This window comes from Hibiscus syriacus, unplaced genomic scaffold (genome assembly GCF_006381635.1).
Source record: "Hibiscus syriacus cultivar Baekdansim isolate YM2019G1 unplaced genomic scaffold, ASM638163v2 tig00110548_pilon, whole genome shotgun sequence".
In the NCBI taxonomy this organism is placed as follows: domain Eukaryota; kingdom Viridiplantae; phylum Streptophyta; class Magnoliopsida; order Malvales; family Malvaceae; genus Hibiscus; species Hibiscus syriacus.
Genome location: NW_024062775.1, coordinates 2,309,974 through 2,360,547, shown reverse-complemented (window position 1 = coordinate 2,360,547; position 50,574 = coordinate 2,309,974). Strand labels below are relative to the sequence as shown.

General features: G+C 34.5%; 5 protein-coding genes and 2 pseudogenes across 6 annotated transcripts in view; 3 read left to right on the top strand and 4 right to left on the bottom strand.

The window, feature by feature from the left end:
• Positions 1-13,752: 13,752 nt before the first annotated feature.
• Positions 13,753-18,459, bottom strand: LOC120130469 (annotated as a pseudogene).
• Positions 18,460-19,053: 594 nt separating this feature from the next.
• LOC120131002 lies at positions 19,054-20,113 on the top strand (annotated as a pseudogene).
• Positions 20,114-27,699: 7,586 nt separating this feature from the next.
• Positions 27,700-29,656, bottom strand: LOC120131001. The gene is made up of 2 exons (XM_039148125.1): positions 29,313-29,656; positions 27,700-28,924 (listed from the first exon to the last, which is right to left on the bottom strand). The coding sequence occupies exons 1-2, from the start codon at positions 29,654-29,656 to the stop codon at positions 27,700-27,702; spliced, it is 1,569 nt and encodes a 522-aa protein (XP_039004056.1).
• A 4,404-nt stretch (positions 29,657-34,060) lies between these two features.
• On the top strand, positions 34,061-35,657 carry LOC120130474 (uncharacterized hydrolase YugF-like). 2 transcript variants are annotated; one of them, XM_039147712.1, is made up of 5 exons: positions 34,061-34,779; positions 34,921-35,013; positions 35,088-35,155; positions 35,244-35,409; positions 35,500-35,657. In XM_039147712.1, the coding sequence occupies exons 1-4, from the start codon at positions 34,156-34,158 to the stop codon at positions 35,404-35,406; spliced, it is 948 nt and encodes a 315-aa protein (XP_039003643.1). In that variant the 5' UTR covers positions 34,061-34,155; the 3' UTR covers positions 35,407-35,409; positions 35,500-35,657. The 2 variants fall into 2 exon arrangements, with proteins under 2 accessions (XP_039003643.1, XP_039003642.1); XM_039147711.1 differs by lacking the exon at positions 35,500-35,657 and having other exon boundaries at positions 34,062-34,779; positions 35,244-35,471.
• Positions 35,658-36,153: 496 nt separating this feature from the next.
• Positions 36,154-39,470, bottom strand: LOC120130563. The gene is made up of 2 exons (XM_039147779.1): positions 38,530-39,470; positions 36,154-36,245 (listed from the first exon to the last, which is right to left on the bottom strand). The coding sequence occupies exons 1-2, from the start codon at positions 39,305-39,307 to the stop codon at positions 36,193-36,195; spliced, it is 831 nt and encodes a 276-aa protein (XP_039003710.1). The 5' UTR covers positions 39,308-39,470; the 3' UTR covers positions 36,154-36,192.
• A 2,404-nt stretch (positions 39,471-41,874) lies between these two features.
• Positions 41,875-42,382, bottom strand: LOC120130724 (EPIDERMAL PATTERNING FACTOR-like protein 1). Its single transcript, XM_039147894.1, has 2 exons — positions 42,261-42,382; positions 41,875-42,182 (listed from the first exon to the last, which is right to left on the bottom strand). Exons 1-2 carry the CDS (start codon positions 42,354-42,356, stop codon positions 41,922-41,924), a joined length of 357 nt encoding a protein of 118 aa, XP_039003825.1. The 5' UTR covers positions 42,357-42,382; the 3' UTR covers positions 41,875-41,921.
• A 2,485-nt stretch (positions 42,383-44,867) lies between these two features.
• Positions 44,868-50,574, top strand: part of LOC120130886 (asparagine synthetase [glutamine-hydrolyzing] 3-like) — a 6,909-nt gene continuing 1,202 nt past the window's right edge. The window contains exons 1-13 of the mRNA XM_039148036.1: positions 44,868-44,993; positions 45,081-45,219; positions 45,628-45,723; positions 45,837-45,978; positions 46,573-46,668; positions 46,862-46,956; positions 47,830-47,991; positions 48,548-48,628; positions 48,716-48,937; positions 49,073-49,207; positions 49,654-49,734; positions 50,088-50,174; positions 50,260-50,367. Coding sequence (XP_039003967.1) covers positions 44,914-44,993; positions 45,081-45,219; positions 45,628-45,723; positions 45,837-45,978; positions 46,573-46,668; positions 46,862-46,956; positions 47,830-47,991; positions 48,548-48,628; positions 48,716-48,937; positions 49,073-49,207; positions 49,654-49,734; positions 50,088-50,174; positions 50,260-50,367 — 1,524 coding nt within the window. The 5' untranslated portion in view covers positions 44,868-44,913. The remainder of the gene's footprint in view (positions 44,994-45,080; positions 45,220-45,627; positions 45,724-45,836; positions 45,979-46,572; positions 46,669-46,861; positions 46,957-47,829; positions 47,992-48,547; positions 48,629-48,715; positions 48,938-49,072; positions 49,208-49,653; positions 49,735-50,087; positions 50,175-50,259; positions 50,368-50,574) is intronic.

Sequence of the window (50,574 nt, the reverse complement as noted above, 5' to 3'; positions counted from 1 at the left end):
AAATGAAAATGCTAAGGTAAAATAGATTGATAACTTGGGAATTAAATAAGATGACTTGATAATCCTTACACAACAAGCTATTACAGGAATGAATGATGAGGTCACTTAGGAATCTTAATTATTTTCTTTTAGGATGGTCTAAACTTCTATTTCTTATTTGCTCAACAGAGTTTACTATGAGTATCCCTACGCTATCTCTAGTCATGGGATATGACATATGAGAATGCCACAATAAATCTTCTTGACCTGATGCAACAACATCTAACCTATCGATTCAGCATTGCTACTTTCAGTCGTTGAAATCCTAACGTCATATCTGATGGTGGATTAGGCTCAAGTTATCAATTAAAACCCATTACTTACGTTGATCTTCCTTTAGTTTCTCTTGAACACTAAAGATCATTAGCTTAGTTTCTCTCAAACACTAAGTAGTATACTTAAGAAAATGTTACTCTCACAGCTTATACAATCTTAAGTAATTAAAAACAATAATCAAAACAAGTAATAAACATAGAAATATTGACCATCCATTAAAGAAAAATACTTAATCATCCATAATAAACCCCGTGAAATAAAGTAATTTAATATGGGGTTTGAAAAACCCATAATAATCACTCATTCCTTACACCCCATAAATATGAATGAAAATCAAGCATATGGGTAGAGGTGAAACTCCTAATATGCGTTGTCGATGCTCCCTTGGCCACCACGAATCACCTTAACGATGTTAGCTCCTCTTGGATGCCTAGCTCGCCACTCCCTCAAGCTTGAAAATAGAGGAACACCATGAAAGGGATGAGGAAAATAAAGAAAATTGAAAGATTTGTTGCTGCCTCCTTTCTCTTGTTCAGCTTACTTGTCTCCAAAAAAGATAATCTTAATTTTTGTGTTATCTTAATATATTTATACTAAGGGAATATACCTAGGGTTTTTTCCTCTGTAAGTTATATTTAGTGACGAAATAGTAACTGCGACAAAATGATTGTTGTTGCTTTTTTATTTTCGTCACAAAAACCCTTTATATTTGATGTTTAAATATAAGTTAGCTATGACAAAATTTACTTCTCATGACAAAAATGGTTATTGATTGTGACAAATATTTTATTGTGATAAGTTAATTATAGTTACGAAATTTCATTGTTACAATAAATACTATACAATGGTAACGAACACAATTTTGTCACAATATACTTTACATGACAAGGTTGTTCTAACAAGCATGGTAACAAATAAAATTGGTCAGAAAAAATATATCGTGACAAATTTAGTACTTTTAGTGATAAATAATTTTGTTGAAACAATCAAAATTTCTTGTAGTGTCTTTTGTTTCCCATCCCAAGCTTTAAAAATATTAACTTGGGAATTAAGTTCATACTCGAGCCAAGGTCATAAAGTGTATTCCCAACATAGTTGTCTCCTATAGAACATGGAATAATAAAGTTGCCTGGATCTTTTTTCTTTAGTGGTAGCTTGCTCAGTGTGGAGCAGTATTCTTTTGTCGTGGCAGGTGTCTCATACTTCCTAACTTTCCTCTTCTTGGTCACGATTTCCTTGATAAATTTAGTATAAGTAGGCATTTGGTCAATGGCCTCCAAGAGTGGGACATTAATATATAGTTGATCAAGAATGTCAACAAACATATTGAACTGAATGGCATCATTATGCTTTTTTAGTCTTTGAGATAAGGGATCTGGGGTTATGACTTCCTCTACTGAAGGCCTGGGAACTACTTTTGTTGTGGTATTTTTGGTTGCACCCTCAGTAGGTCCACTTGTTGAACCATCATCCTTTTCCTTCTCTCAAAGTGTTTCTTCTTGCATCTCATATTAAGCTTGCTCAATTATGGGGCTGAAATCATCCTTCTTCATTCCCCCAAACTTATCTTGTTGATTGATCTGGGTGACACTTCTCAGAGTGAGTGCAATTCATTACTCTTTTCCATGACCTTTAGTGACCTCAGTGTCATTAGATAGATGTCTTGGTTGGCGTTCTAGTAATTTCACGATAATTTGACCAACCTGACCCTCCAAAGCTTTTAGAGAAAAGTTATGGCTTTGCAATAAAGCTCATAGACTTTGAAAGAGAATGCCTTAATTCTTAATAGTAGTGGCATGGTCTTGGTAGCAGCTATAAAATATTGCATAGTGGCCTCCAATAAATTGGCATTTGATGAAGATGGTGCCCCTTATTAGAATTATACCATGGTATATGCGTTTGATAGGTTAGGGGTTCATTGTTATTCTACTACCGAGTGGAGTGACTAGCATTGATCTCCTTGATTTCTCCATGAAAAGTTAGGATGTTGACACCATCTTGGGTTGTAGGTGTTGGAGTAGGGGTTGTTACCTCTGTTGAAATTTCCTACAAAGTTGATTGATTCGTGATTTTCTGGGTATTCACTCTCATGGTGATTGCCATGACATAACAGATATGTTGAACTAGCTGCCTTCACTTCTTTTCCTCGTTAGAATGTTGCAAGTTCTTCAACATACTTGTGATAGCTGAAACTTGGGCGGACATTGAGTCCTTAACATCTAACTCATATGTCATATGTGTCTTCCTCCCAGTTGCAAGCCTTGAAGAAGGGAATTGGTAATCATTGCTTGCGATCCTATCCAGAATGTCAAAAGCCTTTTCAGGTGATATGTCTAGCAAAGACCCATTTGTCGAGGCATCTAGCATCATCCTCATGGGTGCATCGACTCCATTATAAAACATCACGACTTGAGTTCAATCTTGAAATCCATGATTTATACACTTGTAAAGTAATCCCTTATATCGTTCCCAACACTCGTACATAGACTCGTCATCACCTTGACAGAAAGATGGTATGGCATTTCTAAGTTGAGTGTTCATGTTCAACATATTATATCGCAGCAAAAAACTTTTGCATAGACCGGACCAAGACTTCGTCGATCCAAATGAAACTCCACTCAGAAAAGCCCTTACTTGGTTACTCAAAGAATATGGAAACAACTTAAGCTTCAACCCATTTTCATGCACTCCTTGTTTCCTGAAGGAATCACAGACCTCCAAGAAATTACGAATGTGTTACCTGGCATCTTCATGATACATACCTCCAAACTACCTTATAGAATTCAGGATATTGAACATGATTGGTTTTAGCTCGAAGTGGGCTGTATGAATCTCTAGTGCCACAATATCATGATTTAGATCATCCAAAATAGGATTTAAGTGATTGTGAATAGCACAATGCCTAAGAACATTCCCAATATTTGGCATTTCCTCGTCATTTTAATCTATATGGTCCTCCACTTGGCCAACACATTGGTTCTGCAGTCTATACATATTTCGGTGAGCACGTTCATTATGTCTCCTTTATCTAAATAGTATTTCAATCTCAAGTTTGATTGTTATTAATGATTCCTCAGGAAGTCCTCGGGTCATACACCAACTAGGCCTAAAAAAGGTAAAGGAAATCGCAAGTAAAACTAAACAAAAATATAAATAAGTAAAATAAAAATACTATGACAAAACTATTAAACTTCCAATTGTCAATCCCTGGTAACGACGCCAAAAACTTGTTCGTGCTATGAGTGCTTATAAATTACGCAAAAATATGTGCAAGTCTATACAATCGAATTAGTAATATAGAGTGAGTGAATATCTTCTCCACAAGGATTAGAGGAGATTACTAGTTAAGCCAAAGCAACAAACTATTTTACCTATAATGAAATACATAAATGGTTATGTCAAGGCAAAATGAAATGTGTATAGATAGGGTAGAAATGGTAGTGTGATTGAGTGACAAATGAGAATGTCGTGGCAAAAGTAATTGTTTAAAGTGCAGTCACATGAAAATTATAAGGTAAAATAGCTTGATAACTAAGGAATTAAATAAGATCACTTGATAATCCTCACATAACAAGCTATTATGGGAATAAATGATGGGGTCACTTAGGAATCTTAAGTCTTATCCTTTAGGATGATCTAAACTTCTATGTCTTACTTGCTCGATAGAGTTTACTACGAGTATCCCTACGCTACTCTAGTCATGGGATCTGATAAATGAAAATATCACGACAAATCCTCTCGGCCTGATGCAGCAACATCTAACCTATCGATTCTGCACTACTCCACTTAGTCATTGAAATCCTAACCTCATCTCTAAAGGTGGATTAGGCTCTTGTTATCAAATAAAACTCATTGTTTACGTCGATCTTCCTTTAGTTTCTCTCGAACACTAAAGATCATTAACTTAGTTTCTCTCGAACACTAAGTAGTATACTTAAGAAAATACTACTCTCATAGCTCCTACAATATTAAGTAATTAAAAACAATAAGTAAAACAAGTAATAAACATAGATATATCAACCATCCATTAAAGAAAAATACTTAATCATCCATAATAAACACCACCAAATAAAGTTAGTTCATGGTGGGGTTCAAAAAATCCATGAGAATCATCTGTCCCTTACAACCCAAAAAAATATGAATATAAATAAAGCATAAGGATGGACGAAAAACTACTAACGCGCGCTGTCAGAGCTCTCTCGGCCACCACGAACCATCTTAGTGGTACTAACTCCTCTCGGACGCCTAGCTTGTCACTCCCTCAAGCTTGAAAATGGAGGAACACAACAAAAGTGACGAGAAAAAGAAAGACAATTGGAGACTTTGTTGTTGTCTCCCTTCCCTTGTTCAACTCATTTTCTCCTAAGAATATGATCTTCCTTTTTGTGGTGTCTTAATCTATTTATACTAAGGGAATATACTAAGGTGGCGTTTGGTTCACTGGAATGTTTATGAGGGAATTGGAATCTGTAGGAATTAGAATCTGAATCTGAAACCTGTTCGGTTGGCAGGAAATTGAATTGGAATCCAATTCCATATTCTATTTGGTTTGCAGACATATCAGATGAATTTGATTTCAGTAATGTAAAATGATAGAATTGCCCTTCTTATTTTTTTGCTTAATTTTAGTTTGTTTTATAACTTACATGTAGCAATATATTATAAAAATTTTAAAAATATTAATTTTTCATTTTATTGATTGATTATTCATTTCAATAAATTATAAAAATCATACTAATAAACATCATAAGTTAAAATCATCCTAATTAGGGATGGTCATGGTTCGGGTTTTTGGTCCACCCGACCCGACCCGACCAGATAACAAGGGAACCTCCACCCGAGACCCGACCCGACGCGACCAAAATAAAGTTTCACCCGACCCAACCCGAACATATGAATTAGAAACCAGACTCGACCTAAAATAATAAAAAAATTATTTTTATTCAATAAAAATAGTGACTTAATTGAAAAAAATTATATATAGAGTAGTATTATTATAATTATTCCTAAATATATAAGGTAAAATTATATATTTTTTCGGGTCGGGTCGGGTATTTTTAACCCTAAACCAGACCCCGACCACCCTAAACCCGACCCGACCCAAATATTACATTTAAAAAACCCAACCCGACCCGAATATCACACTTAAAAAAACCCGACCTGACCCGAATATCACACTTAAAAAAACTCGACCCGACCCGAATATCAAACTTAAAAAAATCCGGCCCGACCCGAACCCTTTTTTTAAAAAAAAAAATCTGACCCGATCGGGTCGGGTCAAAACCCGTCAGGTCCGGGTTGAGTGGTCATCCCTAATCCCAATCAAAATATGTTAATAAGCTACCAAAAGATTGATGAGGGTAGTATGGTCAAATTTCACATTACCTCCTCCAAAGGATTTCAATTCCATCATGTTATGGATGGAATTTACTTTCCCTCTCTTGATGGAATTGGATTCCAATTCCCCCTTTAAAAACTTGAACCAAACATGGGAAATGGGTGGAATTGGATTCCAATTCCTCCTAATTCCAAGGGATTCCAGTGAACCAAACGCCACCTAAGGGTTTTGTGTCAAAAAGATAATGGTTCCCTAAGGTACATCCCCTACACGTGAAAAGTGAATACAAAAGTGGTAATGGTCTCCTCCTAGGTGGCATGTAGCAGGAATCACATGATGGCTGGACAGTTGGCTCTTTTATAAAAATATCTTAAGCTCTTTTTTGTCTTTTTCTACGCCAAAAATGTCATCCTAGCTGACGCGACATTTTCATTCTGCTTCAGCATCTCAGTTTGCCACATTAATTCTCTTCGCACACCCTTCTGCTTTATAACCTGCACATTATCAACCATGCACAACCTTTCCCGTAAAGCAGCACCCAATATATCACAACAAATTAAATCCACCACATGCAATTGCATGATCCTAAATGCATCTATATGGTCCTACATGTGCCTTAACACAATCAATAACTTAAGTAAAAAGGCCTTAAATATAGCCTTTTTAAATATAGCCTTTTTACGGAGTTATCAGTGGTTAAATGTACTATGGATTTCTTTTATAGGGTGTCAGGATTATAGATGATTGCCTCTAAGAGTGAATTTTTATGTGATGGGATTAATCCGTTATAGTTGTATAGTATATTAGAGCTAACTAATTTTCTTGTTGGTTCCCTTCCGGTGAGATATTTGGGAGTCCCTCTTGTGTCTAGAAATATTTCTTATTTGGGTTGTGGGAGCTTGCTTGACAGAATTGTAGGGAAAATTCGCAGCTGGCCATTTAAATGCTTATCGTTTGTAGGAAGGTTGCAACTTATTCAAGCTGTGATTTTTAGTATTCAGAATTTTTGGAGTTGGGTTTTTCTGTTACCTTATAAAATCTTGAAGTGAATTGAAGGGCTTTGCATTGTTTCTTTGGAAGAGCTTGGATGGTTTAGCTAGAGGTTTAAATATAACCTCCTATATCTGACCTATAAGAAATTAGGTCGAATCTAGAGAGCCTAATTGAAACTTATTGTTGGGATTTTCGGAAGCTCGATTAAACAAAGTCTACGTCCTACCTTAGCTCCTCACAAGGATTTTCCAACAAATTCACTAATTTGTTCTTTCTTTTGAGGACAAAGAGATAACCTTACAACTCCTAGTTTTTTCGGGCTAAACTAGAACCTTTCCCTAGCTTTTACACAGGATAAGCTAGAACCTTTCCCCTTTACAAAAGGATAAAATAAGTAAACAAGAAAACCTCTCTAAGGTAGGTGTTTACAAGAATAAAATATTTACAAGAGAAAGATGAAATAAGAATGAAAAACTCTTCTCTTGTGTTTGATTGCTTTGATAGTTGTTCTCTTTCTTCTTCAAGTTTCCTTAGCTTGTATTTATAGCTTGGAATGTGTTTGATGTTGTATATAGCCGTTGGGGATGTTTTGGAGCCGTTTGGGGATGATTTTTCTACTAAAAAAAGGCTGCCCATAACATGGTGCATCGGTGCACTATCATGGTGCATCGATACCCCTTCATTAAATTCAAATAAACTAGCCGTTATTAGCCGTTACAGCCTTCGTGCATGGATGCACAGCAGGATGCATCGATGCACAGCCTTGATGCATCGATACATAACCTTGATGCATCGATGCACAGAAGGATGCATCGATGCACTAAGTGCATTCCGTGTTTGAGTGCATGGATGCACTGCATGGTGCATCGATGCACTAGTGCAGGTGCATGGATGCACTGCAGTGATGCATGGATGCACTGCAGGGGTGCATGGATGCACTTTGACACCCTTTAGCATTTTGGCTCAAATCTGAATTTAATGGACTTTGAATTATTTTTGAAACCTTTTAAAACATTGAATAAATTCAATTAAGTCCAAAAACATTTTGTAAACTCAATTCAAGTCCAAAAACCATTTTGCCTTAAATTGTTATATCAAAACATAGTTCAACACTTGTCTCTCAGGAAATCCGTGTTTGATTCAAAACATAAAAATTTACAATATAACTGAAGAAATGTTCAAGTTTAAATCATAATTTATTAAAATAATTATCCAAGAAAAATCCTTCATAAATAATAAATATTCAATAAGATATGCGCAAACAATTTCAAAAATAATTATAATGTCTAATGCCCAAAATACAAGTAATGAAAATAATTGAAAAATAATTAATAAATATCCAACGAAGAGAAATAATAAATAAATAATTATAAAGTTCGTACCGTAAATAATTGTATACTTGGAAATAAATAATGAAACCCTCTAAGTACCAGTTCACCTAGATCTGAGTATCTGAAAGAAAGAACTATATAGTTGTAAGCTATTAAGCTTGGTGTGTCTCTAAAGTGCACTCAAACACGAGAAATAGCATAGTCTGAAGTAAGAAATAATATTCATACGTCAAAACACCAACGTTAATCATAATTCAAATAATATACAAATACTCATGCACCTACTCGTACTCTCATCACACCCAGAAAATTGACTTCCTAAAACCACACTAAATCCATCCATCACATCATATAAGTAGGATCCGCCACAAAAGTAGAAGCAATTAAATCCAAAAAAGTGACATTTACCTCGTCAAGTGAATGCACTGAACTTCCCTATCAAAATTCATCCCAACATGATATGCAACATATCTGATATCCGATCCGAGTAACATATATTCGAATAACACATACTCGAATATTATATATATAAATTTTGATCTGATCTGAATGTAGTAATTACAAATACAAATAATCTAAATGCACCTTATAATTTTTAATCTGATTTATCAACATATTTCACATAACATACATTTTTTAATTATATCAGATATCACAATATCACAAAATCCATCATGCACAAAATCAAACTTCTAATCAACATGCTTATCTCAATTATAATTAATTCAACAATACAACAATAATGTCTTAAGTCAGACAAACAATCAATCAACACAATATAATATAGCACCGGACAAAAACACACCTCAACTAAATTACTAACATCGGTCGTAACGCTTTTCACAATTAGTACGAGCAGTGGTTCAACCTGAACCATTTCTTATAGATTAATGTAATAATAAATTAATAATCTAAATAATCGATAAGTCCATACAATTATAAATATCAACTAGCACTTGTTGTCTATACAAAAAAATGATTCGATTCGAAGTTCTTGGGTAACTGTGGTGGAGGCACTAATATATGTTTCGAGTCAAAATCTTCTAAAAAAATTACTGTATATGAAGACTGTTCAACTATGTATTTATTTATTTATACATGCATTATATTTTATCTTTATTTTAAATTTTTTGACTGCTGGAGGTCTTCCACAAAAATTGTTCTCAACTTGACATTGAGGACAGCCTACTACCCTACCTTCCTTACCTCATTATATATGAGAATAGGGTTTTGTTTTTATTATTGCTTCAAAAACCCAATTCAATAATTTCTTATTAAGGAGTAATATTTAACTACTCAATTAAAATTATTTCCGACTCGATCGGAGACCATACAACGAGTTTGGTTTGAATATAAAAAATCTGTCGGAATGCTTAAACGAGACTGCCGGCGACGAGGATGCACCGGCAGCAGATCCATAGACTGGCGAACTCAATGTCGGCCCTTGCCTTGACCTTAAACGGCCGACGATGGCACCGACGAGCTTGGTAGCAAACGACAGAAGCATAAAAAGAGCCCGACAAAAATAGTAGCAGCCCCTACACAGTCGGCGACGACTAGCACGACCTAACCAGGCTGGTTAAAGTTATCCACAAGCAGCCCCGACCCTTAAGATGACCGGAGTAGTAACGGTGCCATCAGGAAGCTCGGTTTTTGGTCGAATATAATAAAAGAATGCCTCACGATGGCGGAGGGGTTCGGGTCTCGACGAGGGAAGTTCAGACGACCAACCGGTTACCAACTAATGACTGGCGATGAAGAAGACACGAGCAGCGGCGAAGAAGAAACAAAGTAGAAAAAGAGAAAGAACCTGTGCCGCTCGTGTTTTAAAACAGAGCAAGGAGTTGCGATTTACTAAACTTTGGTATAATCACAAGGTTAGGCCTTGAACATTCTAGGGTATATAAAACGGAATAACACCTTGATATTTATTTAATTTGGTCGTAAATAAAATTACGAATTTGGATAATTTGCCCTAAATTTGAGGGTTTTAATTTGGGAAAATTTTGGAGTGTTACCTGTCCGGGTTAGTTGGGAGAGAATTTGTTACCCGGAATGTGAAAGGAGTCTTTGGATAAAGAATATTCTTGTTTGGAATAAGACTTGTATGATGTTTTGTATATGGGTTCTTTTCGCTCAAATCAGTTCCTTTGGGTGGCTTGGATTGAAAGATATATATTGAAGGTCGTTCTATATGGTAGGTTATTTTGCGATGTAGTGAGAGTTGGGCATGGAAGATGATTTTGAAATTGTGTGATGATTATGCTCTTGTTGGTACTCTAGATGGGGCTTTCTAGGCCAGAAAAGTTTGGGATATGCTTCGTTGCAAGAAAGAAAAAGTTTCTTGGTTGAAGGTTTTTGGGGGATGGCTATCCCTCAGTTTTCTTTATAGCCTGGCTTGTGCTCTTAGATCAATTGTCAATTAAGGCTCAAATGTTAACTTAGGGATGTAGTATTTATCCGTGTTATCTCATGTGTAATTCTGAAAATGAATCTACAGATCATATATTTTCTGATTGTGTTTGTTCTAGACAAGTTTGAGAGAAAATTTTGAGTTGTCTTATTTGTCAGTCTATGAATGATTGGACGGATATGGTGAGTTGGGTGCAAGAGCATGGTCGAGGTGTGCCTATCTCTATCATATTTGGCATGAACGGAATGGTAGATTGCATGGTGTTAAACCTCGCGTGTGGATGAGATTTTTGTTCAGATTAAACGTGTGGTGGGTGGGAGGCTTAGGGGTTGTTACAAAATTTTTGAGTGCTTCCATTACTCTTATTGCTGAATTGGGATTGATAGAGTCAGTTTCTTTAGTTTTCATGTGATTTTTTAGGTGTTGTTTCTTATTTGTTTATTGGTTAATGGGTTGTACAGGTCTCTTGGTTGTGTTTTGTTGTTGATGGTTTGTACTGGTGGGTTTCTTCTGGATGAATAAGAATCCTTCATTTTGTAGACACTCGATTTTGTCCGGGTCAAAAAAATTATTATTATTACTATTATTATTACTTTTATTATTAATAACTAAATTATATTTTTTGCAGGCTTAATTTGAAACATGATTACAAGTAGGCCCAGTATAAGTGACAAGCCCAACCAAAACTCCAAACTCAAAGCCCAATAGTACAAGACCCGACCCAAGAGGGTCCAATAACCCAAACCAGTTCTAAATCCGACTCGAGGATCCAGTAACACAACCCGAACCGACCTAAGCAGATGGCCCGAACTAGCTAGGGTCTTCCCTCATTTTCTAGGTGTCGCATCTCCTTCAGCCACACGATCTGGACCCATCCAAGGATCTAGATCAGTGGCCATTAGGTTTTTACCCTAATGGATATCAGCAGCCGCCACTGTCATCGACCAGCCAACTGGCACGTGGACATCACCGTTCTCCTTTTCAACCGCGTGAGCCACCGTCAATTGCTTCCCGAGCCGCTGCTTAGCCCTCTCGAGCCATGTCCATCGCCAACAGTTACAAATGCATCCATCAGTCAAAAACAATTCAATCAACAGTAAGAAAATCAGAGAAAAAAACAAAAGAAAATAAAAAACAATCCAAAAGAAATCCCAAGGTAATATAATCTATCAAAGGCATATCAGTGCAGCATCTCAAATCAATCACCACCAAACCCACATGCAAGATAAAAACAAGGAGAGAACCAGTTCGAAAGGGAGTTTTTGGAGACAGATAGAAAATAGAGAGAGATTCGAGAAACCATAAACAAAGAAAAAAGAGAAGCATAACAAAGAGAGAAACCTAGAGTAAATAACAAAGAAAGAGGAGAGTAACTTACCTCTATTCAAAGCAGGATGGGAGTTCGAAGGCTGTCGTTTCCTCAGTGTTTCGAAAGGTAAAATGTTAGATCTAGTGGGCTAAGGTGAAGTTTAGGCTGCGGGGAGGTTGGATCTTTGTTGAGGGGTTGAGAGATTTCGATTGAGGTTTTTAGGTCATTCCGACCGTCGTGCGTCGCCGTGAGCACCTTCACCGGCAGCGAGCCTTTTTCTTCCCTGACGAGGGAAGTCGAGCTCTTTGTTTTATAAGAAGTAGAGGAAATAAGGAGAAAGTGAAGGGAGAATCCCATTTTGGGGCTTAAATACTGGGGTTAAAACGCTGTCGTTTTGCACTCCTCATTCTCTGTGTTTTCACGTTAGGAGATAATAGCCATTTAGGTCCCCGTATTTTGTAATCTCAATGTAAAGCCATTTAATGAATTTTTATTTTCTTTTATTTCGAGCACTCATATTTCCTTATTTGTATTTTAGTCATGTTCATACATATTATGTATTTTTGTTAGTATTTGATTTTGGTCATGACGTTTGTAAATATTTTATTTTAGTCATTATTTGGGCATTTAGTTTAATTATTAGTTGGTCCTTTATGTTTCTATTCATTTTATTTTGGTCCCTAATATGATTTATGGGTTATTTTCATTTCTAGTACTTATATTGTTTAATATTTTCGTTTTTAGCTCTAGTTTATGTAAATTTGTGGTTTAGTCTTTAAATTTATGTTTTTTCTATTTTAGTCCTTTAAGTTTTTGTTTTTGCTATTTTAGTCCCTTAAGTTTCTATTTTGCTATTTTAATCCTCTGAATTTCTATTTTTTTCTATTTTAGTCCTTTAAATTTCTATTTTTGTTATTTTAGTCCTTTAAGTTTCTGTTTTTTCTATTTTGGTCTTTTAATCGAATATGATTATTTATTGTTTTTTGTTATTTGTATTTTGATATGTAATATTTTATTTTATGCTAATCCTTCATCCATATGTATATCTTGTACATTGTGGATCTATGTATTATTCTAGATAAATGTTATTTGGCTTTATCTGTTGTAAATATTTTATTTTACCTATTTCCATTCGCATTTGTTTTTCAATGCACGCCTTTAATATAGAAATAATATTCAAATTTTTTCAAGAACACGTATGCGTAGAATGAGCGTGGAGCATCACTTGGTCGAAGTGGTGCGATCCAATACAACATTTTAACAACATGGGAACTTGAAATAAAATCGATTTTATTTTACTAATTAATACGTTCTTTTTCAAATGATGCAATGTACGTTTCTAAACATCAATTTGTTTATTTTATGCAAATGCATATTCTCAATTTATATTCGATTCACGTTTTCAAAGCAATAAGGGAATATTCTTTTACGAATGAGAAATAATTGAGATAGCTTTGTCGACGGAGTACTGCGAATTTCAAGATTTCTTATCAAGTAAAAGGATTTTCTATTAAACAAATAATTCAAAGCAAATTAATCACACTTCAATAAATAGATCATAGTTTAACTATATATTCGATTTATATTTTTCACCATTTACGACGACGTGTAAACGATTCAATACTAATTTTTAGGCGTTGTGGGGTGCTTACGCTTCGCCACATCTAACCGACTCCCGAATCTTTTTAAATCGAATATTTGATAAACGCATATCGATTTTTGTCTAAAAAACAATTTTTCTTAAAATTGTTTTAAAAAGACGTTTTTAGGTATTCGACCTACCTAACCCAAATGTTGATGGCGACTCCCTTTCAATTTATTTCAAATCAATTCAAAACCGCCAATTTTTCAAATTAATGTCATAATCGTTTTTTAAATAATATATAATTGTTTTTCAAAAAATTGTTACGACACATTTGTCAAAAAAAAAGCGAATTGAACTAAGAAGTTGGAAGAAATTCCAAAGGCATTGCTAATATTATAACATTATCAACCATGACACATACGAACTCTGATGTTCTCATCACAACATGTGTACACTGCACTTTTTCCCCCTCTTACTGTGGAAAAAACAGAAACAAAAGGACATCGTGCTTCCACCATCCACTGTACATGGAAACAACCTATGCATACATTATTGTCAAAACCCACATAATCTCACTCACAGCTCTTCCACCGGTATTGGAAATCGAAGAAAAACAGCGGGAAAAATTATTAAGCATAGGCGGTTCAAGAAAACTGATGTTTTGAGAGATTAGAATACATGTACTCATGGTAAAATCAAAACCCTCTTTTCTCAGCTCTTGTTGTTTGCACCAAGGCTTTCATAGAATAGAATATAGCCGTGATCTGTATTGCTCGAGTACTCCTGAGCTGACCCGAAAAATGTCTGAACTGCAGACTCGTCAATCATCTCCACATTTTCATCATCAAAAAATAACCAGTGGTTATGGCTTTTCACCAGGCTAACATAGTGCCCATGGTTAGGTCCACTTCCCACGTGGACTACTACAGCGAATAGAGAATACTCGGAATCTGCATCTTCTACAGTATTGCTCAGTTTCAGCTCAACCGGGAACACTACACGGTACGAGAGCTTCTTGTACCGTCCAAGCTGCTCAATGTACTTGAACCGTTTCAAATGGATAACCAGGATGTGCGGAGGCTTCTTTATCTTCATTCTCTTCTGGGCCTCTTGCAAACTGCAAGCAAATTGACATCTGTAATTATTGCTACACACATATTTATCATTAAAATGACACTTTGAATCTATTAACTAACCATTTATGAAAATGAAACAGTTAATTGCACCGTGCAAGTTTGATGTTCAAATCATTAGGGAAAATGTATAATCATGAGTTTTGTCTTCCAAACATCTCATGTAAATCCATGACCACAATTGGCATCTTTTACTAACAAAACGTAAATTTAACATATTTGGTCTTGGCTGGCCAGTCTCCAAATCTCACACATTATAGTAATCAAGAGAAATATTGATTGTCGTTGTAAAATGTAAACTACTTTTACAAACCGAATCCTAAAACTGTGAGAAGAAAACAGGCATTCATAATAAGATACATCCACACGATATTAATAAATGGAAATTACCTGCAGCACTTATCGCAGAAAAACTTGTCTTCTGCATTCAATGTCTCGGTAGAACTAAAATTTTTCAAACAGCTAGTTATTGAGCTATTTTGTTCAATATCGAGGCTTAAATCCAAGAAAGCTTCGTCTCTTGCCGTCACTGTCTCACATCGCAAGCATCTTGTCTCATTGGTAAGTGTTCCCTGTCTCAAATTGCCCAATCAGATAATGACATTCTTTCTAAAATACATGAATGCAAAGACGAGGAAACCCACACATACACAGAGAGGCACTCAGATAGGAGGGAAATGGATGTGATGATAGATAGCAATAAATAAACTGAATGTAGAGCATTCTTTGTCAACAAAGCATAGCATTCCTTTATAAACATTTTCAACAAATAAACCATGAAGAAGATAAGAGGCACTGACCATTTCATACTTTGTAATTTATGAACAAATGAGATATCATGATTATATATAAAGTAAAACGAAAACATTAATGCAAGTGCAAATCTTAATTGATGATGAGATTAGCTAGGATGTTAAGAAGCATATCCAGATGATAATGCTTATACTTAATTCACTTTCTTTGTCTAGTAGTTCTCTGATTAGATTATTTTTTTCTGCAGAGACAGATGCTTTCAAGACCTAATATATTCCTACAATTTAGGTCATTTCATTAACGTTTCAAGTTTATAGTATCTTATTTCTTATAGATGTAACCTGAGAAAGAAAGTTTCAATTTTCATGTAAACTAAAAGAATTGATCAGAATATAGGAATATAATCAGCAAACTCACCTGAAAATTCTTGTGAACCCAAGTAACCAGAGGCTCTTTTTCAACACCATTTGCTTGAGGATTCTTTGTTCCATTTGCAATCTTTTCAGATGGCGAAGAAGCTTCTGCCTCATTTTTTGCAGCTTGAGCCTCTTTCTCCAGTATGTCAACAAGTTCATTTAGCAAAAAATTCAAGAACTCATGGGCATCCTATGCAAGAGAGAGAGAGAGAGAGAGAGAGAGAGAGAGAGAGAGAGAGAGAGAGAGAGAAACAGAAACAAAATGGTTATTCTCCAGTATTAAGCATTGTTCATTAATGATGATAAAGAAAGAAAGTCAACTTTTCTGTGACATGCCGGAAAAGGCTACAACATTAGACCAATTGGAAACCTTAAATCACATGGAAGAGATCGTCAACTTAGAGGAAGTTTTTCAGCCAAATAAATATAAAGCATCCTACTACCTGGTGCATATAGCTGCGGAAAAGCTCATTTTGTTTCTTCAATCTCTGTACAAAACGCTTTGGAGCAATGACACCTGTCTTCTTCTTCTGTGAATTTATCTAAACATAACGGACAACCAGCAGTTGGTCCCATTAGCAATCAATTATAAACCACATATGTCACACAACTACGGGAGAGGGAAAGTTGGAGGAAAAATATACCATAGTAACTAATAACCTTTGTTAAAGACTGAAGACAATCATTTCCCCAATACAGCTAAAACTTAGGTTTCTTAGGGGCCAAAGAGAAAACCTGAACAAAATATTTTGCATACATCTAAGCAATTTCCTAAAGGATAATACTTCCAATACTGAAGTATCAAACCAAACAATTAAAATGGAGTTTAAACAAAGCAGAGAAAAATAAAAGCAGATACGAGAAAGGATAGGATGTGAAGGAAAAAAATGACATATGTTAAAATAGAATTAAAAAAATGCACGCACAGCATTCCTTATCATACAAAGTTTGGTCCTCGACCAAATGTAATGAAGAACTTATAGTAAGAAGCCATTTAACAGAAGTAATAATCTTTATTTCCAATCACATCTTGTTAAAAGTTTACATAAGGTCCATTTTTCATCAAATCCTTAAGATGATATGTTGGACTTCATACTTCTAATTAATTGCTCATGGGCTCCTAGGATGCCTAATAATAAAAAAAAAATTAAATGAATCAAATGGGAGAATGATTCATGGAAACTAAGGCAAGACCAAAACTAGGCAGTGCAACTTAAGTACATTGTAACACCACTGGCTTACAATAAGACAAACTATCACTAGCAGAGTTATTACCAGTGTAAACAGATCTGCCAAGCAAGTCAGCAGGTTATCTTCAGCATCAGCACCATTTTTATGACTTGCATAATATTCTAGCAGCTGTTCACGAAATGGGACACAAAAATAAAGTGCCTGAAAAAAAATAGGAAGAAATGAGATTTCAGGATTATCGAAGCTAAGATGCTATTGTTGCCCAATAATTTTAATATAATAAAAACACTCGACTATTAAATCCTTCCTAAATGACCATACATGGACTAATGATGTAAAATTAGTTCGAAAGCAAGGAATAAAATAGAGTAACAGCGTGTAAATGGAGAAAAAGAAGAGCTCACGGGTACTGAACAGTCTGATAATGAATATATAGCACTTAATCAATACAGTTGCATACATTCAGAAATGCCAGTTCAAGCTAATCAGATCTAGCGCAATCTAAGGCAGCCAATCAATACCACACAAAACTTTAAATGCAACAGTTATCATACCATTCATAAAACTCATCCAACCAAATAAATTTCAAATATTTCACATAGCTCAACTTTATAAAAACACCCAACTTAAATGAACAAATAAAGAAAAGAAACATTAAATATGAGGTTCAACAATGAACTGTTAGTTACCTTATTAGTAATGATGAATTAGATAATCATTGATACTGTCACTAACAAAATCCATCCCGGTATGCATATCTCTAATGGCAATCTAAATTGTTACAACAATGTCAAACCCACTTATGAGGTTCAACAATGAACTGTAAGTTACCTTATTAGTAATGATGAATTAGATTTTAATTCACTAACATCCTCCCGGTTGCATACTTAATGGCAATCTAAATTGTCATTCAAACCACATGAGGTTCAACAATGAACTGTAAGTTACCTTATTAGTAATGATGAATTAGATTTTAATTCACTGCCATCGGCTCCCTTCAGGATTTTTTCGCAAATTTACTTATTTTCATCGGCTATCAGTGGAGCAAGTGAGTCATTTTTCAAAACCACAGGGAATGGATTACTACAGAAACGTTACAGCAACCAAGAAGTAGAAACCGTGAAAATTTGCAAACCAAAAAGTACAAACAGCGAATATTTGCAACCAAAAGAAATTGCTCGAAGCTAAAAATTCAAAAGCAATCAAATTCAGAATATTATAATTAACATAAAACTATCAAATCCAACCTATGTTTTTTTAATAAAATGAAAAACATGATAAATGGAATTAGTTTCAAACTTGAATTGTTACTAAAGGAAGAGAGGTATTAAACAAAAACCTGCAAAACGCTGTTACAATAGCAAGTGTTGCCGAAGTTCTCAAGGCCAAAATATCGTTCGCTTTCAGGGAACTGATCACCAATACTTTCTCGAGTTTTGAACCCGCTGCGCCCATTTATAAAACTGATTTATCTACAACTCTAACTCAGATCTTCTCCCGATTGATTCAGACTCAGCGATTCTATCTCGCCATTCACGATTGCCTCTATCTCGCCCTCTTCTTCCGTTTTGATTTGGATTAGTTCTAGGGTTTGTTTAGTTGAATTGTGTTTTCTTTTATTTGCGGTTCCCTATTTTCAGTTTGGGACAGTCCAAGGAAAAGAGGGTTGGTCTTTGTTTCGTTTTCCTTGGAGAGGGCTTTTGGGATGGACAGAAGAAGGAAAATTAAAACTGGTAAAATTATTATATCAGCCTCTTAATTATATTTTAAATTTCATTAGAAATAAATAAACGATCTATATATTTAAAAAAGGACATAATTCATTTATAGTTCACATATATATTTTATGTGAGTATTAATAAAAAAGAATCGTTAAAAATTAATATTGATGTTGACTTGTCACAATATGGTAATACTATGTCAATATTAAATAATAATTAAAAATGTCACATTAACATTATAATTAATTTTTTAATAAAAAGTGATCAAAATAAAATAAAAATGTAATGTTATGTATGATTTTGAAAAAATATAATAATTTACCAAAATTGAAACTAAGTAATAAGTTAGTGACCAAATAGGTAGTTTACCCTTAATTTTATATAATTTAAATTATAATAAACTTGAAGAAAGAAGGAAAAAAGAAGGAAATTTTGCACTTAATTTATATAATTTTAAGGGTAAAGTGAATTGAAGAAAATTTTGGAATACCAAATATTTTAGTACTTAAATTCCACTCGCTACCTCGTTCTTATGTTGCACTATTGCCGATTTAAATTTTGCTGCCAGGAAAAAAAGAAGGAAAGAGAAATCAAGACCACAACCAAAACTCAAGGTCAGCTTCTCACAACCAAAACAATAGACATAGATGCCGGTTTACAGAAAAAGCCCAAGCTGTGCTCGATCGCCTCTCTAATCGCCACCAAGCTCGTTTAGACAACTCGCTCGCTCGCCAATCCGACTCAACCAACTGCTCCGAGTCCACCTCTTCTTTTCTCTCGCGCTTCTCCCGTTCCAAGAGCCATCTCGCCTCAAGTCTCATTTTGCCGATATCTCCTTCTCCATCTCGGACCTGAACCCGAATCGACCCCAAAACGGAAATTCTCTTTCAAAAACAAATCCACGGCTAAAAAGGAGCACCCCAAAGAACCTGAACCCGTGAAACCCGACACCGTTTCGACATCCAATTTCAAAATCTCTGATTCCCCAAGGTTTAGAAATAAATCAAACGAAACCCTAGTGAAGAAATTCAAGGGAACGGAAGTTGGGGAAATTACGCTATCCGATCTGGATTATTGCGAAGTAAGATTAACCGGCTGCTGCAATGCGGTTTTCATGAACAGATTGAAGAACTGCAAGGTTTATTTGGGCCCGGTAACTGGGTCGATTTTGATAGAGGATGTGGAAGGGTGTATTTTCGTATTGGCTTCGCATCAGATTAGGATTCATTTGGCGAAAAGGTGTGATTTTTATTTGAGAGTAAGGAGTAGGCCGATAATTGAGGACAGCATTGCTGTAAGATTCGCACCTTATTGTTTGGATTATGAAGGGATCGAGATGGACTTGGAGAAGGCAGGGCTAAGTGAGGAGACGGGGAATTGGGAGAATGTGGATGATTTTAAATGGCTGCGAGCTGTGCAGTCACCTAATTGGTGTATTTTGCCCGAGAATGAGAGGGTTGGCAAGGTTCATGTTGTAGACGTTGAAAGTTGAATTGATGGTAGTTAAAGATTTTTATCTATTTTGAATTATTAAAGCTTGTTATGTTCCTGTTTGAATTTATGTTTATCGCTCTTGTTTTGGAATTGAAAGCGGCAAAGGAACATTTTTCATCTATTCTGTTGTTAATTACTTGCTTTTGTATTATCTTTGATGAACTTAATAGCCAATGTTAGGAGAAAGTTACTCGATGCATGGCAGTCTTCTTGTTTCTGCTTTCTGTAATTTATGGTTACATGTGTGATTGCTCGAGTTTTAGTACTTGTATGATCAGGACAATTCTGCATGGCATTTTCGAGGTCTGAAGAATCAGTTATAGTTTATGTTTTTGCATTGAACGCTGATTAAAAATCAATTATATGGGTTTATTGAACTTTAGCTGAATGGTTGGTTTGTTTGTCCCACTAGATTTTCATCATTTTTGAACAATTTTCCTCACATTGCGCTATATAATTAAATTTGCCAATTTGAAGATAGCAAGTAAATAATGGAGATTTGATGAGGCAATCATAAACATTATGATGGCTTTTGGGTGTGGTTGGATTGAGCCGAAAAATGTTGTCACTGAATTGGTTCTTTCTAGAGTTTGCTGGTGAAATTTTAAGCCTTATTTTTGGAATGGGTTTCCAGTCTATTTCATAGACTTGTTTAAGGTTCCATTTTAAGTATTGGGCTGAGAATCCGCCACTTAGGCTTAGCTTGTTTGAGTGGAAAAATGGAACGAGGGAGGAGAAAAGTAGAAAACAGAGAGATGAGCATTTTCCATCCTCATGGGTAAAAACAAATCACGCCAATTTAGAAGGAAAAGGTAAGAGAAATGTGAGTTAGTTCAAAATATGTATTTTTCAAAGCTTAATTTTCTTTCTTTTCATTTTTCAACTCTACCAAGCAATGCATGGACAGAATAATTATTTTCTTTGAATTTTTTTCATCCTTCTTATCAAGCACACCAAATGGAAAGAAACAATTATTTTTTTTCATCTTTCTACTTTTCCACCCCTTTAATTTTCCATCATTCCTATTTTCATTCCACTCTACCAAGCAAAGCCATAAATTTTGCCTATGATTTCTATATTAATGAACTATGCATGGTTTGGTGTTAATGGTTCTAGTGGTCACTACATGTATAGGAAGTACTACTAGTCACTACAGATCTAGGAAAGATCATATCACTGCGGGAGTTTTGGTGTTAATAAGAAATGTGATCTTCGGAGCAGGTCTATTGAGTGTGATCTTCGGAGCAGGTCTATTGAGTGTGATCTTCGGAGACACATTCCAAAGACAACGGTAAAAAAAAAAAGTAGTTTATGGTCAATATGGGTGTGTCTATGCTCTACTCATCTGGTGAAAGGGAAATGAAAAATCTGCACATCTTATCCCCGTCTTCATTTTCTCTATCTCATATCTATGCTGCTTTGCACTTATGCCTCTGAAATCTCAGCTCAGCTGCGATGCTCAGGTAAGTGTTTTCTTTTGCTTTCCTATGTGATCCTTTTTACCCTTCACTTTGCCTCCCACATTTGCAGAGCAGTTCCAGGGCTTTGATGCATAGGCACAATGTGCTGCACTTTGCAGCACAGCATAGGCATGTGTTCACTTGATGAATGATAATAACATTACTATTGTTTATCAGGGATGATATATTATGCCAAAAATGAAAATGGTATTCCTCACTATAGTACTCCGATTCAGGTATGGGTGTCAGAAATATTTATGCATGTATCATAGGTATGTTTGATCTTTTTATAGTTTTTCTATGTACGAAGGATCATATTACTATATCTATGTTCAAATATGTATAGGAAATGGATGCGAGACAGTCACTTCAAGATTATTGAAGAGTTTAACACACCTATAGGCTGAATCTAGGATTAAACTTCTGGTGAGATGCTCGATTAAGTACAAACTTTTGATTTGTGTTAATTTAGAATCTAAAGTTTACAGTATGTGGAGTCTTAAAATTTTTAGATGATTGATCATGTAGTCTCTTTTATATATATTACCGGTGTAAATATTTATTACTGACCTCTACTAATTTGGTTTCTTTCATTGATTTTGGTTTAGGAGTACCTCAAAATGATGTCACAAGGTCACTTCATCGTACCTTATATAGTTCACTGGGGTCGAAATACGAATATCATCTCCAAGCTTGTGTCACGGCTTAATTTTTTTAGGGCATGCTATCCTTACAGATCTGTAGCCTAAAGAGGCATAGAAAAGCCTTAACTTTGGTCTTTTGTTTAGTTTATATCTCATCATCTGTAATCTGTATATACACGTCATTCTTTATGTTTTGTTTTAGTTGTGTAAATATAAATTTAGCCAAAATTATTAAACATATAACAATAATGAGCATGAATATAATAGGGATGAACTGAGGAATGCAGTCACACCTTAAAAAATTTTAAATTTTCATATGGTATAAAATATTTTCTTTATAACTTTTATTGATAATCTAATTTTGTCATCACGTCGTGTTGTATTTGTTATGTGATTTATTGTATCATATTTGTGTTGAGTAGGCCTATAAACGAACCGAATGAACACAAACGGTGTATGTTCATGTTCATTCGTTTAAATTTAACCGAACAAATGAACGAATACAAAAAAAATTTTGTGTTCGTTTGTTAAAGAATGTAGCTTGTTCGTGTTTGTTCATGTTCGTTCATTTAAATGATAAATGAACGAAAATAAATGAACAGATGTAAACAAATATAAACGAACACAAACGAAAAAAACATAAACGAACCTACACAAACATAATAAATGAACATAATTGAACACAATAAATGAACGTAAACGAACCTAAACAACAACAACAATAACCACATAAAATTCATTATTCATTAATATAACTTACATCTTCATAGTTAAAATTATTTGAGTTTTAAATAGGTATGGTTTATAATCACATAAAATTCATTATTCATTAATGTAACCTACAACTTCATAGTTAAAATTATTTGGGTTTTAAATAGATATGGTTTATATTTTCTTTAATTGATTTAAGTTTAAAATTATTTGGGTTTTAAAATATTAATGATTGAGTCTTAATATTGTAAATGGGAATGGAGATTGTAACCCCCTCAGACCGATGCAGGTATCCCGATCTGATCTGGGTTATCATATTAGAGCCACCGGAGCAACCCACTGTAAAAATAGCGGAAAATTTAAAACTTTTATTAAAACATGTAACTTATAAAATGATTTATAAGTATGCAGAAATAAAACAGATTTTCAGACTCGTATATAAAAACAAAATACAATTGCATGCCCCCTAATCACATGTACCATACTCTGCAAACAACGCCGGAAGAACTCCCTTACTGAAGTTGATAGCTGCACTGGTACAATTCTTTTAACCTGCAATGGTGAGTAATAGAGTGAGCTTCGGAAAGCTCAGTAATACAGAACTACCAGATGATGCTGAAGAACGTGCAGATACAGATAAACATATATTTTCTTATTGGTTCCGAACATCCATAGATTTTATGCTGAGCGGAGATCCTACTGATATTTCAGATGGTAACGGACAATGAACTTTTAATTGACAGAAATATTTCGTATGTCTGAGTTTATGAGATCACAATAGGTTATCTAGTTTGTTCCCTCAAAACCAATGAAAAGATACAAATCTTTTTAAAATTCAAAACCATAGTAATTTCTCCATCCGTCACGAACAAAATGTGTAGGTTCTCCATAACCATACAACCCCGCCACGAACAGTAAGGCCCTGAGCACAAAGCCAAGGAACCTACAAGTATTCAACCCCGTCACGAACAGTAAGACTCTCAGCACAAAGCCGAGGAACCTGCAAGTATTCTTCCTCCAACTATACCCCCAATAAAACATGTTTCGTCCTTAAACGAATATATTAAAAATCAAAACATAATTCAGGTCAAGTATCAGATTAGAATCTATGTCAGGTATCATAACAGAATTCAGATCAGAAATCAGATAAAATATTCATCTGATTAGGGAACACACCAGAGTTTACATATATTATTCAGAGGTACTGGATAATCTTAACAAGCAGAGAAACACAGATCTTTAGTATACCGATAGAATGGCAGAATTTAGAATCACTATTGGAATAATTCAATAACTAACAGAATCATCAGTTATTCAGAATGAGACTTGAGTTGATAAAGAAAAATGAAGATTCAGGACATTTACAGTCTATGTCAATCTATCGGATTATCGAAATAACTCAAGCTGAAAAACTCCCAGAACTAATGTCTGTTGACCGATTCATTCTTTGTCCTTCAGGTATTCATTCTTTAATAACAACAATTAATGTCCATAAATCATCTTTGGAGTCATCGCTGAATGGGTCTTCCAAGGGTCTTCCTTTCACTTCCACGCTTCAACGATATCATGAAATGCTGACGTACTTGATTTTTGGTTCATAACCCATAATAATTGTACACTATGTAACCTCATCAGAGTTTCCAGACTTATCCAAATCACTTACTTAATCCTCAATCATTGAGGTTACTTAGTTCATTTAGTAGTCACCATTCCAGTTACTTTGGGGTTTTCCAGGGTAATCTAGACGTTTCTGATTTTCGGATACATACTATACTTTCGTTCAATTCAATTTGGTCTTCGTGGTTGATTTGTATAAAAAATATTAAATTCTTAGTACTGAATGTGATCTAGAGTTGAGCTGAGCTGAATACTTCCAAAATTATCATCGAGTCAAACTTGAGAAGATGAACACGCATTCAATTAATATATATGTCGTTCAAGTACTGACATATCATTATGGTTGATCGGCTCACTTAAGGTGTATTCTATAACTTTTAAAGGTAGTCCAACACCTATGCTTATTTGGATTTCTTAATTAATCCAAGACATATACTTAGTATAGGCCGTAAGGGTATTTTGGTCATTTTGATGTTCAGTTTTATTCCATTCATTACAGAGCTCGAGGATATCCCATCATTCCTGAGCTTGGTGATATTCTTGGGTCATTTCTATTACAGGGTTATTTTGATCATTTTACAGATCTGGTGTAGTTCAATCATTTCCTTCCAAATGATCTTATTAATTCAAACGTATCATCTTTTCCATACATTTCGAACAATTTTGACAAAAGAGCACCCTCGATAATTTATTCGTAACTCGGAGATTTTCAGATCAATTTTCTTCTCGGAAATTACTAACAGGTTATCAGGAATTTTCTGTACAAAGACATGATCTTAACAATTAAATCCATAATTTATCGAGTTAAGTAAGAATCCTCAAAGTATTTTCTCATTCAGGGTCAACTCTAATTATTTTTACCTCTTAAGGGTATTTTTGTAATTTCTTAACCATATAACTTCAGTATTAACACTTAACGAAAATAATTATAATTTAGAGATCCTATAGTTAATTGCTTTCCTAAACATTCTCTAGTCTTGAAATGATTCCTTAACAGACTTCTAGTATCTTGCACAAACCCTCTTGGGGTTAAAAACCTGTTATCCAAATTTTGCAAGTAAAGCTAACATTTCTTATGCACATCAGTAGTTTTATCAGATCATTATATCTTTTCAGATTTATTAATCCACTTCCAGGGACAATTTTTGTCATTTTCCAACATAAGGGTAATTTCGTAATTTTACCTAATCGAAGTATTTTCATACCTTATCAAATGAGATAGATTATAAATTGCATATCCAGTGTTGATTCCTATATCACTTAATTTCATAACTTGTAATTGAATTCAAACTGTCCTTCAATTTCTTATATTAGTCATCTGATCCATATTCAGTTACCGAATTTTTACTGTATTCGAATTGAGTGTAGAACTTCATTAATTACACATATGAGACCAAATATTTTCATTCATGCATTTACCACTACTAACATGTTTCATAAAGCGTGAAAAGGTAGTAATGTATTACCTCGATTTTCATGCCATACTAATCGACCATTTAAACTCCATTCAAACGCCCTCGATCTTAAAATCAACTTCCAATAATTCCTCGAATACATATCAATAGAAATTACATAAAAAACGGAGCTTAATTCCGAAAAATATATCGAAATGTGAGATAAATCAGTCAAAAACAGCTTATCGGGTTCGAATTTGGCGAAACGGACCCCAAAAACGGATTCGAGACATAAAAATTACAAAATATGATTTTTCGAACATTTTGACTTTTTCGGTCAAAGTCAATAGTCAACGGCGGTCAAAGGTCAACGGTAAACGATTTTACACAAATATCACCCTAACATAAATTAATTACAAATTAGGCACCATTCTAAAAATATTTTAAAAACTAACACCCAAGTTTTACACAAATATCACCCTAACAGAAATTAATTACAAATTAGGACTTCTCCACGCACAGGCGGCGCATGGGGCGCGTGCGACGCTGTGGAGTGTCAAACAATTCCCGAAAAAATTACTAAAAATTATTTTAAGAACTTTTGAGATACTTACCAAGCTCGGTTCACAATTTTGAATGGCAGAGAGATCGATTCCGAAACATCAAAAACTTTCACTTTCTCACCCTCCACGCACCGGTGAAGTCGGAGAAACAGATGACATCGGTGGATGCGGAACGATGCAAAGAAGACGATGGTGTGGGAGGTGTCGAAAACGGGTGACCGGATCGACGTGAATCGACGAAAAACCAACGAAAATTGAGTTAAAACCGATAATACTTCCAACTGAAATTAACGACGAACGATGACAATTCACGAAGAAAGGTTTAAGGGGTTTTGTTCATCGGTTACCAACGAACACGATGGTGATTTCGGTTCTTCAAACGGACGTCGGACGGTGTGTAGATCGGAGTTGAAATGAGGGTTGAAGGGAAGGGAAAACTGGGAAACATTATGCAGAAACATACGGGAAATGGGGGTTTATATTTTCTCCTAAAGAAAAATGATCAAATCATGAGTTTAGCCACTGAATTTCATGCACTTCTTAAAATGGTATTCTAACTTTGCGATTTTACAATTTAATCCTCAATTTCACCCCAAAATACCAATTAAATCCAATACTTTATAATTTCTTAATTTTAGCCCCTAAATTGAGGTGTTACAGAGATTGAGCTGAATATAAATGAACATAAACGAACATAAATGAATGAACATACACGGACATAAATGAACAAACATAAATGAACGATCATAAACGAACGGATTACCGAACGTTCACGAATGTAAATGAAACGAACGAGACATTTGTTTGTGTTCGTTCATTTAATTAAACGGATATAAAATCTTGTTCATGTTCATTCGTTTAATAAATTAACGAACATAAATGTACTTCTCACCAAATGATTCACGAATAATTCAATGAGCGTTCGTTCATTTACCGGCATACTGTTAAGATGTTCAAAATTGTTAGGTAAAAATATTGGGAATTCTTTTTTGTTATGGGAATAATTAGGATAGTCGTCCGTTCAAGTCCCAACCCACCCATCATTTTCTCATGATTCCTATTTTGCGGTGGAGGAAGCTTTTATCGTTGGTTTGCTTGCCTTGTCTACAAAAAATCAATATTCCTTACATTTTCATTAATGATTGGCATATAGTTGATGCGCTATCAGCCGTAAATATAATATCACTTAAAATTAGGGAGGGACACAATACTTAGATTTTTTTGGATAAGTAAGATTTTTATTATCCAACATGAAAGTTCAACAAATAGCAATCATCCCAAGTGGGAGAATAAGCCCCTATTTACAACAAAAGATAGATTAGTCAAGACCCCAATGGCTACAAAGAATATAATTAACATGATCAGTCCTATTAATGTCTTTATCACTAAGCTGAATACGGACAAATTCCTTGATAGACTTGAGAATTTGATCTGTTGTTCTTGATCCACCTTTAAAAATCCTTCTATTTCTCTCCTCCCATATTAAGTAGTTAAAAGCGTTCCAGACAATTCTTAGGATAATAGAAAGTAAGGATTTTCCCTTCCATTTTTGAGTAGCACATTCAATCCTTGAATTCCAAGTCCCGTGAGAATCTCGCAAGTTGGTAAGAATCATGATAGAGTTCCAGATAGAAGAAGCATAGACACAGTTAAAAAACAAGTGGTTCTTGGATTCTGGTTCATTATTGCGAAGGATACAATTTGAGATTCCCATTCTAAAAAGTCTATCACGAGTAGGAAGACGGTCGAGGATAATCATCCAAGAAATCATACTATGTTTGGGAATGTGGAGAGGAAACCAGAGCAATTTCTTCCATGTAACCTTTTCTCTATTCTCCCTTAATTCATCCCAAATAACAGAGGTTTTAGTGATTCCAGCAGAAATAATAGGAAGGGCCTGAGTTCTAAGTTTGAGAAGCTTTCTAATGCTCCAGCTAAAAGAAGAACTAACATTGATGTCACTTAATTCTCTATTTTTAATAACATAACAGTGAATCCAAGCAACCCACAGAGATCTATTTCTCGCAAGAAGTTTTCGAATAAGTTGAATCATGCAAGCCTTGTTCCAAGAATTAAGATCCTTTAAACCAAGGCCTCCTTCAAATTTAGGGCAACAAAGTCTATTCCAGCTGATCCTGGCTCCTTTGGCAGCTTTATCGGATCCTTTCCATATGAAACGAGAGCAAAGCTGCTCAAGACAATTGATAACCTTCTGGAGAAGGATGAACTGTTGAAACCATAAATTTACAACACTATAGAGGACAGTTTTTATAAGTTCAAGATGTCCAACATAACTTAAAGATTTTCCAGACCAATGGTGAAGTCTAGCTTCGAAGTTGTCAAGAAGTGGAAAACAATATGTTTCAGTAAGTTTCCTAGTGACCAAAGGAACTCCAAGGTATCTGACTGGCAGAAAACCTTGCTTAAATTCAGTGGCAGATTTGATAAATTCAAGAGTTCCAGCAGACACTCCAGCAGCAAAGAATTCAGTCTTATTGACGTTAAAATTAAGGCCAGACAAGGAATAGAAGTGGTTAAGTACACTGGAAACACCAACATAGACTCAAGATTACCTTTGCAAAAAATTAGAAGATCATCAGCAAAAAAGAGATGAGTGATTCCTAGCTTCTTGCATTTTGGATGATAACCAAAAATTCCTCTAGCGGCAGCAAGATTGAGGATTATAGAGAGTATATTCATAGCCAGACAAAAAGATTAGGAGATAAAGGGTCTCCTTGTCTAATTCCTCTCTGACCTTTAAACAATCCTATAAGAGATCTATTAAAAGATATAGAGTATCTGGCTTCTCTGTAACAAGCTTCAATCCATCCTATGAAAGTGTGAGTGTGTCCTATGGCAACAAGAGTAGAAGAAATGAAGTCCCGGTTTAGAGAATCAAAGGCCTTTTGTAAATCAATTTTTATAGCAGACCTTGGGGAAATGTTTTTCCTGCCATAGCCTTTCACCAATTCCTGAGCAAGTAGGGTGTTATCAATTATGGATCTCCCTTTCAAAAAAGCAGTTTGATTAAGATTAATAAGATCTGGTAGCACCAAAGAGAGTCTTTTAACAAGAATTTTTGTGATAATTTTATATACCACTGAACAGCAAGAAATGGGTCTGTAATCTTTAACTTTGCAGGGGTTTTGAATTTTAGGAATCAAGGCTAAAATGGTGGAGTTAAAAGCTTGGTGAATAGTAGCCTCTTGAAAGAAGAAAGTTACAGCATTGACAACATCCTCTCCTACCACAGACCAAGAGATTTTGAAGAACATAGGAGTGAATCCATCAGGGCCTGGAGCTTTGTCGTTCCCTAGACTAAACAAAGCTTCTTTTATCTCTTCATCAAAATTTTTTTAGAAAGATCAGCAGCAGTCTCAGAAGGCAGAGAAAACCGAAGCAGGTTTTTCAAGAAATCAGAATAAGAAGGAAGAACATTAGGGTCAGAAGTTCCTAGTTGCTTCTTGAAGTAATCAATGATCTCATTTTCCATATCATCATAAGACTCAAGTCTTTTATCCTCATTATTAATAAGAACCCTAATATTATCACTTTTGAGTTTAGAGGCAATAGCAGTGTGAAATAATTTGGAGCATTTATCACCTTCTTTAATCCATCTCACCTTTGTTTTCTGTTTAAGGAACATGAGTTCATTATCCTCTAGGGCAGTTAACTCATTTTGGACATTAAATTCTTTTTATAAAGAATTTTGCCCATTTAAAGTAGATAGTTGAATCTGCTCTAGTTCATTTCTCTTTTGTTTTACCCTTGCAGAGATGTCACTATAATTTTCCTTGTTAAATTTCTTCAAGCAAGGTTTTAAACGTTTAAGTTTAATGAAAAGTTTCTGCATAGGGTTTTATTGAGTAGGAAGGTGTCAGGAGGAAAAACTTCTTCGAGAAAATTTAGGTGCTTGGTCCAGAAATTAAAGAATTTGAAAGGCTTAGGTCTATTGGTTTGAGTCTCTTTCGAAGTCCAGACCATAGCCATACTGTGATAAGAGGGACCTGGGGCTAAAAATTCAACAAATGATCCTTGAAAAGAGGAAGCCCAATGAGGGTTTATTAACACCCTATCCAGTTTCCTAGCAAGAAGTATCCTTTTGCTTGTTACTCCAAGTGAAAGTGGGGCCAAAGAAATGATGATCTTGGAGAGAGAGGTTTTGAACTACTTCTTGGAAGTCAAGCATATCAGTGGTAGAGTAAGGGCCAAGAAGATGAGAGTCCGAGCTTTCGTTGAAATTAAGGAAGGTGTTGAAATCACCTCCCAGAATCCAAGGCTGAGATCCATATAAGGAGTCAAGATAATTAAGGTGCTGCCAAAGAGATCTTCTATGGGAACCACTATTACTGCCATATATGGCAGTGATAATGAAAGAAGAATTATTGTTGAAGCATTTGACAGTAATGCTCTGATCAGTAGAAAAGCAATAAGAAATGTCAATGCCTTGTTTCCAGAGAATCCAGATTCTGCCATTGGCAGCAGAATCATAATTAGTAATGATATTCCAGCTACCCAAAGATTTGTGAATGATTTTATCAGAATTTTTGGGTTTAACCCTAGTTTCAAACAGACAGAGAAAATCAACATTGAATAGTTTAGCTCTATTCAGAACCTTGTTTTATTTTTGAGGATTGTTGAATCCTCTTATGTTCCAGAAAGAGATAATCATTGAGAGATAGAGGAAGAAGAGCCCTCTATATTTTTTCCAGGGGTACTTTTGATCTTACTGATATGGTCTTTCTTTTTCGATTTGAGCTCTTTGATGAGTTTGATAACCCCAGCAGCAGCAGGCCTTGCTTTCCTGAGCTGAGTCTCAGAGGGAGGTGAGACTTCATCCACTGTGGATAAAATTTTGAATCTGTTTGATGAACTTCTAATAGTTGTTTTAGCATGGATCTTAATTGGCCTACCTCTACCTCGCTTAGGAATAGTGATAGAATCATTTATTTTGGGGGGAGTTTCAGGAAGTAGTTCAGGTAGATCACCATTAACTGAATCTTCTCTAGGAGTAGGGATAGATGACTGAGCTTTAGTATCCTCATTTGACAAAACAGTAGGGATCATAGAATCATTTTTAGAAAGAATTGTTTGTAAAGAAGATGTATTTCCAGAAACATGTTCTTTATCCTTGATAACATTTTGTTCTGTTGAAGAGGAAGATTCGGGCAGAGAAATTTGCAGGGAAGGATCAGACAGTGGAGTATGCAAGGAATCTAGTTTTTTTTAGGAGTATGATCAGTATTGTCAATTTGGTTTTTTTTTCTCCATATTTTTGGAGTAGTAGTAGCAAAGGAAGTTTTAACAAAACATCTTTTATTAGAATGTCCAAAAGTGTTACATCTCCTACATCTATTAGGAAACCAAGGGATGTCAACATATATAGTAGTTTTAGAACCATTTGCAAGCATCACTTCAACAGATTTTGGCAGTTCGTCTTTAGCCCCTATCTCGATACATACCCTAGCATATTCAAGCCTATATTTGGAAGCAGTGATTGAGTCCATAGAAATGGGTACTCCTAAGGCACTGGCTATGTAGCTAAGGCCTTTCTTTGAATACAGTTCAAGATGAATATTAAGCAGATGAACCCAAAACGGCAATCTAGATAAGTCAAAATTCAGTCTTTGAAGATTAGGTTCCCATTTCCTAAGTATTAAAGGTTTATGGAGAACATGCCAAGGGCCATTGTCTAGGACCCAGTCCCTAGCTGAATCAGAACTGAATGAGAAAATGTACATATTATTTCCAGCGAGACTAACTTGTACTCGAGCCCTTTGTGCTGGATGATTCCAGAGCTTTTCGATGGTTCGTTGCAGAGTAATGAAATTTGGGGAAACACCTAGGAACTGCCCAACCAGAGAAGACTTCCACTTTGTCGTTCCAGCCTCAAAGACCTCAGGAGGAGGTTGAACAATTAAGGATTCGCTGTTCTGATTTGGGGGAAAATAGGTCAGCTCTTGATTTGCTTGACAACCGAAAAGCTTTCTCCAATCCATACCAGAAGACGGAAAGAACAACTGAGAGTGAAAACAGACCGGAGATCAGAAAGAAACGCCGGCGACGCGACAGGAAACCAAGGTTTTGTTAGTCCTTCTAACGTGCACCTAGAGAAAACGTATCGTGCGCCGTTTTTTACTTTCTACTATATAATACTTAGATTTTATGGGTACTGACTTATTCAATTTTATTGGATCGTTTTTCAGGGGAAAAATAATTAAATTTAGGTTGGATGAATTTTTTAGAGAATAAATTCATCGTATTTAAATGAGATGTCATTATTCGTTTAATGTAGTTATTCTTAAATAACATATTATTATAATAAGATGAAATTAATACATAGGTCTATGTTCAAATTAAAAGGGATGAATTGGGATGAATTATTGCTAGTAATGAAACGATATAAAAGTATTCAATAATAAATATTTTGAACGTCTATGTTAACAACAAAAGAGATTTTTAACGAGATCCCATTTTTTTTTAAAAAAAAACATTTCTCAAAAGGCATCACTCTATAGCGTTCACTTATACCAAGGGTTATACCCTATCATTGTTCACCAAAAAGTCCAAACAACATGAAAAATGAATAAAGGTCCCTCATCACCTGACATAAATAACAAACCTAATATATAATACCACAAATTTCGACTTTAAACTAATCTTAAGATAAGTAGAAATTTCAAGGAGAGCTAAAAAAATAAATGATAAAGGATAGAAGTTAAACAATTTGTCTAGAATTTCCTACCAACAGGTCTTCTCCATTTAAGGCATAGTAAATCACAACCTTTAAACAAATAGCAACCGCCCTTCCATTCACCATCAACACACTTGAAATTAATCGATATTCAACAGAAAAGACGATTTTCATAATATCCGGCAAAATGTCTCATTCTAATTTGGCCTCTCACCTCATCAACTACCCCCTTTAATTATCCTATTCCCAAAGTTCCCCAGACTTTGCGACCCCAAACACTCTACTCTATAAACCTAACCCACACTGCACTAGTTAGGTATAAATGAATTTAAAAAAACATATTTAGACATTAATTTAAAATCAGATCTTTAACAATTCAAAATGAATAGTTTTTGATCGTACATTCTCATATTGTTTAAATATATATTTCTAAATTATATTCTTACAAGTAATTAAACTTAAGTTTTGTCATAAAGAATAAAACTGTATTTTATTAAAATCAATTAATAAATTTAAAATTCATATAATCTTTTACATATTAATACATCAGTAAAAACTTACTTGCATAACGTGCCTTTATAAAAATATTACTTTCCTATATTAATTTTTATGTTATTTACATAAATAGTTTTAAAAGTTATGTCAAAACGATAATACTGCCTCCAATCCGAATAATAAATCATCCAGATTTTGTTACCTAAATAGACAAATTCTTGTTTGACGTGATCTTTTAAAAGTATTTTTAGTTAACAGAATCTGTTTAAAATCAATATTAAATGGATAAAATAATTTAAAAAATTATGTTAAAAACAATAGTTTCAAACTAATTATAAAAACTAGAACTTATAATATTTTTATTTAACTTTTACCTAAAACCAAAGTGAAAGCTTAGAAATTAAACTAACTCTGACTGAAACCGGACATTTTTACTTCGTCTGTCAGTAAACCGGAGTTCTTTAGGGAGAAAACAACAAAAAAAAGGTTGGCGCTTTATTTGACACCAATCAAATCCTTCGGTGTCGTCTTCCTCTTTGGATTTAAAGTCGTCTTCTTTTCTACTTTTTCTTTCTGAAAAAAATAATGGCCAAGTGTTTCAGCTTTACTGCAACGCGGGACTGGTGTTTCCGCTACAGCTTTTCCAACGCCGGCCTCCGATCATCGACGACGGACCTCGGCGATGGCACCGTCATGCACGTTTGGGCCCCAAAAGCTCACATCGAATCCAAGCCCACGTTAGTCCTCATTCACGGCATAGGCGCCAACGCGATGTGGCAATGGAACGACTTCGTGTCACCCCTGATGTCCAGATTCAACGTCTACGTCCCGGATCTCCTCTTCTTCGGCGACTCCTACACGACCCGACCCGAACGTTCGGAACAGTTCCAGGCCCAGTGTGTCATGCGGGTCATGGAGGCCCATGGGGTTACAGTTATGAACGTTGTCGGGATCAGTTACGGCGGCTTCGTCGGTTATAGTATGGCGGCGCAGTTTAAGGAGAGAGTCGAGAAGTTGGTGCTATGTTGCGCCGGGGTTTGTTTGGAAGATAAAGATATGGATGAAGGGATGTTTAAAGTGAAGAGCGTGGATGAAGCTGTTAGTATTTTGCTGCCCCAGAAGCCCGACAAGATGAGGGAATTGATGAAGATTTCGTTTCATAAGCCCGTTAAAGGAGTCCCTACTTGTTTTCTAAACGATTTCATCCATGTACGTGAAGCTTCTCTAATTCTTTTGAATCATTTTTTCTTCGAACCATGTCCCGATATGAACAAACAGATGGTGTTAGATTAGATTTCTGGGTATCTTTGATAGTCATAAGTTGGTATCGAAATTCGATTTTGATGGCAGGAAATGTGCACAGAGTATTTTCAAGAGAGAAAAGAACTGATCCAAGCATTACACAAGGATCGAAAGCTGTCCGATCTTCCGAAGATAAACCAGGTTAGTGCAGTTTGTCTGGAATTTTAATTAACATAGTCTTTATTGTAAGTAGTAAACGTTGTTCATATGCGCAGCCAACACTGATACTCTGGGGAGAATATGACCAAATATTCCCCTTGGAATTGGGACACAGATTGAAAAGGTAACTGATAATGTATTTCGGTTTCCTTTTATCTTTCGGGTTCTTGATTTGGTTGGAGTGTGATAGTGATGTTAAGCTGCTAATGCAGCCATCTGGGAGACAACGCAGAACTAGTGATCCTAAAGAATGCAGGCCATGCTATCAATGTTGAGAAGACTAAAGAGTTATCTAAGTACTTCAAATCTTTCCTTACTGATTCACTTCCTCCTTCGAAACCCAGAAACTATAGCAATGGCTGTAAAACAGATTGAAAGGTATGCAAAAATCCAGGAATTGCCTTACTATCACCATTTACACCGATTCCTTCCTTACCTGTAAGGCTTTTTGTTTGGTTTTTTTATTAGATTGCAGATGATCCTTCCCAGTCAGTCATGTTCAGATGATGGAATTTGTTATACAGATTAAGCATGCTTCAAACATTTGTAATTTATGTATAAATTCTCGAACTTAGATTGGCATCAAAGGGCAGTTGTTTTTAGAGCAAAGCTTGACATTTGCAGCTTGTTTTAGATCATTAATCCATGCAAATGCTTGTTTTTCTTAATATCATTTATATGATTCTTGATGAAATTTTGTTTCCGTTTTTTTACCATACATATATAAAATATCAATGCAATAATCATGACCAGAACATTGCTGCAATCTTTGTTATTGGTTTTGGTGGGACGATTTCTTATCGTGCATAAGAAATACAGAATTTCTTTGGTATGGAGTCTTTTTTTGGAATGAAAATCAAAGCCTTTGACGTTGTTATTCTCTGATTCTGTTCAAACTCTGAATTCCTCTTTCGTTTAATATTTTGTAGTTCATCTTCTCTTTTGTTCAAATGATTCAACTGAGGTGCATGTTTCTGATCATCGACTCTCTAACATTGTGTATACTTGGTCATCTAATAAATATATTCTGCTTTACTTACAACTTTTCCAAGTGGGGTAAGGTTCTTGACTTCTTGGAGTCTATCACAAACCTTACAATATAGAAAAGAAGCTGCCATAGAAATACACTAAAAGGAAATCAGGCATTAGTCATTGCCTTCTTCAAGCAGCAATGCAGAAAACCAGACCAACCCAGAGTCGCAGCCAAATCTTCCCTGCAAATTTTTTTTTTAAAATAAGGGTTTTTCTTTTTCTTTTCAAAAATATCTTCAAATATTCTCTCTTTTCTTTAAATATAAAAACCAATAATTAAAAAAAACTCTAATATATATATTTTATAAATGTAATTGCTTTAATGTGCTAAGTTTATAATTGTCTTATTCAAAAATGATTCAAATGTACATTCTCCAATAATGCAATGTGTCGTGTCACTACACACACTATTTGTTGTTATTGTAATTATTTTTTTCAGTATTTTTCTGAAATTTTAAGAACAAATATTTATTTAAAAATATCATAATTTTTAATTATAATGTATTTAAAAATTATTAAAAATTTAAGTTCAGATCGAAATTATTTAGAAAAATATATTTATGGAAAACATATCAACACTTAGGGGGTGTTTGGATCAGGGGGTGTTTGGATCAAGGAATGTAGATTCCCATGGGAATGGAATTCACATTCCCATGTTTGGTTGGCAGGGAATCTCATTCCGGTAATATTTTATTACCAATAGTATATTTTTTGGAGTATATTACCGGGAATGTCATTACCTCTCTTTCCTTAGGTATTGTTCGATTACCGGCATTTTGGACTAAAATGTCTTAATTTTTTTTTTCAAAAATATCATTTTTCTGTCATTGAATAATAAAAATTCTACGAAGGTTAATGGGAATGGAATTCACATTCCCATGTTTGGTTGGCAGAGAATCTCATTCCCGGTAATATTTTATTACCAATAGTATATTTTTTGGAGTATATTACGGGAATGTCATTACCTCCATTTCCTTTAGGTATTGTTCGATTACCGGCATTTTGGACTAAAATGTCCTTAATTTTTTTTTAAAATATCATTTTTCTGTCATTGAATAATAAAAATTCTAGGTTAAATTACAAATTTATCCTTAAACTATTTTAGATTTACAAAAAAAAATCTATAATTAAAATTTTATATGAAGTTTAGGGGTTAAAATAAAATTTTACCCTTTTATTAAACCTTTTTTATATTTTCAATTTTGTAAAAAAATATATAAATTTTATGAATTTAAATTTTTTAAAGAAAATATATAAATATTTTCTAACTTGTTAAAAAAACAAATATATAATAAAGACAATTTGGTCAAATATACATTTCAATAATCTTTTATTTTTTTTATCAAAACACGGTAATCTTGCATTCATGCTAAACTAACCAAACACAAAATACAATATTCCCAATAATCCTATTCCCTGATAATCTTACATTCCCACTTGTAATCTTATATTCGTGAACCAAACACTCCCTTAAGAGTCGAGTTCAATGTTCTCATTATAAAAAAAAATTATTTTATGCGAGAAGAATGACAGATTCAAAAAGATCCCGACACATGTTTCTTTTTCTGTAAAAAATTATTTTCTATTTAAAATTTTATATTAATTTTATAATTTAATTGTGTTCTCAAATCACTTTTTTAAACTATCTCAATGATTAAATATATAGTTGATATTTTTAGGGTCTAAGGTTCGAACATATTATATATAAGAAATATTTGAACGTTAATTATCAAATGAGTTGAGAGTATTTTAAATAGATACTATTTTATAATTACTTTTAAATTAATAAAAATCATTTTTCAAAGATATATTTTTAAATAATTTAAAACTAGACATTAATTCTTAAATAATTTTTTAAAACTTGATATTTAAAAAAATCCAAAGATATCATCAAATAAAAATAATTTTTTTCTTTTGGGATCAACTTTAAAGCTTTATATATAACGTCTCCCTTTTGATTTCATTTTATTTTTTTGTTAAACTAAAAAAATAAGTTATACCCTTAAGCTCCAAGACAAATTCCAATGGCATATATACCACCCAAAAATTACCATCAAGTGCTTATCAAAACTGAGTTTCACTAACTTTCTAAAAGCATAAGCATCCGGTACTCCCATCTACCCAGTACTATATCTTTTTATTTAGTACTTTTTACAAATTTTAATTTATCACTACTTCCTATTATATATAATTATAAGATAATGTATTCACATTATGTTTTGTATTATATTTGTATCATAGTGTTTTGTTTATATCATGTAGTTTTGTAGTGTCTAATATTACTAATTGCCACCATCTTCATATGAAGGACGGATATAAAATTTATATTAGAAGAGGATTTCATAAAATTTAAAGAGTTAAAATAAATTATTAGTATAAAATATATATAAAAAATCAATATTGTTAGTGGAACACTACCTCTCCATAAATAAAATAAATCAACTAAAGGAAAGCAGAAAAACTTACAGGTTGATAAAGATGTGGAACTCCCGATAACATCTTCATAACCCTGAATCGGATTGTAGTTATTGTAGCAATCCGTACTGGTATTGAAACCATTGTTGCAGATACAGAGGAACGAATTACCAGGAGGAGAATAGCCGCAGATTCCGCCGCTATCCTCGCAAGTGTTACATTTGTTGTTCATATAATAATCATCGAAACCTCCGTCGGTATACTTCAACGTCACCCCATACAGCCATTTACTGGGGTCCGTCGGAGAATCTTCCAAGGAAGCAATCGACGTATACCCTTTGCATTTCATTTCCCTCATGTCCAATTCACCTTTGCCGTTAAAATTCGCCGGCGAGTACACGCAGCAGGTGTTGGTATGCGGGAAAAGCGGAAGCTCAAGGTTGACGGCGGCGGGACAAGTGTAGAACGTGGCGCAGAGGTGGGTGGAGGAAGGGTCACACACGGGGGAGCCCTTGATGGTGAGCGACGACGTAGGGGGAGTGCATGAGAGGAGGAGGAGAATTGATGGGCCTAGCTGGAAAGGACTGGCCCAGTCGAGCCCCAAGTTAGGCGATTGTTGCATGGAGTTGCATGTGGACATGGCCGATGGGGTGATCGTAACGGTTGAGTCTTTGTAGGATATGGCGGTGATTAGGTACGAGTCAGTGTGGGTTGTTAGCAGGAGCTGGTTCGAGTTGCAGGTTACGTAGGTTCGAACCGTGGAGAGCCACACCCGTAGCCAGTGCCAAAAGGGTACTTGATTGGAAGTGAGCCACAGTTGGAGCGGCATGGCGTGGCCGGTGCGGCGGAACTATGCGAGGGATTGATGGAGGCGGCGATCAGGAGGACGATGAAAGGAAGACGTGGATTATCCATTGGCTCAAGCTTTCGGTTTTGTAACTGATAACTTTAAAGGGAAATGGCTCAATGTTTTTTTTTTGGGATTTGGGGAGTTTTTGGTTTCTTTTGTCAAGTCCTTTGAACTAGACAAATACTAGATGCTTTTATGATGCAGGCATTGAGTGTCTAGTAATCTAAAATAAGTTTGAATTTACGTTAAAATGAGCAACGAACCACAATAATATTTAGTCTTATTATACCAATTGGTATTTAATTTCATAATTTGTATAATAAAACTAATATATAACAATATCTGTAGGGGTGACAATGGGGCGAGGCGGGGATAGTTTTGCATTATCCAATCTGTCTCCAACACTTGCGGATACGGTTTTGGAGAATCTCCATTATATGTTTCGGGGATTTTTTTTGTCCTCATATCCATCCCTTAAGGATCCCTACGGGTTTCGGTTAATCCCCATCCAAAAAATAAACAAACATTTTTTAAAATCAATGCAACACCTAAAACTTGTAAGATATATCAAATTATCTCAAATTGGTCTCTATCTATAATATAAAAGTTTCAAACATCAATATTCATCTAGCACCCGATGTATATGTACAATCTTAACCATTTTCAATATCAACAAATCAATGCTTATTAAATAAGAAAATATTTAAACTTCAATTTTAGTTCTTTTGAGATGTAACATTAGCAACACATAATCTCACAATCTTATTATATATATATATATTAAGGGTATATATGTAAATGATTATAAATATATTTTTAAAATTTTGTAAAATATCAGGGATTCCTACGGATATTTTTTGAGGATTCCCACGGTTATTCACATGGGCACTGTTTGGTTATCCATGCGGTTTGGATATAGCAATCCCCGTCCTCATCCCCATTTGAGATTTGGGGATAAAACTTCCCCATCCCCATTCCTGTGGGTAAAGATTTCGGTTATTCCATATTCCCATCGGTTCGGATCCCCACGGTTTTCGGTTTTTCCCCTTGCCACCCTTAAATATTTGGTTATATTGGCTTAATCTTCTTAAAGTCCAAAATAATAAAAGAATTCGATAACATTGGTTGTTATATTCTCATTTATTTATTTTACTGTAATTTATTGATTGTTTACCTTTTTATTCTACTTCCAGGGGTGAATTTAGGAGAAAAAGAGGAAATTGGGGACCGAACTTCATTTATAAATTTTTAGAGAGTTGAAATGTAATTTTATTGTTGAACATTTGAGCTGAGCTGCTGAGGTATATTTGTAAAAAAGTCAAATAGAATTTCGATACCATTTCTAACACCATGGCCCTGTAAGCCCTGTCAAGTTATATAATTAAACACCGAGCGAATTAATTGATTCTCGTTTCATTGGTTGAACGGCTAAATCCAATTTTCACGATCATGATAATATCTGCAACTCTATCTTAAACAAACGTTATGTATAGAACCAAAAACACAGCGCTTAAAATCTTAGAACTACAGGGACGAGATTATAAGAGAATAGAATCTTTTGAGATGAGCATCGAATCGAATGTGAGAAACATAAGGTACAATCTAAGAGAGAATAAACTTTGTTGGAAGTTTGCTTAGCTGAGAAGCCATCCAGAACATTTATGTGTGACCAACTATTGTTCTACCTCACATTCTTGCAGGATAATTAACTTTAAAACCCAGTACATGCATCTTTAAAAGAATGATAAAGTAAAATAGTAATCAAAATTAACTGTGGATGCTATGGTCGATTCGAAGATACCAGCTGAGACGCAGGCTAACAGCACCCTTGTAATGGCAAAGAAAGGTGGCCCGGTTCTAAATAAAAGCGACATTGTTTGTGTAATTGATAAATTGAAGGGGGCCAAAACAACATTTATTCCATTTAACAAGGGGCATGTGAACATTAAACAAAGGATTCCTACAGATTGACACATTATATTTGCATTGTCAAGGGATGGATTCTTACTGTTAACTCAAAGAGGAGATTTCAAATCAATTTTTAAATGGTGAAAACAATAAATAATAATTAGGGACCAGCAATGCACGACTTTTGGATCAGCTGCCGCTACAAATGTTATGTTTGTGTAACAGTATCATAGTAATGCTTCTGCCTTTTCCCTTTGATTCCCCACTAACACATCAGTGCTTTTAATTCAATATAGGGGACCATTCACAATTTTCTTCTTCTTTTCATACTTTTAAACAAAAGCAAACATTTTACTTGGTCTGGCAAATATAACCTAACGTTGATTCTTGGTTTTAATGAAACCGATGGCTCTTTTTTCTTATAAAACCATTCATTAATGAAAGAATTAACATGCTTGCAGCATTCTAGTCAACCGGATGGGCATTCAACAGTGGTGTGGGAGAAAGTGATGGGATAGTTGACGTCCCCATGAAAATCCCCAGAAAATAATAATTACTATACAAAATCCTAAAATATCGATCATATTATAATATGACTGCAATTTCTTTCTAGTTACCAACACGGAAAATGATTAAACGAAGGATTTACAATAATACAGAAGCTTGAAAAACAACTAACAATGCTTTATTTAATTTTGCAAGGGTTGTAAAAGTGATCACCGCAGCTGCATTTCCAACCAAGAGGCTTGTAATTGGAGTATTGGTTACCTGATGGGTCAAAAAACTGCATGGGACTCGTGACTGCTGCTCCTGGTTTGAAGCGGTCGTGGTGGCTGCCGGGCGATGTGGGAACTTGAACCGCCATGCAAGGGTGGCAGCCGTTGCATCTGTTGTGGCAGCTTGGAGGAATCGATCCCAGTCTTGTCTTCTCTTCAAAAGATGAACCCTGTTGACAAAATATATGGAACAAGGTATAAAATAAATGGAAAAAGAGAAGAATGTTCATGGGGAGTTGGATGCTAACCGGAGCAGGGGAGTTTGCAGGTTGAAAACGGTGAAGTGAAGATGCCGAAGCAAGGAGGAGGAAGAAGGTAAGGAGAGAAGGAATAAGTGAAGTCATGATAATGATGATGAAATTAATAACAGTAAAAATCAGTCTTTTATTGCAACAACCGAGAAAAAGAATCAATGGAACTCTAAACTGCAGAGTACAAAATAAATTAAATTAAATTAAAATATATTATATATAGCAAATTCGATTAAATTCATGTAATGTTAAGATACCCAAATTAAATTAAATTTAAATAATTTACTATCAAAAACTCTCATTTATACAAATATAAAGGAAGAGTATGGGTTAATAAATAGGGGTAGTTGCTGGTGGTCTGACCTCAAAATGAGAGTGAAAGGCACAACACAGAAAAGGTAAACAATTTGGGAGAATCCAAATCGCAGAGGAAAGGGGATCCGATAGGCCTATTTCTTATCTTAGTAATTTGATTCCACTCTTCAGTAATTAGTGACTGCAAATTCACTTTTGATTCCAAAACTGTGCTTCACAATTTTAGATGAACTATTTTTGTTTTTTTTTTGCCATTTTGGTTCGCACATTTTATGTTGTTGTTGGGCGAGTCTCTCAACTGAGATATTATGCATTTAAAATGATTCAAACTCAAAACCTATTCAAACGGAATTAAACTATTTATCACTTGAACCGATGTCCGTTGATTAGATGGATTAATTTTAAATCTATGTGAGGTAAGGAAACTAGTTTTCAAACTTGATTTATTTAAAATTATTTTATCATTATAAAAATATTTATGTATAAAACTTAAAATATAAAATTGAAAACGAAATATTTCATAATACAATAGTTCCCACAACACACTTATTTAAATGAAAAATGTCAAGAAATTCTCACGACTCAATGTGGTGAATTTATTAAAATAATATGTTTTTTTCCATTGAAATAACATTTAAAGATGTTATTTTCGTATTAGGATGAAGCAGGGACAGAGTCAAAATTAAATATTGACAAGGGTCGAAATATTATACTATTTTAGAAAAATATAAAGACTTATTAGGTATTTAAACTCAAAATTTAGTATTAACAAGCGAGCATAGTTATTAAGGGGATTGTTGTTATCCTTGAGGTCCCGAGTTCAAGCACTGCGTATGTAAGGGTATGAATATTCATTATCAAATAGTTGAAAGTATTTGTACATATACTACCTTGTATTCACCTTAAATTTATAATAAAAAAACTCAAAATTCACGAGACAACTTCTGATTTGTCTAATATTTAAACTTACAATGACCAAAATTGTAATTAGAATAAAAAATTGAGAGCAATACTTATCATTTTTTAGTTCAACTACTACTTAATTAAATATTTAATAATTTTTTATATTTTTAAAGTTTAAATATTTATTTTTATATGAATCTAAATACTATTAAACTAAAATTATATCGAATATACAAATTTTAACAGGGTCGGGGCCCCTTGGGGCCTAAGGGAGCTCTGTCCCTGGGATGAAGGTATGTTTTTTAAAATATATTTTTTTATATAGATAAAAAACGTAATTGCACGAACACGAATTGATTAAATAATAATATTTATATATAGATATTATCTTTAATTATTCTGTAAATATGTGTGAGTATATATATATATATATATATATATATATATATATATATAACATTATATTTAAATACTTTAAAAATTTTATATATTAAGACTGAGATTTTTCTTCATAATTAAATTACAAATTTTAAAGGGTGGTTATATAAAAAAATTACAAATTTTAAAATTATATTTTACAACAAACTACTCAAATATTGTATTACTTTTTTATTTTGTCGAAAAAGAGATTCCGTTTGAATCTTCCACTCCAAGCCGAACTTTGAGAGATTTTTGAAGGACTTCAATTGGTATTATCCCACAGAACGTCTTCAATGCTAAATAGATAACGTTAAACCTCTTAATCTCGTGTCTTCGTCAATGGCTAAATGCAGCCCAATTGCTTTTTGTTCGTTCTATTGTAAAACTCATATCAAAACAATGGACGATCAAATTCATTCTTATTCGTCGTGAAACTAATGTTGTAGCAGACTTCTTTACGAAATCTACCGTTAATTCAAATAAACAAGCTCAGACTTATACTGAACCGCCTCATAAGATTAAATCACTTCTTCACCGTGACCTCTATGATCATGCTTTCCTTCACACTTAGTATTTCATTGTAATAGTCTTCCTTATAATTAAAAAAAAAATGAAACAAGTCTCTGTTGTTATGTTCCAATACATCGCAACTTACAAGAATCAATCGTCTGATGATCTGAAGTGCACCAAATAGATCATACTCCTAGTAGTAGCTGATAATCTGTACGGTAAAAGATCCAAGATTCCCATTCTCCAAACCATCGAGTGACCCTACCATCCAGAATCCATCATAAAAAAAATGCTAAAATTCCAAAACCCTAATAAAGAATTTATCTCTAAACAGTCAGTGGATTTGGTAAGTACGCAGAGATGGAATCCAATCGAAAAGCCAGTAAAATTCAACGGCTGTGATTAAAGGACTTTTATATTTAAATTAGAAAATCCACTGGTATTTTCATACAAATTCCTTCCTCAGCAGCCTCCGCAAGGCCATCCATTCCATAGCCCAACCATGTGTGGAATACTTGCAGTTTTTGGCTGCGTTGACAACTCTCAAGCTAAACGTTCCCGTATTATCGAACTGTCCCGAAGGTGATTTAAGAATCTAGATTTTAACGTTTTTGTTTTTTCTATAGATGAAAATGGTTGCTGATTTTTATTTTAAAATGGAGAGTGTAGATTGAGACATCGAGGTCCTGATTGGAGTGGACTACATTGCCATCAAGATTGTTACCTTGCTCATCAACGTTTAGCTATCGTAGATCCGGCTTCAGGCGATCAGCCCCTTTATAACGAGGATAAGTCTGTTGTTGTCACGGTATACTCTCTTCCTTTTCCGTCCGTGGTTGGTGTATTAATCATGAAAATAAATTACCTTTTTATTTTAGTTTTATCATATGCTGTTTGTTTTTACCGTAAAATGTTTATATTTTTCAATAATTAAACTTCAGTTTATATATTATTCAAAACAAAATGCATGAGTTATGTTGTAACTGGTCTTTCGTTTTGATATAGAGATGGATATATGGTTTTAATTCTTTGTTTATTTATATTATCACGTGTGGTTTTATTTTCTGTTATTTGCTTTTCCTTAATATTATAATTTTGGAAAAAAAAGAAATGTAAATAAGAAAAAATAAGTAGCAACAAAAAAATAACAGTAAGATGGAGCCATAGTTAGAATGCAATGTTTGATTTTTCTTACATGTTTGGTTGATTATTGTAGGTTAATGGAGAGATATATAACCATAATCAATTGAAAGAAAAACTGAATTCCCATCAGTTTAGAACCGGAAGTGACTGTGAAGTGATTGCTCATCTGGTAAGTACCTGAGAGGTTGGATGTTAAAGTCCGTTATTCGTTTTTTTGCATCCCATAGTGTCTTTTACTTAATTGTATCCTGTATACCAATTTTGGCTACTTACTTTTTTCAGTATGAAGAATACGGAGAAGATTTTGTAGACATGCTGGATGGCATGTTCTCATTTGTTCTTCTCGACACTCGTGACAAAAGTTTCATTGCAGCTCGAGATGCTATCGGAATTACCCCACTTTATATCGGATGGGGTCTTGATGGTATGCGGTTTTCCTTCTTATAGGATCTGACTGTTAGATCTTCTTTTGAATTATAATTTGTAGGGCATTATGGACTTAAGAAGTTTCATTTTCTCTACTCATTTTTGTCAAATTTTGAACAATTTTATTTTTATTGTATTTTTTCTTTTAACTGATTTTTCGTCAAATGTATAACATAAGGCAAAAAATAGTTATTATAAGGCTAATTTGGAGGCTGTTTTGTGAACCTGGTCTTCGATCCAATGGTTATCCCACCTCCTTAGGACCACCTTTTTTTTCTTTCAAAAAGCCTTAGGTTTGTCCCTTGAACAGTTTGCAGAATAGGAAAATGTATGTCCTGAAGAATATCTTAGCAACCTTTCCCGTTGCCCTTTTGAAATCTTTTGATAGCTTGATGCTGGATATAGTTAAGACTTAAGAAACATGCAAATATCGACTAGCTTGTGGTGCCACATTTGTTTGTTTTTGGATTGATTCAATGCTTTGTGCTTAGCTTCTTTTGCTTGATTAATAGTTTTCCATTCTGATTCTGATTTTTATACTCTTTCCTTGTAATGGATGGATACTTCTAATTAATGGCTAGTTAATTTGCAGGTTCTGTATGGTTTGCTTCTGAGATGAAAGCTTTGAGCGATGACTGTGAACGATTTATGTCTTTCCTTCCAGGGCATATATATTCGAGCAAGCAAGGTCATTTTTTTATATATTAATTCCTAACTGGCTTAGAAACTGTTTACCAACTTCTTAAGGAGAATCTGAAATTTTTATGGTATATGATATTCATCTCTTGTCAATAGTCCAGCTATGAATTCTATGAATTTGCTTTTGTTTTTCGGTGTTCTATGCTATGCCTTTTATTTGTTGTATTTCAAAATGTTTGCAGGAGAGATTAGAAGATGGTATAACCCCCCATGGTACTTGGAAAAGATACCTTCAACCCCATATGATCCTAAAGTCCTACGGGAGACTTTTGAGAAGGCATGCTTTAAACCTTGTGCTTTGGCTCTTGTTTTTTAATTTTATTCTTTTGCTGTTAGCACTTTGGAATTGTATGTCATTATGTCTCAACTATTACCAAAACAATTGGTGGAAATTATAGCACTTGAAACTATTTTGGAAGTAACTCAAGTAAGCATTATTGATCAAGTAGTCACCATGTCATTACTGTGTAGCACTCCCATGCTTCTGCAGTAAAATTCTTTTGAGAAAATTATTGGCGAGCCTTTGAGGGGGTTGAAGCCTTTAAGTCCCTATGATTCAGGCTCTCATTCCCCCGAATTGGCTAGGGTCAGCTTAGTTTTTAGGATTTTTTATTACCATGTTCCTTTTCTTGTGGTCACTTTTTCATTAGGCAATTGTGTTGCAAGAGAACAGCAGCAGAGCTCAGTTTACGGAGTTCTTACTTTTCTTGTTAATTTAATATACTCTCTGCTTTTAGGACACCTCCGACCTATGTTAGGACTTAAGACTTCAGCTTGACCTCTACTCTAGAATTGGAAGCTTTACCCCTAACTGTATGACTCTTTAAATAAATGTGTCTTCCCCTTTTCTGTAAGTTTTTTCTCTGTCTGACTGCCTCAGCCTCTCTATTGTCTATGTCATCCCATTTAGTCATGAAAGGCTCGAGCAAAGAAAATTGTCAACACAACCATCTTAAGATCCGTAGTATGTGCCAGAGGGTTTTCATTGTTTTGGTAGATCAGTTATCTCAATACTTGAAGTCTCTATATGGATTTAAACTTGTAATTATTCCCATGTTAAATACTTAAATTAATAAATGTCGGTATTACTTTTGTGCTATGCCATTTACGTTTCACCACTAGCTTTTCCTTTTGAATTTATTTCATATAGGCTGTGTTTAAGAGGCTCATGACAGATGTACCATTTGGAGTGCTCTTATCTGGAGGGCTCGACTCATCACTTGTTGCTGCTGTTGCTGCCCGTTATCTAGCATATTCAGAGGCTGCTTGCCAGTGGGGCTCACAATTACATACCTTCTGCGTTGGTTTGAAGGTATATATTCCAAGTCCTCGTATTATATCGGTTTCCTGCCTCCCTGGGTTATTATTTATTGTGTAAAAGACACGCATGTTGATTAGATATGTTTGTATTAGAATTCCATGATTCAAGCAAAAGATGCCTTTTGGTGGAATGGAAAATGAAAGGGAAAATTAGGAACATTTTGTTATATTCATTATTGGGATACTAATAACTGGGTTGACTCTTTAGATAGACTCCAATTCCAATAGATTCTCTAATATCAATCTACTAACAAACTGTAATCTCTAATATTTCTAACAGTTGGCTGTTACCTTGATACTATGATTGGCTGGGATAGATAACTGATGGATAAACCAAATTATTAATTGAAGAATGTCTGTACAATTGCATTATGAACTGCTGCTTCTAGTACTATGTAAATAGTCTATGCAAAGTATCTAGATCCGGTCTCTTTCTAGTTATGATAATTTCTGCAACTTCAGATAACACACTCTATCTTGATATTATTTTTTAAATAAACATGGCTTTACCACTTTGTTTATAGCATTTTTGACATTTTACTATTTAGGGGTCTCCTGATCTTAAAGCCGCTAGAGAGGTAGCAGATTATATCGGAACTCGTCACCATGAATTCCATTTCACTGTCCAGGTTATTTTCTGCATGATTTAAGAAAGGATAGCTAAATATGTTCTTTCAATTTTTTATGTAATTCTTTCTCCCATTTTGATTTATCAGGAAGGGATAGATGCTCTGGAGGAAGTTATCTACCACATTGAAACGTATGATGTGACAACCATCAGGGCGAGCACCCCCATGTTTCTTATGTCAAGAAAAATCAAATCTTTAGGAGTGAAAATGGTTCTTTCAGGGGAGGGATCCGATGAAATCTTCGGAGGTTACTTGTATTTCCATAAAGCTCCTAACAAAGAGGAGTTTCATGAAGAAACAAGTCGAAAGGTATTCAGGATGACCATTACTTTTTCCTGGATTTTAGTAAAATAATTTGTAGGAATCCATATATTAGGCATGGTTACCTGAGTACCTGTTATATATTGTTCACATTTTGATGATGGTATTCTAATAATTCTACAGATCAAAGCTCTTCATCTTTATGATTGCTTGAGAGCAAACAAGTCAACTTCGGCATGGGGACTTGAAGCTCGTGTACCCTTTTTAGATAAAGAGTTCATCAACGTTGCAATGAGTATAGATCCTGAGTGGAAAATGGTACGATGTTTCTAGATTTGTCATTATGATGGGTCATTACTTTAATGTTGAGAAAAGGCGTATCATATCCATCCATACTGGAATAAACTAGACAAACAGTTTTTCCTGCATGTTATCGTTTCTGGTTTTAGCTATCCATTTGCAGGGATAACATTTCACATTGTAGGGGTGATGTCAATTTCCCCTCTTAAATGCAATATATCTTCTAGCTTTTGGTGCTTTCATCTGGTGTATACTGTATAAGGTGGTAGTTTTCTAGGTTCTTTTATTCAATAATGAGCTGATGCAAATGATATGCGGTGTCAGTTACTTGACCACTAGTAGTTAGTAGTTACTATCTCATGCTGGTTGAAGGAAGAGTTTTAGAATTTATTTACATAATTTGACCTCCTTTTTTTCTATAAAGAATGCGTATTTATGGTTAGTGCCTTTCAACTTTGTTGCAGATAAGGCCTGATCTTGGGAGGATTGAGAAGTGGGTCTTACGTAATGCATTTGACGATGATCAGAAGCCATATCTGCCTAAGGTTGGTGTATCTTCTTTTAAAATATTCCTGCAATTCATAAAATTTATTGGGGCACCATCATTTTATCTGGTCCTTGTTTCTTTGATTATCTTTCTTCTCTGTATTTATGTTTCACTATGATTTGTTATGAAAAACTTCCTGGAAGATTGAAACTTCTTATTCCCTCTGTTTCAGCACATTTTATACAGGCAGAAAGAGCAGTTCAGTGATGGAGTTGGATACAGTTGGATTGATGCCATCATTTATCTGGTCCTTGTTTCTTTGATTATCTTTCTCTCTGTATTTATGTTTCACTATGATTTGTTATGAAAAACTTCCTGGAAGATTGAAACTTCTTATTCCCTCTGTTTCAGCACATTTTATACAGGCAGAAAGAGCAGTTCAGTGATGGAGTTGGATACAGTTGGATTGATGGTTTGAAGGACCATGCCGAGAAACAGGTAGGCATATTCGTCTGTGGCTCTTCTGGGAGACATTTTCAATTTGGCTGCGTAGTAAGAACCTTCTGTTTTACTAACTTGACAGGTCACTGATACAATGTTGATGAATGCAAGCTTTATCTACCCTGAGAACACCCCAACCACAAAGGAGGGATACTATTACAGGACTATCTTCGAGAAGTTTTTCCCTAAGGTATATGCTGTTCACCTCTCTGTTTTTCGGTGAACACCATTAATAGAAGAAGCCATAATCTACATAGCAAAAATCATTAATATTTTTTTTATAAGAATTTCAGGCCTCATTAAAAACTCCCTTCTTGATTAATGGAGCATACAACCAACAGTACAACCGACAAAACCACCCCAACAGAACCAAATAAGCTGAAAACACCCTTAAAAC

Bases quoted from the DNA above. Each gene is read 5' to 3' on its own strand.
- LOC120131001 (XM_039148125.1), bottom strand. From the start codon at position 29,656: ATGTTCTTCAAAATCTCTTGGTCTGTGGTAGGAGAGGATGTTGTCAAT. The intron at 28,925-29,312 runs GTCTGCTATAAA...TGGTGTTTCCAG, and splicing joins AGGAAAAACATTTCCCCAAG to TGTACTTAACCACTTCTATT.
- LOC120130474 (XM_039147712.1), top strand. From the start codon at position 34,156: ATGGCCAAGTGTTTCAGCTTTACTGCAACGCGGGACTGGTGTTTCCGC. The intron at 35,014-35,087 runs GTTAGTGCAGTT...TCATATGCGCAG, and splicing joins ATCTTCCGAAGATAAACCAG to CCAACACTGATACTCTGGGG. The intron at 35,156-35,243 runs GTAACTGATAAT...CTGCTAATGCAG, and splicing joins TTGGGACACAGATTGAAAAG to CCATCTGGGAGACAACGCAG.
- LOC120130563 (XM_039147779.1), bottom strand. From the start codon at position 39,307: ATGCCGCTCCAACTGTGGCTCACTTCCAATCAAGTACCCTTTTGGCAC. The intron at 36,246-38,529 runs GTAAGTTTTTCT...AAAAATTTGCAG, and splicing joins TTCCACATCTTTATCAACCT to GGAAGATTTGGCTGCGACTC.
- LOC120130724 (XM_039147894.1), bottom strand. From the start codon at position 42,356: ATGACTTCACTTATTCCTTCTCTCCTTACCTTCTTCCTCCTCCTTGCT. The intron at 42,183-42,260 runs GTTAGCATCCAA...TTTTGTCAACAG, and splicing joins CTGCAAACTCCCCTGCTCCG to GGTTCATCTTTTGAAGAGAA.